Below are 63,407 nucleotides of genomic sequence, written 5' to 3' on the forward strand. Positions count from 1 at the left end.
GGAAAAAAGGAGAGAACTTTTTGACAATATACAACGAAACTGAATACACCCTTGGTCAGTACCTTTTAAAATGTTAAGAAGTGCAATTGTCGACCACTGCAAGAAAAGTGATTATACCTGTGATTTCCAATTAATGCTAATTGCTTGAACAAGGTTATAAAATAACTGTGAACACCACAGTTTTGCCCACAGTTGTGTCTAATGCACCATGACTCCACATGGTGAGGAACTGCCTGATCAAGTAAACCAGATTGTGAGATTTAAAGATGGGAACAGGTACAAGAACTACTGTAGGCAAAAGAGGTAAAAGAATAGCCATACTACCAATTACAGAAGGCACAGTGGTTGTCTTTGAAAAATGACGGCAGATAGAAGTCGCATTATTTACGTCAACTTGCATTGGTAAACAGATGGTTAAGTGTTTATGACTAGGCACAAGGATCAACTGTGGAAACAGGTGTTTCAGTGATTGATCAGACAGTGCAAAGAACTTTGCATGAAGTCAACCTCTACTCATAAAACTGCACCAAGTGCAAGATTCAGCTTTGCCAAAAAACATGAAAAGAGGCATGATGAATATTGGCAACAAATTCTTTGGTCAAATGAAACCAAAGTACATTTATTTGGATCAGATGGGGTCCAGCATTTGGTGTGGACCTGGTCAGGACTACCACAGTGACTGTGAAACAGTGGAGCAAGGAGTGTACCGATGATGGGCTGCATCATGAGCATGTAAATTGTAGGGAAGGTGACATTTATGTTTTTATGGTACTATGAATGCAAGTTGAATTGAAACGATGATTTTCCTGGTTTCTGGTTTTTAATGTGAAAAATCTGCAGGATGTTTGACGTTTTACTGTTGGTAGCTCAACAGCCAATTTATAAAAATGTAGTAGCAAAGTAGTGATAAGAGTTATTACCTGCTGTGACGAGCTTCTGGTAAACGGCCTGCTGAAGCTGATTGTGCTGAATAGTAGGCAACCAGGTGAGGTTGTACGCTTGGCATTGCTCCACTCACTTGTGCCTCTGCTCCCGCGCTTAGGGGGGAGGTTGCAAGTGTAGCCGTGTAGAACTCAGAATTCTTCCACACACTGCTTCTCAGATGCTTTGGTGTCACGATTCCCCGGATGGCTTTGCTCACCAGTGTTCTCCATTTTCATAGCAAACAACGTAACATTAAAAGCTGCTTAGTTTACAGATATGTCAATAGGTCAAGCTGTCAGTGAAGATTTAGAGTGCCCTCTGCTGGATTCAAACAGGTCTCTATGGTTGGAATCCTAACTTTTTCCCAAAAGTTTGTACAAATGTTTGAATTTCCAATAAAAAAGTGACATCATGGCAGAATGTGGTTCTGGAGAGACCTGCTGTAGTGGGAAATGCCACAGAGGTTGTTTTGAGGACTGTGTTAATGTCAGTCTGTCTGTGGACAGATTTCGTCATTGTGATAGTGTCACATCCAGTTGATCAGAATGAAGGCTGAGTTCAAAGATGGGTGTTATCCAAACATGAGTATTGAGTACTCATGCAATAATGTAGCCAGTGACTACTGAGTACTCATGGGTTGGAACGTTAACATGTTGGCAGACGTCGCAGCTGGTGTGATCCCATTACAAGATGGTCTCTAGTTTAGTGAGCAAGTATTTGTGTTAATAAAAAGTGAAACTGAGCAGCAGAGTGGTGAGTGTGACATGACACAGGTTAACCTCCCCTCTGCCCAAACCAGGTGGTTTGACCTAGAGAGTGTGACTGTTCTTCATGTGTGTCTTTCAGGTGTACAGAAAGGAGCAGGAGGAGGAAATGAAGGTAAAGATGGCGACCGATCCAAGGATGAAGAGGTACCGCCGATGGATGAAGAACGAGGGACCAGGGCGGTTGACATTCATTGATGACTGACGGCCGCAAGCTCCGTTTGTAACATACACACCTGCCTCAGTGCCAACATACACAGAAAACACATGCCGCGCTGTGTGGAGAAAAACCTGTGCAGAAAGATTAACTATGCTTGTTTATATAGTGAGAGATATTTTCATAACAATCAGGCCTCATTAAGGGCATGACCGAGTGGAATAAACTGTGAGCTGAGAAAATAGTAGTAATTTTTTTACATAATGCTGTTTTTTTTGTTTTTTTTTCAAACCAAGTAAATTTAAACAAGTTGAATGATTGTTTTAAACTTTTCTTGTGTCATTTCAGCTGTTTTTGTTTTCTCCTGCCGGTCAAAACGGATGAATGAGTTTTGGGGCCTGAATTATTTTGAAATGATTTCTGTTGCATAACAAACATGATGATCCTGGTGCAAGGTGATTAACATAATGACTAGTAACCAGAACACCACCAGTTTGCCACAGCCAACAGTACAAAGTGTCCTAGGGTCAGGCATTGGGCTACCATCTGCTCACTGTTTATGCTGCACATGAGCATCAGAATCTGAAGTGTTAAATGAGGAAGGAGTATTTGCATTTTTGCTTTTATGATGAATGACCCAGGGCCAGTGTATTTTGAAGAACTGTGACATTTTGGTTCACTTTCCATCTCACAGCCAGATGAGAGGATGGATATCATTTTGAATCTAGGATGTATTAAGTGTAGCTAATCACAAAGACTAGAACCAGGGGGATCTGTTAGCCAAGCTCCAGAAACAAGAAAATCCACCTTATAATAATGCCAAAGCTGTCTGGTTTACATGTTTGATCTTGCTTATGGAACAGGTGTAGAATTTAAAAAATGTAAAAATGAGGGATTAGGTGGAAAATTATATAATACTTCTCAACCGACTCTTAGGAAGAAGATGGTAAAAAAATTAGTTGTACAAACATAAAGAAGAGCAAACTGTGGATCCTGATAAACGGGATTAAACGGATGACTTTCTTTAGGGATTCTCTTTTCTGGTTTGATCTGTGCTGTTGAAGCTTTTTTTATCAGAAAAGAAGCAGAAGAAAAAAGCGACAAAGACATTGTTTGTGTAACTCAAACCTTTTTGTGTAAATGTGAAAGCCAAAGTCACAACTGCAAGTATCTGTAAATTGTGCAAAAAGCACGTTTATCACCCAGGGAGTCTTTAATCCTGGTTTCTGCTCTCTCTCTTCAGAAGTGCAGGTGACCGCTTACTGTTTACTGCATTTTGCAACTTGGTTTTACTTATAATTTATTTCAGTTATCATTTTTGTGCTAAGGTTGCAGTAAAGTCATACTGTAACTTCAGTCATACATATTATGAACAAAGGAAAGTTGTTTGTTTTTTTGTTTGTTTTTTTTGTCTTTCCTAAACGGTGAGTGTCAGCAGGCCTCAAACCCGTCCTTCGAACAACAGTACAGTCCACTGTGATCAAGGACAGCAGGCCTGTAGCTGTGAGTTGCATAATAAAGACCCTTTGACAAGATCTAGTTTTGAAGCGAATCAATTTGAAACGTTCCAAGGTCAGCCAGTTATTAACCAATGCATACAGCTAACATTATCTTAACTAGCTAGCTACCTACAACTGATAACATTTGCTAGCAGCTAGCGAAAGCTGGGGTCAGAGCTAGAAATGAGAAGCTGTTTTTCCCCAAGCTCTTTTTGAAAACAAGCCATTGTTTAAAAAATTACTAATTTCAATTGGTAAATCTGTCACTGAGGTGTAACAACAGTAACTTAAGGAGGGGTGAGGGTTCTCAGTATGCTAATAGGTGTTCAGAACAGCTACACTCAGAGGCAGGGTGAAAAGCTGGCTGTCAGAGGGGCAAGACAGTGGTATGGTCACATTACTTTTCAAGCAGATGACTATTCGTTCCTCTGTCCATTCACTTCTATTGAAGCCCAACAAGACAAATTGCAGTCTGCTTTCCTTTTTAGCTGCAATCTACAGGTAGTTATAGCAGATCTGTGGGTCATAGTGCAGTTGTTGCACCCCCAAAATGAACTGTCAAAAACTCGTCCATCTTCTTACTTTGCAACATTTTATTAATAAAAATACCCACAGTTCACAAGAAGCAATTTTAGGGCTGCAGCTATTCATTATTTTAGTAATGGAGTAATCTACCGATTATTCCATCGCTTAATCGAGAAATCGGATAAGAAATACTTTTGTGTCATTAAAGAACAATAGAAAATATTTAAAAAATAGAAGAGAAATCAGGAACTAAATGGTTTCCTTTTAACAAAAACATTTTATTGTTTAAATTACATCCAATATTATTTGTCATCTTCTGAAAGGCTTCATGCTCTACCATGGACAGTAGGTGTGCCATGACTTAGCGATTCAAGTAACCATGGTGACGTAAATGGTGATAAAAGGCGAAAAACATCCCATAGAGAATGAACGGGGAGATGTCTTCAAAACAACCAAACCCAGCCCTCTTTGGATCTCTACTGCCTTGTCATACGTCAACATGGAAAAATGGTTGAAACGTTAAATGGGTCACAAGAGACTTGAGACTGTTTTGAGATAAATCTGTATTTTGACTACTATTACCGGTTACACAAAATCGCACTATACGATTTTGTCATTTTTAGACTGTTTCAGACTTTATAATGGGTGTGTATTGCACAGAACTTTCAGAGCTAGAGTGGATGACATCATTACTAGAGTGGCAGAAGCTCTCAAACTCCTGAAAAAATTATGTGTAACTCGTTCTTACAGCCACATATTTCAGTCTTCACACATCACAGCTTCCTCGATAGTAGACAAATTCGTGCTGTTTTGTGGAAATTGTCTACCTAAGCAAAGAGACTTTACAGAGTTTAATAGTGAGCCTCAAAGTGATGGGAGTACCCTCCAACTCTCCCACAAACTGCAATACAAATTCAGGAGCTGATTTCCAAAGAAAAGCATAGGTGACCTTTTTTTGTTACTCACCCCATGTGTCCACATTTTTGGCTCAAGAAACACCAAAGCCACACAATCTATGCACAAAGACCTTGTGCCAATCACAAGATGCAGCATAAACTACATAAAACAACCTAACAGTTGTAGATGTTTCAGTGGAGGCCTTATACAGCTCATGGGCATTGGGTATGTCATGGCCATTGGTCACCAGCTTGTCCGCTGTTCTTTTCAAGGTCCCCCCAACACCATCAAGGGCTCCTTTGCCATGGCAAGCTTAAAAAAATTCCATGTGCCACCTCTAAAACCTCATCTTACAAGCTCTGTGCTGAAAAGGAAGAAATTCCCTTTCTGCTTATATTGTGTTCATGGTCCATCACTCAGAAGCGTAGGACAGACACAGTGGATATGTGGCTCGTAGATAATCTGGATTCATGTGTTCCCGTATTGCTGGCGGACTTTTGTGTTCGGAGGATGACACTGTTCTGAAGCAAATAGGCTGTTTTTCACCACCTATAATATACAAAACACCATCGTGCAGAGTAGCCTGTTGGTGTGAGGAGCTAAAGTGTACAGCTTGAATCTTTGAGCTGTATTTGCATGTATAGTTTTCAGAAAAGTCCATATGAATCACTGCCTCCTCTCTGCACAGGTCTTTTTTCAACTGGTACTGGTGATTAATGTTGAATGTATGTATTTTGAATTTGTGCAGAAGAGTTTGGAACAACTCCACAAGATTGTCTTGTGTGTCCTCCAAGGTCACTCTGAACACTGCGACGCTTCTTTGAGAATCTGAGGGCATTCTCAGCAAATCCTTGGTCAGAAAGTCTGTATTTCTTCACAATCCTCCCCACTGTTACTTTTGCAATTTGTATTTTTTCTCTTTCTTTTCTTGCTTTATAGTACTTATTCTTGCCTCCTCTTAGGATCAGCATCCCTTGCATGGCATTGCCTTTGTCTTTCAGCAGCACTTAAAGGACCCATGATCTATCTGCAAATAGATAGATACTTTATTTATCCCCTAGGAGAAATTTATGTGTCCATTAGCTCATTGTTGATGATAATAAAAACAGTTTATAATAAATAAACAATAATAATTAGATTAGTCCACTTCCTTTGGCTGAGTTGTTGTATAGCCTGATGGCAGTGGGAACAAAAGATCTCCTGAACCTCTCTGTTATCAAATGCAACATTATTTAAACAGTGAGTGAGAGACTGACTGAGTGAGTGAGAATTCATAAAATTTTCACATTGAAACTGGAAGCAGAACCCTATCACATCCTTAACCACCCCGTCACAATAAAAGTGACAGGTTGGTATATAAGGAGGTGGTAAATTTCATCCTTAAATGTCTGCAGTTCACCATGCGGTCAAGTTCCTCACCTAACATACATGCTATACATAGTTCAAATACAGTTTTCTTTGCATTAACAGTTTAAAAATTTTATAAAAAAACATTTTCCCTCTCTGTTTTGCATGATGGGTAGTTGGGCTGAGCAAACAAACCACATCTAACATGAAAAGGCAACAAATAAACAATATTAAAGGTCAGAACTTTGTCCTGGCTTCTCCAAAGCCTCAAATGATGTCACTTCCTCTTCGTGGTGTCAGTTAAAGTAAAAGTACATTGTTTATAGGCAAAACATGTCAAAAATCTCAAATGAAGGACACACACAAATCATTAAATTTTTACAAAGAAGTATGTTTTTATTTAAAAAAAATATATCTTATGTAAATAGGGACACACATATAATCCTGACAATAATATAGGTTTGATAAAAAACATTACATTTACATGTCAAGTTGTTTGATACAGACATGTATTAAATGTATGCAAAATTGCCATGTTTTAAGGAAAAATGGCTAAAAATAGTATATTAGTCTTTATAGAATAGTATTTTCTCATAAAACATCTTGGCAAGAGTACTTGACTTAATAGTTTTAAGATTTGGAAACACTGCATAAGGCACAAAAATGTGCGTTACGATATGCGACTGCTTCAGATGGCGCACTGTGAGCCCCCCCGAGGTGTGCAGGAGTTCAAGGGCCCATTCATCGCTGCTTACAGCTTTAATTTCAGTTTGTCATTCTAACTGACCCAGAAACACACATAAATACAGATGAGAGAGGCACACAGACAGAGAGAAAGACACACAAACAGACACACACAAACACAGACAGAAAGCTGTTTACAAGTTAGTACTCACAGAGGGAGAAACCAGTTCAGACTGGACAGAACAACAGTAAATACAGCAGCAGACATATTGAACTTAACCTGCTCCACTGGTGTTATACTCCAGATCCTCCTTTTCCTTTCCTTTGGTTGCTACTACTCCTGCATACTTTGTGCTACATAAACTATCAATAAGCTATCAAAATGTTCAGCTTCTTCAGGAGATGTATCCTTACCTTCAACTTTTTGATACTATCCATCATTTTTGAAAGAAGCTTTTTCTACAATTTTTTTTTACAATCTAAGTGAATGGAAACAATGTTCAACTCCTTCAAAACTTCAATGTCTTTGAAATTCAACTACTTGAGCATACTTTCAGCTACACACTTGATTCAAAATCTAAACTGTTCACAAGACTTGGAAATTAAGTGATTATTCAGCCTCATTTTTTCATTTTGTGTCTGCGACAGCCAGACACACATACAAACAAACAGGAGACAGGTTGAAAGGTACACAGAAAGACAAGCAGATAATCAGACAGACAGACAGAGACAGGCGGGCAGATAGGCACAATATTATTCAGGAAATATTTGGTTGTTAATTTCAGTTTGCAATATAACTGACTCCACAGTACATATATTGTAATTGGTGGATTGCCTTTGGAACTCATTCTGATTGGTGGATAACCTTTAATCAGTGTTTTCCAAGTGCTACCTTTTTCATAGATAAAGAAAGGTTTTATTCTTATTTCTTCCGCCTTTCTACGGTCTCTACTATCTACTCCTTCATACTTTTTCGTACAAAAACCATTCAACTATCAAAAAGTTCAGCTTGTTCTGTAGATTATCTGATGCATACAACTTTTTTCTACTATTCATAATTTTCAAAATATTACAATTTTTCTGCAATTTTTTTTCCATTCAAATGAATGGAGACAATCTTGTTCACAAGACATTCAGCTATTAAAACTATTCAACTTTTTGATATCTTGTGTAGTTTTTGCATTATCACAGTTTTAATTTCATGTTTTTTTCAGATCATTCTTGAGTCTATGATGGGTGTGTATTCAGACTGGACAGAACAACAGTAAATACAGCAGTAGACATATTGAATCTAACCTGCTCCACTGGTGTTATACACCAGATCCTCCTTTTACTTTCTTTCGGTTGTTAACTACTCCTGCATACTTTGTGCTACATAAACTGTTCAACTATCAAAACTTTCAGCTTCTTCGGGAGATGTATCCTTTCCTCAAGTTTGTGATACTATTCATCATTTTTGAAATACTAAGCTTTTTCTGCAATTTGTACAATGTAAGTAAAAGGAGACGATGTTCAACTCCTTCAAAACTTCAACGTCTTTGAAATTCAACTACTTGAGAATACTCTCAAACTGCCAGCTCTTAAGCGATTTTTCCGCTTATTCATATCTTAAATTAAAGTTTCTACTATTTAGGATGTAGTTCATCTTTCTGTTACTAATAGAATTGATTACTTCTTTATATTTTTAGGGAGTTCCATTCCTACTTCCACCTATGGCGCTAAATAATTTGGCTTTCAAGTGTTTCAGCAACATATTTCAGTTCTCAGATTTTGCAGCTAATGGACTTCAGCTCCTCCAGTTCAAAATTTTGGCATCTAATTTTTCAAAGCACTGTCAGAAATCTCTTTCAGGTGTGACATTTCTTCTTTCTCAGATTTTTTGTCAGCCAATTTAGGCCATTTAGCTTTCAACTAACATGTTTTTCTGTTTTTCACATTTTGTATATGTTCTGTGAGTTTTGTGCTGTTTGTTACACTTTCCAACAAAAACATAGGCCTTTTTCAACCATTTCATACCATTCAACCTCCAGCTTAAAATTTCTGCTTTTAATCTTGAGCCATTGCTTGAGCTACTTTAGCATTACTTCAGCAGTTGCTTAAGCTACTTTAGCATTGCTTCAGCATGGCTTCAGTGATGGCTTCAGTGATGGCTTCAGTGATCTCATTCAGCTCTCAGCATCCACATGCATTTTCAGCAGGAAATGCATTTCCTAGATTTTGGTGCGTAACTAGTCCTGCAGCTTTGAGAAAACCCAGACAATATACAGTATATATACATGGATGCATGCGGCTCGATTGAGAATGGTGTACTATGACTTTTCTTAGCGATTTGAGTAACCATGGCAACCTAATTGGTAAAAAATGACCAAACCCAGCCCTTTTTGGAGCACTACTGCTATAATATACTTCAACATGGAAAAATGGTTAAAACGTTAAACGGGTCACAAGACTTGAGACTCTTTTGGGTTAAATCTGTATTTTTACAACTATTACGGTTTACACAAAATCACAGTTTACATTTTGAGTCATTTTTAGACCGTTTCAGACTTTCTAATGGGTGTGTATTGAATTGGTGAATGTTCAGAGCTACAGTGGATGACATCATTGCTAGGGTGGGAGAAGCTCTAGAACTGCTCTGAAAAAATTCTGTATAACTCGTCCTCACAGCCACATATTTCAGTCTTCACAAATCATGACTTCCTTGGTAGTCAAAAAATTTGTGCTGTTTCGTAGAAAGTGTCTACCTAAGCACAGAGACTTAAAGAATTTGAATAGTGAGCCTTAAAGCGGTGGGAGTACCCTCCACCTCTCCCACTGACTGCAATACAAATGCATGAGCTGTTTTCCAGAGAAAAGCAGAAGTGACTCTTTCTTGTAACTCCCCACATTTTTGGCTCTAGAAATACCAAAGCCACACAATCTGTATAGGAATGTGACCTCTAATGCTGATATTTGCCTAATTGACCACTGCAGGACTTCGGTCAGAAAGCACGCAGGACATCAGTAGAGCTTAGATTGTTTTACTATGAAACTGTACAGGCACAACAATGCGTTCTAGTACAGAGCAGTTTCTGAAAATATATAACAAGAAATAAAGGACTGATTTATCATCATATACTGCTGTTAAATTAAATATAGTGAATAAACACTTCACAGTAAATAAAATACATTTATATCAGTACCAATCATCGAATATTCATTATCGCCGCTTTAACCCTGAATCATGTAACATATACATGCGACTGAGAGTAATATGAAAGTTAACAGCCATATAAACAACTCAGTTAGCCTAAATGATGCTAAATTGCGATCATGCTAACAAGTAAAAACTGACATTTCAGAGAGTGCAAATATACACCACCAGCTAAACAACACGATTAGGAGAGGTAAGTAACATGTACACACTCATTTCACATCACAGCCGCCCCCACATTTGCCTTGTAAATGTGTAAGACCAGAGATTCTTCAAGTGTCTTTGGTATCGTCCTGAAGTACAGGAAGCTCGATAAGTCGAGCCACTGGTCTCAGGTAAACTTTGTCTTTGACTTTAACCTCTGCTGTTCTGATACATCCATCTGGGCTAGCGACAGCCTTGACGACTCTCCCAATAGTCCATTGAGCCCTCGGAAGTGATGGGTCAATGATTAGCACTACAGAGTCCACAGGGATGTTCTTTGATGACCTTTGCCACTTTTGCCGGGTCTGGACATTCGGCAAGTAGTTCCTTGTGAACTGAAGCCAAAACTGATCCACTAGTGTCTGACAGTGGCGCCATCTATGCCACCCCATACCTGCTGGAGTGTAGACCACCTGAGGCAGAGCCGCATCCCGTCGCCCCATCAGCAGGATGTTTGGAGTAATGGGGTCCAGATCAGCTACATCAGCTGACACGTATCCCAGTGGCTTCGAGTTTAAGATCCCTTCTACTTCCACCAAAGCTGTGTACAGAACATCTTCTGAAACGGATTGACTGCCCACCGAGACTTGGAGGCCAGATTTGATAGAATGTACCTCTCTCTCCCACGCTCCACCAAAGTGGGGAGCGTTCAGTGGGTTGAACTTGAAATCAATCTGGTATTGTATCAGTTGATCTTTCAGCCCTGGTTCCAAAGCTGCTAAAGCCTCCCTGAGTTCTCGTTCGGCACCGCGAAAGTTGGTACCACAGTCTGATAGCACTTCCTTTGGTCGCCCCTGCCTGGCAATGAAACGACGAAGAGCAAGGAGAAAGGCATCCACATCCATAGAGTTCAGAAGCTCTATGTGTACCGCTCGTGTCGTGAGACACTTAAAGATCACACCCCAGCGCTTCTCCGTCCTCCTAGCTATCTTCATCAGGTAAGGCCCGAAACAATCAACACCAGTTGAATAGAAGGGTGGACAGAGAAGTCTGAGGCGTTGCGGGGGCAGATCTGCCATCTGCGGCACCTTTGGCTGAGCTCTCCAGCGCTGACAGGTGGAGCAGTGGAGTTGGTGGTGTCGAATGGCCTGTCGTCCCCGCAAGATCCAATACTGTTTCCGTAATTCAGCATAAAACCCGTTCTGTGCCTGGGTGCAGTAAACGTTCATCCATGTCTTTGATGAGAAGTTTTACTGCTGGGTGCCTTGGGTCAAGCACAATAGGGTGGATCTCCCCGACGCTTGGGTCCCGCAATCTACGCAGTCTTCCCCCCACACGGATGAGACATGTTGCATCGTCCCACTCCAAGACTAAGCAGATGACTGTGATTTGGCACGGGTTTCTGTGCTTTAAGGGCGGCGACTTCTCCTGAGAAGCTATGAGCTTGACATCCTCTCAGCAACAAGACCTCTGCATCTCGGTGGCTACTGAACTGGTTGTGCGCTGGATCTGCTGTCCCCCCATGAGCCTGCCGCGTTGCTTCTACCAGTTCCTTCCATGAGCTGTACTGGGTAGCATCAGGGATGTTATCATTGAGCTCCACGGCTGTGAAGCAGCAGAAGGTGATACCTTTCAATTCGGATGAGCTCACTGTTGTGGCTTGCTCGGGTTTCTTCGGCCAGTGTTCTGCACTCTGTTTAAGGAGTGGGGGCCCTTGACCCCAGCGACCAGGTCCTGCTAGCTCGAGCAGTGATTTTCCCCTTGTTATATCGTCTGCCGGATTGTTTGGGCTGTCAATGTACCACCAAGCCTGTAGGTCAGTTAGTTCTTGGATCTCAGACACACGGGTTCCGACAAACACCTTATATCGACAGGAATCTGATTGAAGCCACTCCAATACTGTGGTGGAGTCAGACCACAGAACTGTTTGTCGGATGGGGAGCATCATCTCAGTCTCTATGAGCTTGGACAATTGAGCTCCAGCTAGTGCTGCGCAGAGTTCTAAGCGGGGTATGGACTGTTGCCACTTGGGAGCAACCCTGGACCTAGCCATCACAAAGTAGGTGTGGAAAGTATCTCCTGCATCGACCGTAAGATAAGCTACTGCTCCATATGCTCGCTCTGAAGCATCACAAAAAATATGGAGATCACATTTTGCATCTGTACCTTTAGCAGGGAGTGGCAAATAACAGCAGGGGATGGATACAGTGTTAAGATGTTTCAGCTCACTCTCCCAGGTTTCCCAGGCTTCTCGGAGGGCAGGAGGTAGGTCAGGATCATCCCAACCCCTTTGCTTGGACCAGAGCTGCTGGATTAACACTTTGGCGCGGGTTGTGAATGGCACCATGAACCCTAGAGGGTCATATTGACTGGCTAACACTTGATAAGCCGTCCTCATCGTTAGCGTAGAATGCTCAATGATCCGATACTGATAGCCCAGGGTGTCAGCAGCACAGTTCCATCTCAGGCCCAAGGTGGGTTCAGAGGGTCTGTACGGCTCTGGCTCAGCCACTGCTCTGTAGCTGAAGATCTGGCATCAGTGGGAAGATGGGCTACCACCGTTGGTCGATTACTGGCCCACTGCCTGAGGTCGAACCCTCCTTCTGCCAATAAGGTGCGTAGCTGGTCGACTCTTTGCCTGGTTGTAGATATGGTGGGAAAGCTTTCCAGGCAATTGTCGATATAGAAGCTCTGCTGCACCGACTGCAGCACTTCAGGGTGGCTGTCTTGGTGGTTACAAGCATGTTGCTGCAGGGCGAAGATAGCACAGCATGGGCTGCTTGTTGTGCCGAATGGTAGCACCTGCCATTCATACACTTCTGGTGGGTCTTCACATCGCATGTCCCTCCAGATGAACCGAAGGAGTGGTCTGTCTTCAGGCAGCAGGCGGATTTGGTGAAACATCGCACGGATGTCACCGCTCACTGCAATCTGGTGCTGCCTGAATCGGATGAGGACACCCACCAGCAATGGGCCCAATGTAGGCCCAGGTAAGAGCTGCTCATTCAGGGAGACATTTTGGTGCAGAAATGAACAATTGAAGACCAGGCGTGATTTGTTGTTGTGGCACACTAGATTATGGGGGAGATACCATGCTTCTACAGACTGTTCCACCTCCTTAGGTTGAAGCTTCTTGGCGTACCCAGCATTGATAAATTTGTTAATCTCGGCTGAGTAGATTGCTGCTTTCTCCGGTTGCTTCTTGAGTCGCTTCTCTGTGGCCCTCAGGTGAGCCATGACGGAATGGATGGAACTGTTGAGCTTGGGTGCTCCTAGTTTCCTCAGGAGGGGAGTTGCATAGCGGTGGACTCCTTCGACTTCCAGTCGCTGTGTTTTCGTTTCCAGAAGGTTCATGGCATCCTGGTATTCACGAGAGCGGACGACCATTTTCTCATTTCGGAAAGGTAAGACATCGAGTTGCCATAACCTCTCGACATTCCGGTATAGGAGATCATCTGGGCTGGCGAATGAGGTGAAAAGGCACTGTTGCACTGGTGTTTGTTCTGGTGCACACCTCTCTGCCCCTTGCAGGGCCCATCCCAGGGCAGTATGGATTTCTATGGGTCCACCGTTGGATCCTTTGCGGGTCGGCTCGGTCGCTGTAATGAGGTGCACATGATCTCTGCTGAGCAACACTAGTGGCCGTACTTTGTTGAATGAGTTTAGCGGTATTCCTCGCAGGTGGGAATGACGTTTTTGAAGCATCTGTACAGGGTAGGTTTGCTCCACTAGATCTAAACCTGCCGCTGTGAATGCTCCCTGTACTTTGAACCTCTTCCGTGGGTTGCCTTTGGGGGAGATCTCGAAGTTAACCTTTGACTCTTGGAGGTGTGTAACATCTGTCCGTACAGTGCATAGGGCGAGGGTCTCTGACTCACTATTCAGCCGGAGCTGCTGAACAGCTTTTGGTAAGATCATAGTCCGTTGCGCTCCATCATCTAGTACAGCGAAGGTTTCTACAGAATTGGAATTGTTGTGCAGCAGGACAGGAACCACCTTCAGGAGCACCTTGCTGGAGGTTATGCTGGGTGTCAAATGTACTCGGCTCTCCGAGGTTCTTGATTGTAGGTCAGTGGAACGGCACTGAGCAACGCTGTGGAGCACTTGGAGATGGATGTCGCCACAGTCACTGCAAGGTTTCTTGAGGTTGCAAGACTCAGGTGCGTGGGCACGTGCACACTTCCAGCAGCGTTTCCCTTCTGCTATCCACCTATCCAGCTCTGTTGCTGATTGCACTTTAATGCTGGGGCAGTGACTGATGTAATGTTCTTTGCTGTCACAGAAGAGGAAGTACACTTTAAAGGGTTTCTTGTCACTAGATGACATGGGTTTGTTGGAGGTGCTTGGCTGAATGGGATCTGCCCCGTGGTACACAGCTACACTTTGTCCTTTGCCCTTATATGGGATTTTCTCCTTCCCATTGCCAGCAGGTTTCTCCTGTTGATAGCGCTGTACTAGTCTGTTTGACAGGCGCTGCTGCTGGGCTTTACTTTGGAGCCAACCATTTAAGTCTTGTAGATTGTAGGGGTTGAGACTTGTGGTGTTGAGCTTTCCCTGTAGCTGGAGATATTCAGTGAACCCATCTCTGTGATATTTGGGCAGCTTGCTGAGTAAGCGGTCAACATGGGAGCAGCGGTTGAGTTCCATCCCCTTCGGTCCCTCTAAAGAGAGCAGCATACTGACTAGGAGATGGACTCTGAGAGCGAAGCTCTGGAAGGTGTGTGCATCTCCGGACTTCACATCAGGTGTAGTCAGGATAGCTGCTATTTCGCTCTGCGCTAGTTGATGTGGCTGACCATACTGAAGCTGTAATGCCTGCATGGCTGCTGTGTATGGGAATGGATCATGTCTGCAGGACTGGCCAATCATCTGTGCCTCTGGGAGCTTGAGGTGTTCGAGTAGCACATGGTATTTGTACTTTTCAGTCAGTTCAGGAAAAGGCTCGAGCAGGTTTTCTAGGGCTAACTTCAGATTAGCAAACTCCCTTTCACTATCTGTAGTGAAATCTGGGATTTTGGGTTTGGGCACACCAGATATGGAGCGTGGTTGCAGACTAAAGTTGTGTGGAACTGTAGTCTGGCTTGTTGGGAACTGCAACTGAACAGCTGGGGAGGTGTTAGGCACTACTGGGGGAAATGGCGGTGATTGAGGTGGCACTTCAGATGATAACATAGGTACATATTGAGGTAGACTATAGATTGAAGGGGATTGAGGTGGAGGATAGTTCAGTGTTGCTTGTGGTCTGTGATATGAAGGTGTGGGCTTGTAGGGCAGCGCTGTGGTTAACAGCTGCTGTACCTGAGGGAGGTGTCTGGAAGCGAATTCATCCTCACTGCGATATAGCCCTCTTACCTGGTGTTGCAAGGGGACTGGTTTTATGGGCTGCTGTGGGGGTGAGGCTAACGTCGCTCGATCAGATGTGATGATTGGATAGGAGGAGCTCAGGTGCTTTGGAGAGGCTGGATGTATTGGTGTGAATGCAGATTTTGCTCTTTCGTTTACTACCACAGAGGTGTAGTCTCTCGGCTCAGCTTCTCTAATGTTGGAATCACGTTTGCTAGTGTGTGTCTTTCAGTGTGCGACTCCATGTGATTCACTTGCTTCTCTTTTACCTTGTGAGTCTCTCTATTCTCTTCTTCTTCCTGTAGGAATGATGTGATGTGTTCCAGTAGCTCTTGACGACGACGTTGTCAATGTTCATACTGACGGAGTTTGTGAGTGACTTCGGCTATTTCCGCCTTTTCTTCCTTCGCGCTCCTGAATATGAATTCCACAAGCTGTTCGAGTGCTGTGGTGTTCAGTGGGTCATCTTGGTTAGACCTACGTGAGGTTCCACCTGCGCCAAGATGAGAAGTTGCATCTGCTTGTCCACTGTCTGCTGCGGCCGCCGCTCCTCTCTGCTCCTCATGCTCTCCGTCGTCGGGGTGGGAGGAAAGGGCAGGCCTATGAGGGTTGTAGGCAAGGATGTACTTTTCTAGGTGCTTGGGTGTACGGCGCCGCCTTGCATGTCGCTCTTGTGCATCAGTATGAGGGGGGAGTGCTGTATCTTCTTCTGATGACATCCTGCAGCAGTCAATAATCCGGCTCGAAGGACCTTTTGTATAGGAATGTGACCTCTAATGCTGATATTTGCCTAATTGACCACTGCAGGACTTCGGTCAGAAAGCACGCAGGACATCAGTAGAGCTTAGATTGTTTTACTATGGAACTGTACGGGCACAACGATGCGTTCTGGTACAGAGCAGTTTCTGAAAATATATAACAAGAAATAAAGGACTGATTTATCATCATATACTGCTGTTAAATTAAATATAGTGAATAAACACTTCACAGTAAATAAAATACATTTATATCAGTACCAATCATCGAATATTCATTATCGCCGCTTTAACCCTGAATCATGTAACATATACATGCGACTGAGAGTAATATGAAAGTTAACAGCTATATAAACAACTCAGTTAGCCTAAATGATGCTAAATCGCGATCATGCTAACAAGTAAAAACTGATATTTCAGAGAGTGCAAATATACACCAGCAGCTAAACAACACGATTAGGAGAGCTAAGTAACATGTACACACTCATTTCACATCACTATGAACACAACTTACATCGTCAATGACTGCTGCACCGCTGTAATCATGTCGAGTGGAGAATGTGATAAAAGGAAGATGAACCGCTTAAACCGTCTTCATAATAAAACACCCACTTCAAAATAAAAGCATGAATACACAAATGTCCTTTAACTTGAAGAATTCTCAACACAATCTGTGCTCGAAGGTCTTGTGCCCGTCATGGTCTGCTCATGGTTCGGGTGGGAGTTACAGTTTTTTCACAAAAAGCAGTCATTTGAGAGGCTCACCGAGCCCAAATCACACCCAGATCTGTATCAGCTCTGTGTCTGTAAGCTAGACACAGAAATTCAAACCAGCTCGTTAAGAGACTCTTTGATCTCTGTGATGTTTACAAACACAGACACACACACACACACACACAGGCAGAGAGCTGTTTACAAGTAAGTGGTCATAGAGAGAGATTACAGTTCAGACTGGTCAGTACAACAGTAAATACAGTAGCAGACATTTTGAATTTACTTTGATCTTTGAGCTATAGGAACTGTTCAACCATCAGGGTAGCTCTCCCATAGGCTGCAATACAAATTCAGAAGCTGATAGCAAACAGCAGGTCTCAGGTCTCAGCAGGTGCTACTAATGGAGTATCCGGGCAAAAATGGACAAAGCTGATTCTTATTTGCTAACTGGACTTATTAATTCTTACCCCTGTAAGAGCATGTATCAAATCAGCACCGTGTATGTATGTGTGCTTGTATTTGCATGCCCCCCAACACACACACACACATCATCCCCACCCCCACCACCCCATTTTTATCAGTAAAGGTAGGCTAAATAACAGAAACACCCTTGTATAATGTAATTTACATTACATCCTCAGCAGTGATCAATTGAATCAACAACTGTCTACAACTATTTTAATAATAAATTGAGTATTGTAATTATCAGGTGTATGCTCAGGCTCAAAAGTGCCTAACTACAATTAATTGGTTGATTTCGTTGCTGTTCTCACCCGGGAACTGATATATCTATTAACTTCAAAATGTTCTTTAATTTTATAGTTTTATCATATATTATTATGATCACCCAATAACATGTTTTACCTCCCAATTTTCAAAATGTAATGCAGTTCAGAAACATTTTAACTGACTTGTTCTTTGTTCTTTTATCTGAGAACAGTTTTACACAGTGATTTACTTGTACTGATGTCTTTTCACTAATACTAGTGACGCCGTTGACGTGTTGATGTGCTGACGTCAGTGTGGTGTCCCATCTCCAGTCAGTTTCTGTTAATGTTAAAGTTTATTGATTTATTGATGCTGAATTCAAAACTAGCCTAGCTAGTGATTGCTGTGAATAGGGCAGCTGACAACAAGGGAAAGACCATGTGACAGCCTGGATAGACAGCTGACAGGAGGCAAAGACCCGAAGGGTGCTGCCATGGGCTAGCAATCCATGGGAGCAGTGGCGAGGCCTAGCATCTTTGTCACAGCCAGCATAAGCTACGTCGAACATAAGGAAAATACCCCAAGGGTCAGCGAGAGCGGGGTGGAAGATGACTCACAGGCAGACTATATGGCAACAGACACTGGAACGGACATGACTGAGTTGGATATGCGACTCAGTGAAGAATAGGGGCATGGACCTATTCTCCAGGACTAGAGCTGGGCAGAATAGTTCTCAGGGTGACGTGAGCGTAGCTGGAGAGAATAAATATGTTAGGCTAGAGAGAAATAAGCTCCAGATTTGTCCTTGTGGCTGGCAGAAAGTAATGTCAGTTAGAGGCCTTAGAATGCATCAGGGAAGAAAGAGATGTGTTGCAAAGGAAAGGATCGATCGATACTTTTTAAGAAGTCAATCGAATAAGTCGGATGAAGTCCAGCGACAGGTAGAAAACCACAGTTCGAAGGATATCAATAACAGAGCTACAGAGGGGGAAGAGGAGACTACAAGAGGGGATGCAGCTGATACTGAGGTGAACAGGCCAGTCAGAGAGAGAAATATGGAGCAGAAAACTAGAGTTAAATGGCCGAGGGCAAATAGCAAGAAAGAATGGCAGTTAGTCAATAGAGATTTGTCAGTAATCTTAAGAAGACTAGGAGGAAATGCAAGCGATAGACTAGAGAAGATGGGAGATATAATTTACTCCTATGGTGCAGAAAGATTTGGGGTGCAAGACAGAAAGAGGGTTGAAAGAGTACAGTTAGTTAAGTCTAGACGGCAAAGGGAAATGGAGAAATTAGTTAAGGAAAGAAGACAATTAAGAAAGCAGTGGAAAAGGGCAACAGAGGAAGAGAGGGGGGGAATTGATGTGTTGCAAGAAGATTTGAGAGGCAGGCTAGCAGTACTTAGAAGGGCTGAATATCTTAGGAAAAAGAGAAAGAAGAAAGAATATGTAAGGACAGCGTTTTACAGGGACCCTTTCAAGTTTGTTAAAGGATTGTTTAACCAGGAAAAGGGAGGGCAGCTTAAGGCAACAAAGTTAGAAGTGGAAAAGTATCTAAGAAACACGTATTCAGATTTTGAGCAGAATAGAGTAGTAGGCCTTCCACCTGACATGCCACCATTAGGAAAGATAGATCATGAGATGGATGTTAGACCACCCAGGTGGAAGGAGGTTGAGGAGGTAGTCAGGCGTGCAAAGGCTTCTTCGGCCCCAGGGCCAAATGGAGTCCCCTACCGGGTTTATAAAAGCGCACCTGATATCCTAAAGTTTTTGTGGAGGCAATTAAGAATAGTTTGGGAGAAACAGTTTATTCCCAGAGCATGGCGTAGGGCAGGAGGTGTTTTTATTCCAAAGGAGAAGGAATCCTCAGACCTGAGTCAGTTTCAAATGATCTCTCTCCTAAATGTAGAGGGGAAGATCTTCTTCAGCGTAGTCGCACGGAGATTAGCTAGTTATTTAGAAAGGAATAGCTTAATAGATACCGCAGTACAGAAGGCAGGAATACCAGGTTTCACAGGGTGTTTAGAGCATTAGCACTAGCATGATTTGGCATCAAATTCAGGCAGCCAAGATAGAGAAAAGAGACTTGCATGTCATATTTTTGGATTTAGCAAATGCGTTTGGTTCAGTGCCACATAGAATTATTTGGGAGGCATTTGATTATTTTGGAGTGCCTGGACTAGTGGTTAATTTAGTAAGGTTGTATTTCCAAGATATTAGACTATGCTTAAGTACAGCAGGCTTTACAACAGGGTGGCAGAGGCTAGAAATAGGCATTATGGCAGGATGCATGATTTCTCCATTGGCATTCACAATGGCGATGGAGGTAATCATTAGAGCTTCTAAGTGGGTTGTAGGTGGAGAGAGGCGGCAGGATGGTATGCGCCTTACACCAATTAGGGCCTACATGGATGACATGACGTTGATAACTACAATGGTGCCATGTATGAAAAGAGTACTTGAGAGACTTAATAAAAACTTAAAGTGGGCTAGTATGAAAATCAAGCCTAGTAAGTCAGAAGTATCTCAATAAGTAGAGGGGAAGTTAAGTGATAGGAAGTTTTAATAGACGAAGAGGAAATTCCAATAATTAGGAAAAATTAGTAAAGAGTATAGGTAGGTGGTACAAGGCAGACTTGAATGGATTGGAGAACAGGTAGTTGCAGTTTCGGAAAGATGTTGCTGAGGGACTGGATAGAATAGATAAAGTCAGGGCTTCCAGGAAAGTTGAAGTTGTGGTGTCTGCAGTTCGGGTTATTTCCCAGGTTGATGTGACCACTGTCTGTTATAGAATCCATTATCTGCTGCAGAAAAAATGGAAAGATTAGTTAGCTTTTACATTAGGAAGTGGCTAGGTGTTCCTAAGATGTTTAAGTATCCGGTGGCACTGTATGGGAAAGGCCCTACTTCAGCTCCCAGTAACTAGTTCTAGTGGAGGAGTTTAAATATACTAAGGTTAGGACAGAGCTCCTGTTATCTGGGTAGGTCACATGTTAGTAGTAGTAAGGTGGTTCCAAACCCAATCAAGGGGAAATGGAATCCAGGAATGGCAGTGTAGGAGACGGAAGCACGCTCAGGCATATACTAGCAGAAATGTGGGTAATGTCCAAATAGGCTAGGGAGCTTGGGGCTTGGCCCAGACAAACCGGTGTGGAGTAGAGCAGGTCCCAAAGAGAAGAGAAAGCTAGTTGTGGAGCAGGTTCGTAGGACAGGAGGAAATATTAAAGGGGTGCAAAGACAGTGGCCCAGGCTAAGCAGGGACAGTGTTGAATTGGGAAGGTGTAGACAAAAAAAAGCTTAGCTGGAAAGAGCTGTGGAGTATGGAGGAAAGTAGTATAGATTTTTGACAGGGGCAACAATATGATGTATTGCCAACTCCCCAGAACCTAAAAACTCTGGGGTAAATGGAGACCCGCTATGTGTCATTGTGTTCAGGTACTGCAACTTTAAAGCACATTTTGTCAGGCTGTAAGGTTAGTCTGTCGCAAGGCCGGTATACGTGGCGACATAACCAGGTTTTAAAAAGCCTAGCTGCAGGAATTGAAGATTTATGGAGGCAGGCAAATTTAGGAGGGTCTAAAATAAAGAGAGTTGCAATCAAGTTTGTTCAAGAGGGAGAGAACGTTAGTAAGACAGAAAGGAGGCAAGGCAGCTTAGAGGATGCTTGTGATTGGGAAATGCAGGTAGATTTAGGAGGAAAGCTTGTTGTTCTCCAGGAAATAGCCAGTACAAAGCTAAGGCCTGACATAGTCTTGTGGTCTAGGAGTAGAATGAGAGTATATTTCATAGAGCTGACTGTTCCGTGGGAGGCTTCAGTTGTAGAAGCATATGAAAGGAAAAAGCTTAGGTATGTAGAGTTAGGGGCAGAAGCAGAGCAGCGAGGATGGAAAGTTAGGATTTGTCCAGTGGAAGTAGGATGTAGAGGATTTGTAGCAAGGTCTGTTGTCTCTTTGGTGAGGGAGTTAGGAGGAAGTGGACAGAGTGTGAGGAAAATAGTAAAAGACATCTCAGATGAGGCAGTAAGATCCAGTCAGTGGATTTGGATGAGAAGAAATAATGGTAGCTGGGGGCCCAGCAGGGGGAGCACTTAGGATAGACAGACTCTTAGGAGAAGCAAGGAAGAAATCCAGGAAGAGGAAGTGTTTTTAAGTGGGGGGTGTGGCCTGTGTGAGCCTCTTTGAGACCATGCGGTTAGTCCAGGTGAGTTGGCCTGTATTGTTTGTTTGTATTGTTTTGAATTGGTTTGTAGTGTGTCTTTGACTGTTTAGGTGAGTTTGTTTGTTTTAGGTGAGTTGTATGGTGAGTTGTATTGTCTTGGAGAGTGGGGGAGTAGGGGGAGGTAGAGCACAGCGTAATCCGGCGGGGGAGAGTTTAGCCCAACAAGGCATCGCTCCCTGACTCTACCTCCCTCATTCAAACTGGCTGCCACTTTCTGGGAAAAAAAAACATCTAGTCCTACACAACAGAACAGAACTGTTTAGGGGAGTTTTTGTTTGCTGAATCTGCTAGTGTGTTTTGTCCTAGTTGATGATAGTGTTGTTTGTGGTAGCATAGGCAAGATAAAGGAGAAAATAGTTGTGGTGTGAGGAGCAGTGATGGCTGGCATTAGGGGAGTGACTTTGGGAAGCCAGGGATCACTGGCTAGCCTCTTGGAGGTGACGTGGGACCAACTAGCCGAAACACTGGTAAAAGGAGGTTCCCACCTGATGACCCCAAAGACATGTTAGTTATCACTGCTCATAGTCTGTATAGCTAAATTAATAGTTATCATAGGACTTAGGATGTTAAGCTTAGGGAGCTATTCACTGAGTCTGGTCCATTTTTTGTAGCACAAGTTTCTTGTGTTTACCTTAAAAAACTCTGTCCGAACACAGCTAATGTTGCTGTTTTCTTCATCACATTGTCTAACTACCTGCTGTACATTTAAACTTACACTAGTTCTGCTCCAGCAGTCAGAGCTCTCTGCTCCCTTTAGGGACTTTCACTATCTCAGCAGTTGTTTACATGCTATTCAGATCTGCTAGTTACTTTAGCTTAGCAGTTAGCACTAGCTTCCCTTTCTCTCCCTCTCTCTCGCTCGCTTGGTATGGTGTTGTTGTAACTTCAGTGTAGAGGACTGTGATCTTTATCACATCTTCAGCGATGTATGCTGTCTTACTTTAGGCACAGCTCCAGAGAGACAGGAAATGGGGGGGCAGAGAGAGGGGGACTGACATGCAGCAAAGGGCTGTCCGAAGCGGGACTCGAACCGGGGCCAACTGCAGCGAGGACTGTAGCCTCTGCACATGGGGCGGATGCTCAACCAATTGAGCTATTTGACGCCCCCTTCATTGACTATTTTCATATCAAAAATCCTGTATCACCCAGTTTTGGTCTCATTCTGATATCTTTTACATTTTTTGAAGGAAATCCCCCCAAAGTGCAGAGAGGGCTGTCCAAAGCTCCCATAGATGTCCATGTTAAACTGAGCTCTGACGCTCTTGCACTCAACAGAGTTGAGGGTTCAGGTACACATATAAGATATCAATCTCTTTAATTAAGACTTTGGACGGCTGAAGTAAGGTTATCTCTTCAATAGGACTTAGTAGTTTTCCCTGTGTGATTCAATTTTCAAACACAAGTTTCATCTTAAAAGCTTTTGTGTCACGGTCCGGATGAGGCAGGGGTGAGGGTGAAAGACTCAGAGGCGGAGGAGGAACCAGTGTCAAGGAATTTATTCACAAAAAAAAACCAAAATCCATACATCCACAGATGCCGCCGACAAAACAAACCTCATCACCAACAATGATACCACAAAGACAAGACAGAACAAGGGTTTTTTAAAGGAACGGAACTGATTAACAATGGAGAACAGGTGGGGAAGCAGACACAGGTGGGACACATCAGGGATGATTAACAAAAGGAAGCAAAACTAGAACTCAGACACTGGGGTGACATGACTATCAAAATAAAACAGGAAGTGCATGGGGAAACAGAGCACAAGACAGGGAAGACTAAACTAAACACCAGAAACACCCAAACCAGAAACACTCAAAACCCAGAACAGAAACCCAAAAACACAGAAAACCAAACCAAGAAAATCCAAAAACCAAAAACCTGGAGCCTCCAGGCTGAGACCATGACATTTTGTCTGCCTAGGGAGACAGAGGGGACTGTGTGTCTGCGTGTATTGCAGATCAACTTCTGTTAGGGCATGTACATGTGTGTATGCATGTCTTGCTATGGTCGTGGGGACAAATTTGGGTTCGAAACCATCGTTGTGAGGTCACTTTGGCCTGTCCTCTTAGTTTCAAAGAGCTTTTTGAGGTATACCTGCAGTGACTGACGTCAGAGTTAGGATAAACCTGTACAACATGAATGAATCTCAAAGTAACGTCCTCTGTAGAGACTGAAATGTGTGTGATGGATACACACCAAGCAGCAGGCACATTCAAAATTTCTTCAGGAATTTTCTAGTTATTTATTACTAGGCCTTAAATATCATAAAATCATCATTAAATATTCATAAGACTGGCTAATGTACTTTCATGAACTATGTTGAAGGATTGCCTGGAACTGCTGATGCTATTTACTGTAGTCAAATAAACAGATTTTATTTGGCTGATATTTTGCCTTCTAGGGTGTCACTGTGAGGGGTGTGTGTGTGTGTGTGTGTGTGTGTGTGTGTGCGTGTGTGTGTGTGTGTGTGTGTGTGTGTGTGAGAGAGAGAGAGGTGCATGTTCTTGAGCAAAACTTTGCTAACACACACACATCATAACTAGTCACCACATTAATAAAACGCTAGCCATGACATATATTTGACATGCATTCTTTACTTGCATTAACTAGCACAACTAGCCATCATACTGATTGATATCGTGGATAACTTCACCTTGTGTCAGGTCCGCTCTGTAACGTGGATGGGTAGACTGGATGCTTTCTGCTGAAATGCTGAAACATTGAAGTCATGCTATTGTGTTAGGCTAGCTCCGTTTCACAACAGACACACTGTACGGAGATTTCGGGGTTTTTTTCAGCTTGACATGATCCAAACTTCAGACAGTTTCTGTCATTTCCTTTGACCTGTCTCTTCCCCTCGCTTCCCTTTTTTCCCCCCTTTCTCCATTTTCCAAACTGCCCCATCAAAATCATGTCTGCTTCAATTCATGTATGAACAGTGTATGAACTTCATTTGGATTAAAGGAAGCTTTGATGCAAAGAATTTGCCTCGATGATTTTTATTAATCGAGTTTCTCAAGGAACCGTTTCAGCCCTATGTAATTGATTTAAGAACAATAATAAAAACTTGCTCAAGAGTCCAAGCATAGAGCCTTTAAAATCACCGCCACCAGTAAAGATTGTGCAGTCCAGAGTCCTGGCCAGAATCTCTTCTCCACCTGTGTGTCGGGCTGGACCAGGCGTGCCCAGGGGTTAGGGACCAGGAGAAGCCTTGGTGCGGAGAGGCCACATTAAGAGCAAAATAGTCCAGTCTTTAAAGCTGACTCCTGCCTCTCATATGTGCATCAGATAATTTAGTCTAAGGGCACAGTCATTATATCATCCTCCCAAATACAGTAGGTCAATTAAAATATAATGTAATACAAAACACTGCAAATGTCAAAATAAATAAATCATGCAGCAATAAGAAAAAAACAAATAGCCAATTGTGCAACCCATCTTTGTTCTACAGCCCTTAGTTTTGCAATTTGTAAATGTAGCAGTGGGTTCATGTCCATCACTACAGTAATCTTTGGCCCCCACAGTCTTTAAATTTACATCAAAGACTATTGCCCACTTCATAGCAAGTTTGAAGGAATTGTAGCTGTATTCAAGTGGATGAAGGCTCCTGCTAGCATATGCAACGACCCATTCAAGGCCATCTTGTTCTTGAGCCAGGACAGCACCAAGCCCACAATTACTGGCATCAGTGTAGACAATAAAAGGCATTGTGTAATCTGCATATGCTAAAATGGGAGATGGAGAAGCTCTTGATTGAGCTGTTGGAAAGCTGCCGCACATTGATCAGTCCGCTTAATAGTGAGTGAGGGCCGCCCTCAGCTGTGACTGGTGCCAGCTAAGAGTTCATTAAAGGGTTTAGCAATTTTTGCAAAGTTTCATATGAAATGCCTGTAATATCCCACAAAACCAAGGAATGCATGGATTTGCTTTACAGTGCTGGGGGGCTGCCAATCCACAACAGCTGCCACTTTGTCGGGATCAGGTGAGACTCCCTGGCTGCTAACCACATGTCCCAAGTACACCAGGGCAGACTCTGTTAGCTGTTCCCCCAAGCATCTCTGCATTAACCTGTAGCAGGTAGTGGGATATCCCTTCCAGGTCACCATAGGGTTTAGTCAAGCCTACTTCCTGGTTTTAATTGTTTAGGGAAGGCTATATATTTACCCTGATGTTGCTGCGCGCTCTCTCTCTGCTACCTGTTGAGCCTGTAGAGTGCTGTCGCTGCTCCATATTTGTTCTGTTTGGTTATTTTGTTAGTTTAGTAATTGTGTTTTGTTTAACTGTCTATTAAGTTAACGGTTTTGCTTAGTTTTGTTGTTTGATACAGTGCTTTGCACTTAGCCTTTAGTTCATTTGGTGTTTTCTATTAGTTGTTTCTTTTGTTTGTACACTGTTGGCCCTCCTGGCATTGATTTAATTATTTCCTCCAAGAGTGTATACCCCTGCTGGGATCTAATACGTGTTTTGCTGTCCCTGTACAAGTACTGTAGGTACAGCAGTGAGCGTGGCCGGCCTGATGGTGGAGGGTTTGGTGGTAGAGTTCCTCACCTGTGCTTCACCACCTTCCATAATAGTGTGTTTGGTAAATTTTGCACTTCCTTCACTATTTATTTGCATCCCTTTTGTTGATTTGCTGTGTGAGTGTGTAGGGCACAGGAGTGTGGTGAGGTACTCTATCCCAGTGTGAATTTTCTCCCTTCCATGTCTGTGGCCACAGCTGCTAATCCTACAGCTCTCTCTCTCCTTTTATTCATTTAAACATTGGATGGATTAGATCTTGAATCACCTCTTTTATATTTTCTATAGTTGTTTTTTTTAATTACCAACTTTAATAAATTGTTGTTGATTTTATATATTGACCTTTTAACCTTCGTCCTTCTCTGTCTTCAAGAATCTGTTGAAGACTCATCTCTTCAGAGAGCACCTCCTCTCCTAACACCTCTAACACCCTAACAGGTCCAACTAGTACTTACACTTTCGGTGCATAAGTGATCTCCTTGATTTAGTACTTCAAGGTCTCCTACTGCAATAAGCTTTAGTGATGTCCTTCACTTGTAAGTCGCTTTGGATAAAAGCGTCTGATGGATGAGTAAATGTGAATGGCTTTCTGAATGAATCGTGTCTGTGTTAAATATGGTGGTGGAGTCAGGATGTGGTTAGCCTAGCTAAGACTGGAAGCAGGAGGAGACCCTGGCTCTGTTAAAAGTTCAAACATACTCATCTGCTCTAAAGCTTACTAAATATCTAACTAAATATCTTGTTTGTTTAATCTGTCCTAGAGAGTAATGTGAAAATGACAATTGGTGATTTTTGGGAAGTTACATGCTGGAACAATAGTTAAACCATCCGTCACCAGTCTCCAGTTACTGGTAGGGTTGCCACCCGTCCCGTAAAATACAGAATTGTCCGTTTTGTAAATTTAAATATTGGGTCCCGTTTTGAATATGTACGGGACCCGGTTTGCCCCGTATTTCCAAGCTGCCTTTAACGCAGTATCATCCCACCCGCATTCAGCCCGTCAACCCATAGTGTTTGCGAGTCTTCTCATAGACAGCCATACATGTCTGCAGCTGCTCCGGCTCCCAATACTCCGCCCCGTGCGTTAAGTTAATTTCAACTTCAAGTTAATAAGTTGTAAGTTAAATAGCTAGTAGTAAATATCTGCCAAAGTTATGTTATGTGTATTTCATTGTGCATACATTACTGTATCTGCCTTTACACTAAGGTTTTGTGTTTGCAGATTATTTCTTAAAATTTGCACTGTGAAATGATGAGAACAATATGCTGTTCATGTTTCTCCAAAAGCTTATTTTTTTCATGGTCTCCCTGTCACACTCTGATGTTGGCCTATTGTACTCAGCTATGACAAAATGACCACTAAAGAAGCCTGTTGAGTTGTGATAAAGAGATGAGTTCATTTGTCAACATTGACTGAAGTAGAATTTATTTTGGAGTTTGTAACTTAAAAGCTATCTATATAGTTTATTTCTAAAAACATTGTTAATAAAGTACTTCAAACTTAAACTAGGAAACTTAATAATTTATTAAAACAATGTTTTAAGATATGTTTTACCACAACTAGTGCCCCACCCCACCCTTGGGCCAGTGGTAGTTGCCAGATTCAGTCAATATTGGTGCTAAATCCACTTCAATAAGATAATTTCCCAAAATATTGGACCTTCTGTAGTCTGTTCTGACCATACCTCCCAATAGGAAATGGATCGCTTAAATATAATTATTAAAGAATTGTCACCAAGCAATGTACAGGGATATTTTACAGCCGAAAAACTTGTCAGTGCTCTCTGGATATGCAATACTTCCCCTTCTTTCACTGAAATCTAATTCCAGTTTCAATTCACAACCTCTGCAAACAGCCAACCCCTCCTAACTGCTGACATCAACAGAACAGTCTCAGATGTCAAATACTTTAAGGTTTAACCATGGTGCAAAGAAAACAAAGCACACCACACCAGTTTTGCATTAACAATAAAAATTATTAACATACATTTTGAAACATACAAAAACAATAACAAGGCAGAAGGATGATAGAAGGCCAATGTCATTCCAACATAAACATCAATAATCTGTTTTCATTAATATAGTGAAATGAACTGGATGAATTGGACATAACGTCGCTGTGAAACAAGTCTTTGTAACGACACATTATCTCATTAATTAAAATAGTGCCTGCTGAGATGATCACAATCATATTTCTCGTTAAAGAAAAGGAAAACAGATACACAAGTGCAGAAACCTTAAGATCTCTTGGACAGTCCTTTTTTTTTTTAAGTGCGGTTATAATAAGAGCTGCAATCTGCCTCGGCAACTAACTACATCACAGGAAGCACACAGACTGAAAGTTTTACATAAAAACTTGTTCAGTGCACCGATTCAGCTGAGCCATCCAATATGTTAAAGACATTCCCCCAGAATGCATGGCTCAACAACCTTTCCTGGTTTCTCTTTTATTCTTACAGTTTGAGAGGAAATCGACAGTGAAGATGTTCCAGTTGCTGTTGCATTTTAAAACCTAAAAAACCTGAATGACACAATCATCCTTTAATGAACCAATCAGTCATGTTTGATGTTTTTTGACTTTGATAAAGGCTCTTTGAGGGTTCTTTTCTCTTTTAAAAATGTAACTAGCTAACAAAACACTGAAAGTGGCAATTCTATTTGGGATACCAGTCACTGGTCAGTAACAACAGTTTGATTCTAACCTTACACTACATTCCAATTGCAAGTTTCAATCAATTATTAACGCTCAAACTACAAGTACAAATCAGAACAGAACACAAGTTTATGAAAACCTTCAGTCTTGAGTAGATCCAAATAAAATGAGAAGTACATTTGTGAAAAAGGAAATTTAAACCTTCACTGCTTCTTAATCTCTTCATATACTAAACACAACCGACCGTGTCCAGTCTTACTGCATAAATGCTGTGGAGCAGACCAGATCATCTTCATGGACGTCTGACAGACACTTATGTTTTCTTCAGATGGCCAGGAGAATGTCAGATCTACACCACAAGAAGTCCATAATCTTTTGGTTTGTGTGTAAATACAAACTGGGATACTTTTGTTTCAGTAATAATTTTATCAACCAACACATAGTATTAAACTGGATTCACATGCTTCCAACGCTGAACATCTTAACTGTCTAACTGAAGCCTTCCACACTAAAAACCTGACTGTATTGCTACAGCAGATTTGTTTTTCTTGTCAGTTCCAATTCTGCCATTAAGCATTCAACAGTCCAGAGAATATTCTTCTCATCTCTCCCTTAGCTCTTAAAATCCTTTGTATTTTCATAAATTATGACATTTAGAATACATAACTGTGTTCCAAGTTCAAATGGAGGAACTATGGAGAACTCATGAAACTGTAGATCTGGGTGCTTGTCAATCTACAACAAACAATTTAACACTAAAACAAATTGCCAAGGACAGAAAGGGCTTTGGCCAAGTTTCAATTTTGTTTCTCCATCCTTCATTCAAAGATGATTTAGAAAAAACACCACAAGAGCAATTCCAAAGGCTTTAGTGAAATCACAAGAAAGCTGTCTGATTGTCTTTAATGTCAAACAACTTCACAACGGGAAGGGGTTTTTTGGCAATGATGAAAGCAAAAAGAAAAAAATATGTTTTAAGTGCAGATGCCTTTAGATGAAGATCTGTTGATCTTCATCTAAGATCTGTTGATCTTCATCAATGTTCAGTTGAAGTTGGTGAAATGGAGTCTAAAAGTAGCACACTATGTGATGAAGCAATCTGTCTTGTTTTGCTCTATACAACAAGTGGGACAGAATCCAACTCCAGTCAACCTCCAATTGAACAAAAGTGGGAAAATTAGGTTTTGAGATATTTCCAAAGACATTTTTGATTATTTTAATAGCTCCAGAGATGATCCTTTGTGTTGAAGTTTGTTATTTATTGTTTAGTGTTTATTATCATTATTATTATTATTATTATTATTATTATTATTATTATTATTATTATTATTATTATTAATCGACCCGCAGATGTCTTTAACTTTTAACTGAGACTGGTTCCTTTTGCTTCCTGTCTTATGAAGCTCAGTTGCATGGAAGCTCATTTCCGCCACGGGAAAGACAAGATATGTTAGGAATAGCAAACATACAATTACTCTTGGCAAGTCAACTTTAAGGGATTAGAAGTCAAAGGTCTGACTGGTTTTTACAGTCATTTTTTTTTTTTGATTTACTAAACCAAAACTAAGATTTACTAAATTAAGACATAATTATGACTTACATACTAATGCAAACTTAGATGAACTAATTCAACATTATGAAAGTAAAAATATTGGCTTACTTTGTCACAATTGTGAAATATTAAGTCAAAATTACGTGATTTAACTGAAAAATGGGAGACATGAGTAAAAGCTTGAGACTGAAGTAGTCAAACTCATAACACAGGTTCTTTGGACTTCACATATTATAATTTTGACTTCCTTCATTGTTTAAACTATCTCACCATTTTCATTTAGAAAGTTGTAATTTTGACTTTCCATGAGTATTTTTGTTTTGTTATTTCTAACTATTCATCTGTTTATATCATCTTTTTTTCCTGGCAGAAATGGGCTCCCACACCGTGGTAATGCCAGTCCTTATTGGATGTGACAGTGAGCTGTATTGTTTGTTCCTATCTTAAAGTGTCCCAAAAACAAAACACATGCTCATTCTCTGTCATGATAGCAATTATTTGTTTTTCTGGTCCAAGAATTCACCTTCTTCTAGTCTTTCTTTTTGAAGGCCCTTCCACCAACCAGTTCCACACTTCACTTCACTAGGAGTCTGCTCACTTTTCTGCAGCTAGATTTGTTAATTGAAAATATGACAAGAAATCTCTAAAGACTTTCAGTTTGGTATTTTCCATGCTGCCAGTAACTCCTGATTATCCTCATCAGGAGTAGCACAGAAGAGATGGCTGCTATCACACTTTTCAGTGACATCTTCATTGAGACACTTCACCAAGACCAAATTTTTTTTCTGCAACCAGCGCACTGGATGAAATCAGACACTAACAGTGAATTTTAAGGTTTAGTTTCTTTAGGTGTAAGGAGGAGGAGGATTTTAAAAAGTCGGCAAATTTTTGTTTAAAATGTGAGATTCTAAAGAGCCTTCATCTCGCTTCAACTTTCTCAATATTTTCCTGGAGTAAAATAGAATTTTTGGATAGCTTTCTGTTTTTCATGAAACTATTAAGGGGCTTCAAAAAGTTGATCTTTTGAGGGTAATGTAAAACCATGACCAATTTATTTCTTTTATTTTAAGAATTTAAGGTCATAGATGAAATGCTTCAACTTAACCAAGCCCCCTCAAAAAGTATCTATCCTGTGTTCTTCCGCAACAAGAAATCTTTTTTTGAGTTTATTTTTGTATTTGATGGTCTGAAGGATGAGCGCTGGATTAAATGCTTCAGGTGTTTTAACATGTGTTGCATTTTGTTTCTGTCTTGGTGGCTTAGGACATCCACTTAGTTTACGAAGTTTTGACTAGGTCGTAGACGTAAATGAGGAAGTCGTCGTCGAACTTAATGAAGTAGACGGAGGGTTTTGCCTCCACCTGGTGAATGACCATGCCCGTTCGTTTGCCGCCATCCTCTTTGGCGTACTCAACCTGTTTACCCACCAGGCTATCGACCACCTCACCAGGTTCCCTCTCCGTCGGGACACTGTCGTCTACAGAGACACGGAAAGAGAGACGTTACCACTGATCTTATTGTCAAACTTACTTGGTTTTTATGCTTCTACTAAAACAGAGAAAAACAAAGACCGATTTAAAGAAACAATTTTGGAAAATGCGTGTTTGCCATCTTACACAGGGATACAGGAGATCATCAAGTAAAACTGAAAACATGAAATGAAAAACTTACTAAAAATAAACACTAATACATTTAGATAACAATACATTTACAATACAATTAATAAAATATATACAATAAAATAAAAATACAGAAATAATAATAAACAATCAGAGCAAATATCAATGAAAAATGAATAAACAATGTGATGATAAAATATAAGTGTTCCTTTGTTAGGCATCAGAATTCAACTCATTCTGATAGTTTTTAATTACAACTAGAAAATTCCAGGGAAATTTTGAGTGCCACGGGGGCTGCTGCTGGGATGAGTACATGATTTATTTCAAGTGTTCAAAAGTCACCCTGATCATATTCTGGTTTGAAATGTCTTGACATAAAAGACTCTGATATAAAACAATGTCACATCCCTCCATCATGTATTATGTGGGAAATATCTCATATTCTGTGTTGTTTTTTTTAATAAAACAAGAGGCAACATGTCTTCAAACTGGCATTTAAAGGGTTAAAATCCTGAAAACTAATAAACATTTGGTAGGTTTGAGCAGAACTGAAGTGGTTTAAGAGATGTATGCAAAAAAAAAGCAGAAAAAAATATTGATATATGATGATTTTATAGCATTTTCTTTGTGTGTCCTTTTTTGGACGCAAGGAACCCCAGAGGGTACAAAATGTGTTACCAGTGTATAATAGACCTGTAACAGTAACTGACATTAGATTTTGAAAATATGTCAAAAAAGACACTTTCTTGCAGAAATCCATACCTTCAGCTGTAACACAGCCAAAATGATCAGCAAATCAAAAAAGAAAAGTGAAGAAAATGTCCAAAAAAGGACAGAGGGACCCCTGAGGGTTAATAAATCCCATGAACCGCTATTTAAATTACCACTATTATGTTTTTTTCGGGGCTAAATTTAACATTACTGGGGAGGAGAGCAACGCGACTAGAAGTGACAGCGAGAGAGGGCTAGTAGCTTCTCCTCTCCTCTGTCTCAGCGGAGACCGTCACAACTTCATTCACTCATTTAACAAAACAAAAAAAAAGCAACGAAGGAAGCAGTAAATGGACTTACATATTTAAGACCTAACTAAATGTAATTTAAGACCTAACATGCGGCTAATGTAAAGCTAGCGGAGCTTGGAGAGTTGGTTATCTGGTTGCTAGGCACGCACACACGCACACAGGTCAGGAGCTGCCGTTGCCATGGCAATGTGAAAATCTGCCCAGAATTTGGCTTCTACATGGCTTAAAACAATTGCAAATTATGAGAAAACCGTTACTTCTTTTCAAAAACCGAAAACACCGTGACAGACACTGAAGCCAGAAGTTTCTTACAGTCTCTATTTTATTCAGATATTCCTTAAAATGAGTGAGTAAGCTCAGTGCGAAGACAGAGTGAGATTCTTTTGAAAAAAAAAAAAAGACGATTACATTAAGTGTCAATGAGAGTGAGACAGGTATTGCTGCCGGACTCGGCACCCCATTTAAATTTTGTGCAGACCCTGCCTGTCAAAGTTACATTTTATGAATCCCAACAACTATGTCTACATTTTCAGAAAAAATTATTTGTCTCCTTTTTACGGTTTGGCCGTGAGCTCGAGTTAAAAATAAAAATAAAGGTTATTTTTTACTGCTTCACGCACTCTAGCCAACTGACGCTGTCACTCTAACTTTGAAGAAAAAGTGATTTGCACCTCCCCTTTGAGTGCTCATAGTTTGAAAAGTTTATATATGATGATTTGAGAGAGCATAAGTTTTCCTCTGTTTTATAGTTTGAATCACATTTCTACGTGCAGGTATGAGAGAGCTGGGTGACTCAGAAAAAATGTGAAATTTTGTAGAAAAAATTTGAAATTTTGTGGGTTTTTAAAGAAAATTCCAATGCATTCCTAATGCATTATTTATTCCCAGTATTTTTGGAATAACTTTGGGAAAAATTGGAATTTTAACACCAAAAGTCATAGCACCTCTTTCGGGATCAAGATGCAAGTTTTGATGTATATATTACTGGGGGTTTCTCAAAGCTGCGAGACGAGTTACGCGCCAAAATTTGGCGGAAGAATAATAATAAGCCCGCTATTCTAGCTGTAGAGGAGTGCCTCGGAGCTGAGCACCCATGGCACTAATTAGCTGAGAATAATTCATTTAAACAGCAGAATTTTCCATAAAACAAAATATCACTGCACTACCATTCCAATGATATTGCATTATCACACAGCCGTAGCTGGGTGCCTTTAACATGGATAAAATCACTACCCAGATATAATCCAAATGTTCAAGACATAAAAAAAGGAGCATGTGCAGATTCTCAGTCATCCAGGTCATGGTATCTCAATGACTCACCTCAACAACCCTCAAGGATTTAAACACCCTACGAAAAGTTAACTGCCTGGAACAAATAAGTATAGTAGTAGTATAATCTCTAAAAAAAAGTTTTCTCACTGGAGTCAGGCATGATGCGGAGGTCCCCTTCTTTATAGTCATCCAGCAGCTGGTACATATAGAGGACCGGGTCTTTCTCGTAGGTGATATAGAACCAGGTGGTCATGATGGGAGCTCGGGCCAGCACCATCCCCCTCCACTCCTCCTTTGGACCTTCCTCCGTCTCAAACATGTGCTCCACTGCTTTACCTATCATGGCATCTGCCAGGCTGACATCTGTCAGACGGGATTTAGCTACAAGGACGAAAATAAATATTAATATCAATACATATTAATAGAAATATGTATACCATGTTAGCGCACCTTGCAATTATTGCATATTGCATCATTACCACTATCTGGACAAGAAATTATAAGTTTGTTCACAGGGCAGCGCCAGAGGAGATGTTGTTAGTCATCCTTGTCCACATGCTAACATGTTAGTAACATGTTAGTAACATGTTAGTAACATGTTAGCTAACATGTTACTAACATGTTACTCAATAATTAGCTAACATGTTAGTAACATGTTAGTAACATGTTAGCAAGTTATTGAGGTCTACCAGCATTAACAATCTAATTTATTATCATTCAGTATGTTATGTTTTGTGGACAGTCAGTGTGATTCAACTTGCAGTTCAGTCTTACCCAGTCTGTCAGGGAGCACCTCCAGTCCCTGAACTCTCTCGTCTTTATGAAGCTCCAGACCATAAACACAGTCAAAACCATCATACTTTATCAGATAGAGAGCCGGGTTCACTGGCACCTGGTTGAAATACATACAGCTGAAAACACTTGCACCTCTATCCACAAATGTTTCCCTGTTTAATCATCTATCGCAACAACAATACACATTTTAGTTTGCTGAAAGCAGACACTAGTGTAGCAGTGAAGAAACAGAGCTCAGCAAAGGTGTATGCAGACAGAATGAACACCACATGTTTAATATGGACTGCCTGCCTTTGGTAGGACAGTATATCAAACGTGACTATAAAACAACTTCTGTGTCTGCGTGAACTCAACTCTTTGATTACCTGGTCGAGCACTGTTCCTTTCCAGATCACATGGCCTCCTCCCTCCTTCCACACGTGCTGGATCCTGCAGCCGACGATGTTGCGTCGAGGCTGTGACAGAACTTTGGTGGTCGGACCCAGACTACTCTTATGTTTCCTTCACAATGATGAAACAACAGTCAACATTATCTGCTTTGAGCCTATGTTTGTGCTTTGAGCTGCATCTGTTTGATGCCTTTATGTGGGAACAGACACATTATCTTTTATTCTAATCTCATGTTTCCTGATACAGGAAATTTGTAATTAAGTACTGTAAATTATGCTTATCATCTTAACTCACTTATGGGGATTCTTTTTCTTCATCATATTTGCAGAAACACCTGCATGCCCTGAGGAGAAAAACAAATCACAGCACATTTATCAAACACTACAAATTACAACTTTCTGCCAAAAAAAATGATGATGGTTTTGTGTGTTCTAGTCAGTTTACTACAGATCCTGAATACTTTATATTACTGCTGACCATTTTTAGAAGCATTTTAATAAAAGTAAAAAACTGCACACTGTTTGACATAGTACTGTTTTATACTGTCTGCTCTATGAACAAATATTATTTACACAAGTTCCATATTTATATACAATATATTGGTACATAGAGGCTAAATGTGACCATGGCTGAATATAAGGAATATTGCTATTTTTATTTTTGCTTTTGACACTTTTTTTTCAATCAAGCAGTTGTTTGTCACCCCACCAATTTAGTCTTTAGCTCTGCCAATATCAGCAATATAGCAGTGTTACGGGGTGGGGTACTATAGGTGATTAAAAAGACAAACAAAATCTGTCCATGGGCCATCCTAAAAACCATCTGCCAGACAAACTACAATAACGTGTGGAGACAGAAGTTATTGTCTTTTCACCTGTAGCGTGTCTGCAGAGGCAGATTTTTACCTTGACAGTAAATACTATCAAGGTAAAAGTCAACTTCCAGAGACTTAAACGTACAGCTAAGAGATAAGCCACCACATGTAAGGTTTAGTCAACTTTATTTTTCCGTCAACACTGTTGTGCAGTAAAACAGTTGTGAGCAGAGCGCCTTAGGCATGTGTTCGTGGACACTTTAAAAGGACCACACTGTACCATAGTAAATGCTATCTGCTTGGAACTTCTATTACTGACAACCATTTTCCAATTCATGCAAGTGGTGCTGTACTTTTAAATGTTTTTCCCCAACTCAAGCTGATTTTCTTAAAAATAAAATTAAAATCAACCAGAAAACAAATACTACCACCATGGAGAGACTGCAAGTTAAATGTACAACATGTTAATAGCTGCGTGTCCTGACAGTGAAGGTGACCCCGGACCTGTATCAGCTGTGTCCCTGTGTCCCGGAGTGTTCTTCATTCATCTGGAGGCAGGGAGGCAGCCAGGCTGCCAGCCACACAGCTACAACACAAACCTGTCCAGGGCTGAAACAACAGAGGGAGAAAAACAGCGAGCATGATATCTACTGTGAGGAACAACAAAGCATTATTTATTCACATTATTCATTACATTTATTATTCACTCTATTAATCTCTATTCTTCACTTGCCTATTTTAGACTGTATTTTATCCAATAAAAGTTCGTCTACAACAGTGAAATGGAAATCTGAAATAAGAATCAAGAAACCGAGTTGTTTTTGAAGCTTATTTAAACCTTTCTCTCTCTTATACTCTCTTATACTCTGACCGTGCCCTGAAAAAAAAGCTCCACACAAAGTAGCAGCTAGGCAGCATCAGGTGCTGTCTTAAACAGCGGGAGAGTAATCAGGAAGGTAAAAGAAAAGTTTTCTACTGTAGAGAACATTCACGTTTTTTGTAAGCATTGTCATTACTTTCCCACTGCGTCAGTTACATGATATATAAACATTTCCATTACAGACTGACTGTTTAGACAGCTTTTAATGTTTGTGAACTAGCATGCTAGCATGTCTACAGTGAGCATGTTAACATACATGTAAAATACTTCTCAATGTTATCATGATGACTTTTGTTGTGAAACATGTTAGTATGTTAATTCCCCAACCACTACCATGTTGCACTAACATGTGCAATATGCTAATAGTTAGTAAACAAGGTTTTACCCAGTCTCAAGTATTCAGCAATAGTGATGAGATGTTTAGCACTTGATTTTCAGGAATCGGGCTTCACGTCTGCAGGAAAAAACCAGGATCAAACCTGTGACAATAAAACACAATTCAACAAAACTGTGAGATGACTGATCTGACAACATTCTGCAGGGCCACAGTTATGTTTTATTTCTGTGACTTGCAGTGACTGATAATAAAATAAGTTAAAATTCAATATTTGTAGTGAAATTATACAATGTAGTGATATATACAATATCACCTGTCATATGAAGTTCCATACTTTAGTCATGTGATGATAACTGAGCTACTATAACTCTAAGAGAGGAAAAACAGACGGTGAGATGCAGCTGAAAGCTCTGGAAAAGCTAGCATTGAGACCTTGAGTTAAGATTTTTTGTCAAATATGAATCTCTTCAGTGAAAACATTCAGTTTGTTTCTGGTTTTGAACAGCAGGGGGCGGCATGTTGACTGATACAGTCAGCCAGTCTGCTCTGACAGTGAAGGTGTCTGATGAATTTTGATTCTGAAGCCTCTTTGTTTGACATTATTGCATTCTGCCCTGAACTCTGACTGCAGGTTGCATTATTCATCAGCAGGAAGGAATCATCAGACCATCCCTGTTTTATTTGTCACAGCTGTATGACAGATTTTATGAATAAGCCACAAACAATCCAGACAATAAACAAATGTTGTGCTTACGTACATATGTACTATACATGTATATTTAGCATTAGCACCAAAGTCTTGCCCTGCATTTGCCAGACATATTTCTTTTTTCTTTTACTGAAGATAAAATGTGAGTGTTTTTTAACCAGCGAGTGACCAAACTGTACCTTACAACTCATGGTGAAAAATGAAAAACAAAATGTGGATTTGTGAAAGAGAGCAGCACTGTAAATGCTGTAAACAGTTGTGAAAATAAAAACAGGACAGATTTGTGTAGAAAAACTAAGCTACAGCCTGTACCCACATCTTTAACAACTGACCAAACTGAGCCTGACTTCTGAAACCCACATCCAACCTGTGACCAAAAGCTGTATCTTTTCTTTATTTTTCATTGCTGAGAAACAAACTAGTGATGCATGGACATAATCGGCACAACCAAAGAGAGAAAAAGACAGAGACTAAAGAACTTTTTTATTTCAGTTTCAGTAACTTAAAATCATACAAACATATTCACAATTTTGCCTGTTGTTTTTTCCATTTTCAGCTGTATCTACTTTATTTATAAATAACTTAACACGGAAAAAGGGGAAAAGAAGAAAATGAGGTGGTATGGATGTATGTATATATGTATATGCACATACAGATAGGATGAAATGGGGAAAATTCTATATATATGATCCAGATTATGTAGAGGGATGCAGATCATTTCACTCTATTAGTATAACTCAGGGTTCCAGCTTCAAATAAATATATCTTTTTGGAGTCTCAAGGAATTATTATTTATTTGTTCCATGTGGTAAATTTTCCATACCTTCTCAGTCCATATACTGTATGTTGGGGACTCAGGTTTCAGCCACTTAATCATGATACATTTAATTGCTGCTGTAAGCAATATTTGTAAAACATACTTTATTTTGCTCTTCCATCATTGCCTTCAGGTATTAGGCCCAATAGTGCCACCTTTGGACTGTGAAATTTTGGTGAAATACTTAAAGACCTCTCCCCAAAATATTCTTAATTTAGGTCATAACCAGTATATGTGTGTACCATATTCTATTTGAACATGTTAAGCCCATTTTAGCCACTATTTCAGGCGTCCAAAAAAATCTCGTGATAAAAATCTCACAATTACCATTCTCATAATTTGTCCATTTGAATTCCCTTCATGTATTTGAGTTGGTTATTAGATGTGATCCAGTGCATATTTCTTCCCAAATAACCTGTGGTTTATTCAGCAATAAATTTAATAAAAAATGTAATTCTTTGTTTTTGTTTTTTTTTTGGCAAAATGCCAAGACTTAACTGTTTCTCCAATGTGAATATTGCTACTTCTTTTTGCAAGAAGTTATGTGCAAGGTAGGCTTCTTTAACATACAGCAAGTCCAGGATCCTGTCTCCACAAACTGAGTTAGAGTGGAAGAGTCCGGTGTCAGGTAGAAGCACCCACAGATTATCAGGAAAGGACTGGAATGCATCTCTGGAGGCCTGCCAGTATACAGAAGGATGGACGTCACACACAGGGGTGCCAGGTTAGGGGGGGGGGGGGGGGGGGGGTATAAACAACAACCAGGACGGTATGTGAGAACTCCCTGGGGATGTAGCGTGGACGTAGCCCCATGGCTGACAGTTCAATATCTGGACTGCAGAAATGTTCCTTTATGGCAGTGTGACCAGGGTGGCGCCATCTGTTGTTAATAAAAGCAACAAGCCCACCACTTCTTCTTCTCTCAGCTCTCAGATTTATTCCTGTCTGTCCGATCCGTCTGAAGGCCGTAGCCATGTTTTTGTGAAAAACATAACACTGCAGTCCCTCAGATTCCTCACTAGGGCCACTAGATCATCTATCTTATTGTCAAGTGATCTCACATAGCCGTGATGGAAGACGGGAGATATGCTCCATCAGTCTCTGTTGTCTGGACCCAGTACTCTTCGCTTATTGCCTCATTCCTCCTCTGCATACTCTGTGTGTTATCCTGCTGATTTCTGTAGGGATGTTAATTGTTCTGGTCGCCATGCCAGTTGGCTTCAGTGCAATCAGCTGGTCCTTGGTGTAAACAATGTAACCGTGGAGTTGCTGCACAATGGTAGTGTAGCTGAATGACATCATTCAAAAGGGTAGTTGAATGAAAGAAATAATTCCACGGTGAAAAAAACAGACTAGAATTTTCTCTACTAGTACATTTGGAGAGGGTGCAGCTTGAGTAAATTACTAGTAAATACTTAATGACAAAGGAAGAAAGAAAAAAGAAAGAAAAAAGAAAAAATGAGCAGGAGCAACTGCAACAGACTGCATGCACAGTCAGCACATGCACACAATTTAAAAGAATGTAATGCAATAAAAAATACTGAAAAGAAATGTGTCAGTATATTTTCAATTCTCAACCCTTATTTTAAGTGGTGCAACAAATGTTTGGTGCAGGGTTTCCATGGGTTGTGACTCAAACACTCCTGTTCACTGCTGGTTACCTGCAGAAGAAACTAACCTATCAGAAGCACAAGAGACATTTTGCAGTGTTTTGCTGCAGCTGGTGGTGATTTCCCTCCTGTTGCTCAGCAACACATGATTAGTCATCATGTTGTCATGAGGGCCTGAGCAGTGCTGGACAGGAACAACTAAACGTCATTCTGTCCAGTGTGTAACTTCAATTTACTGGAACCACAGAAGATGAGTCTCGTACCAAACTGAGGGAAGAGGTAGATTGTTCTTTGCACACACACACACACACTGTACTGGTATTTTAAGGATCCCTGGACTGAAAAATGTACCAAATACAGGATGTTTCACTGTGTCTCCCCTAAAACATCTGGATCACATCAAGTCCCAGCATTGCCCAAACTGTTAAGACTGTCAGACTTCAGCTCTGTGGAATAACAAGTACAATAAAGCTGACATGTGTTTTGTACTTTAACAGTGACTCTGACAATTCTTTTAAATGGGTTTCTGTATTTAAAAAGTGTTTGCACCCCAGTCTGTTTTCTCTGGATTAAAGTCAGGTGGAAACTTTTGATGTTTACGAAAAGTCACATCTCAGTCTTAAAAAATCTACTACCAATTTCACTTTTAATTCAATCTGCTTTAAATCATTTTGCAGAATGATTGGTTGGCTGTGTTTTAGTACTCGGCTGCTTACCAGATATTATTCATTTGACATACAATTGCAAGCAAACTGAAGCTAGCAAATTAAAACTATAAAATGCAGAAAAATCAACTTTTAAACCAATTTCTGCAGTAATTTAGTCAGGCCTGATGCCTATGGCAGCTTCCGCTGGGTGGGTTGTAAGATTTCCCTGTAGATCAGACTCCAGTTGACCTTTGCTTTGATTTGGTTACAAGTTGGAAAAGGGGGCGTAGCTATCAGTAAACTGGAGCATTCAAATCATCTTTCAATAACTTCTACAAAAAATCTGTACTTAATTCATTACTTTATTGACAGAAATAATGAAAAGATGCAGCATATGTAAAAAACTGTGCCAAACCAGGCTCTGTGTTAAAAAATAAAGGTTTTCACTGCTCTCAGTCTTCACTTTGACAGCTGTTTTAGTCCAGTTTCTTTTATTTATTTCCCTTTTATTCTAACTGCTTTTCTCTGTCAATAAATGAGATGCTAGTTTGACCACCGCCTAGCTAACTGGTAAAAAAATAAATAAAAACATATATATATATTGTCATTATCTGCACTGATAACGACCAAGCAGGTTCTGCAGGGCCAGCGTCAGCCATGTTGTTCGCTTTTTTCACTCACTATTATTTACAGCTCCAGATCAGGTGAAAAGGGGCGGATAGGGGTCTTTGACAAGCGGACAACGGGGGGACTGTCCGACAGCATTTCTGCGGAAAAAGCAGAAATATCCCAGACAGAAAGACAGCAGCAGACTGGGTTAAGTCTCCCCCCGCCCCTCCCCCGCAAGACCAACCGTCGGCGGGAGAACGCAATTGACAAAACGAGCGCTCAGTGTGTGTTGTTTTGGCTGTTTACCTGCGGGCCAACTAGCTAGCTAACAGACAGGTGCATGTTTGTTTCTGTCTTACCGTTATTGTTTTTTTTTAAATGGAGGTCGAAGGGGACAGCAGCGGGTTTTCTCGCCTCCTGCTGTCTGTCCACAGAGCCCGTTTCGACTTCACAGGAACCAGCAGAGACTCCTCGGCCATCTCACCGTGGAAAGTTAAGTTAGACACAAGGAAACGTTAGACGTCCGGTCAAGCCTTTCACAATAAAAGAGCTTGTGCCTGCGATTAGACTAATTACATGAGAATACATTTTCCAAAATATATAACATAAGAAGGGACGGTTCGTGTCGTTTTATCACTAATTTTAGACATCTTTAAGAGAACATCTAAAATCAGCAATATTTTTTAATTTATTGTGTTCAGTTGTCTTCCCCAGAGCCAAATGGATATCACTTTTATCTCTGTGCATCCAGTACATCGATCTGGGACATGTTTGGCCTATCTTAGCACAAAGACTGAAAGCAGGAAGAAACCTTTTTGTATAACGTACATTTCAAAAGGAAAAATACTCCCACCAAATATAATATCCTAAGTACTGAAAAGGGTAAAAACGAGACATGGTTCTAGCAGGTGTTGGTGTTGGAGCTTTTTGTTCATCAGAACCTTAAATTGATTTGTAGAGCTAAAAAGATTTAGCAGAATCAGCCAATAAATAAATTGATTAATGATTAATTAATCCCAAAAGGGCAAATATGAATGAAGTAATGAAAACAGTCATTTTAAAATCATAGATTAGTTAAGGAAATCTTTTTTTTTTTTTTTGTGCCTTTGTTTTTTTTTTGTTTTTTTCTTAATAGTTTGGTGCTTTGTATTTATATATTAATTTGTATTTGTCAACTTCAGTGAATTTTAAAAAGTCTAGAAGCACTATAAGGTTGATAAAAATATACAATATACATACAAAACAAACCCTGAGATATACTGGGAACAAATATGGAAGAGGCGAGAGGGAAGTTAACATAAGGTCAAACCAAAGACGAAAGACGAAAGACGAAAGACCGAACCTTTATTTTACTTTATCGCTTCACTTCCGGTCATATTGCTGTGAGCATGACGCACTTCACTTTCTCTCCCCGCCCCTGCCTCTCTCTGCCAAATAGTGCAACTGAAAGGAAATACACGGACACAGACTGGCGCATTACGCTGTTTTTCCTTGCTTAATAGTGGTCCATCCTGGTGTTGAATGCGACAGTGGAGGAGACAGACAGAAAGAGACAGACAGACAAAAATGAAACACACAGATAGCACAAAGGGCAATCAGACAGATGTAACAGTTCAGCCAGTTAATTAGGCTAGATAATAAATTGAGATATGATAAAGGCAGTATATTGACAGTTATTAAGCATTTTCTTATTTTATTCCTCCCGTCGCAAATGTGATTCAGTTAAGAGTTTATTGTGCCTTCATATTCTGTTGGATTGATCAAAATAACACCATACCATATTGTGGATAAAAAAAAATTCAGTCTTAAATTAACACACAGTCATGCAGTTGTGTGTGTGTTTTATAAACTTGTAAAAACAGAAAAAAAGGTTAATTCTAGAAAAATTCACATGAATAGTTTGTTAGCTTGTGCAGCAAATGCTGAACTGAGTTTCTGAATGGTTATGTGACAGTAACCAGTGATGGGGCCACCTTTAATAGTGGTGGTAAGATTGAGACCAGCATCAGCTTTTGGGTGGCACAGTGGAGAAGTGTATGCATTCACCAAAGAAAAAAAAGGAGACTTTATCTTGTAATTATTCCATATTTCATATTTATTAGAAAAGATCTCATACTCAATTTTATCCTACTTTCTTACTGTTACAAAACAATATTGTAATGGTCACAAAGTTGCTAACGAATATTGTCAGGTGTGGTCTTAGTACTCTGAACAAGACTAGGTCTATATGGCTGGACCACGTATGGTCGATGTGTGAAATTGAGGATGTAGCTCTTACTCACATTACTGGTGTATCTCTTCTATGGAAAGTAGCTAAGGTTTGTCCAAAAATTTGCTAGATTTGTTGCTAGGTGGTTTTTTGAAAAAACAACTCTGGTGGCTATAAATGCTCCCCCAAAGAAAGTGTTTGTGCCAATTCATTTTGAAAGAGCAATGGCGAATGGGAAAACTCCAACTCAGTCATGTTGCATTCGGCTGACCAATGGTGGAATTATAATCACTCAACTCTATAATTCAATCAGCCAGTCGGTCACAGACATTCCGCGATTACAGGGTTAGCCCCGCTGTTGCGGTTGAGCCAAAAACCTGTACATCATAGGCCTCAAAGCCCTTGACGCCCAAGACAAAGCAGAATTGCCAATGATCTCAAAGATTTATTCATTTATTTATTTATTTTACAAAAATAAGAAAAAAATAGCCCTGAATCTATTAATTAGTCATTCCGATCATGCACTAAAGCCTTTGAAAATAACATGATATACAGTAGTTGATCAAAAACACTAGTATGTTTTGGGTTCTCTGTGTCATTCAAGCAGCAGGGCCCGTATTCACAAAGCATCTTAAGACTAAAAGTAGCTCCTAACTTGCTGATTTAGGAGAAACCCCTAAAAATAATGGGCGTTGAAGGGATATGTTATGTTTGCAACTGTATGCATTGTATGATTAAAAAGGCAAATCAGCCTTGAACTGATGATTATGGCTGTTTATGAACATTGTGACACTGATTGCCGTTTGAGATTGCAGAATGATGTGAAGGGACAGACAAGAAAGTACAAGTATGACATGTTTAGATAACAGGTTCAGGTCAGAGTGGTGTGAAGAGAGAAGAGGCGGAGTGACCCTGTTATATAGAGAATGTGTGTATAAGAATGAATGACTGAAACAAGGAAGGACTGCACGCTGCTTAGACAGGCGAGGAGAGCCGTGTGAGTCCAGAGCTCTGTAAGCAATCTCAAACTTCTATGCTTGGCTATACTTTTAATAAATTAGACATGTTGAACTTTAAATCTGTGTCCTGCATACTTCATCAAACGAACACGCGAGTCCGGTTTTGCTGCAAAATAATAGTGGACTCAACAGCGTGTCACTCCTAACTTTAGGACTACTAATTTTTCTGACTAAGAGTGGTTCACAAAGCCACTAAAAGTAGCACCTAAGTCTGGGAGAAGTAAGAAGCACTCGAGAGGACTCACTAACTAAGACCAAATCACAAAGAATCTTAAAGAGCTGCTGTCATTCCACGTCACAGTGTTTTGGAAACCTTAAATGATGCTGAATTACTTAAAAGATACGACTCAATCACAAGGGAATAATGATTGTTGTTGAGTTTGTGAGAGATGCAATAACATCTCCTACCAACTGAAACAACCCAATCAGTGTGGAAATGAAAGTGTTTGGCAACACTGCGCTACTTGGCAACAGAGAAAAGCTGATCTATTCACCAAACAATAAATGCACTCTGACCTGACATCATAGGACAATTCATACGATTTCTTTTAGATAACAACTACAGAGAAATAAAGCAGCCTCATGGTTGGTCTGCCTGCTGTGATCGGTGCCAGAGATGGAACACATGTAAAAATTATTGCACCTTCACAAGATGAGGAGGTATCTGTAAACAGGAAAACATAATCACACCATCAAGACATAGGTTGTATTCAATGCTACTTACAGTTATAAACATTGTTGTACATTGTCAAGGATCTACACATGATTCATGGATCTTAAAGGAGAGTGACCTGAGGCAGCTGTTTGAAAGGAATCATGTTCCAGCTGGATGTCACTTGGTGGGGGACAGTTAAAATCTTCTCACACCTCAACCCACAGCTGGGACAACAGCTACACTACAACAGGCTGCCAGTTAGGTTTATAAGGTAGTGTATGACAAGTTAGTTTTTTTTGTTTTTCCTTTGAGAGAATTGAATATAAGTTTTTATAGTAAAATTGAATTCTCCTGGGTCGACACAAACATTATCATACAGATTACATGAATTTCCCCTAGGGGATAAATAAAGTATGTACATATCTATCTATCTAGCATTTTGGAGAATGCACTACTTTTGTAAACAGTACTTAATCTGTTATTATTTTATTTGTATTTGTTTAATTCTCAGTGGACTTTTTTATTATTACTGCTGGATGTTGTGCATGTGTTTTCACCGGCACAGACAGTCTTTCATCAACCAATCGCTGTGGTTCCTGCAAGCTAGCTCGTCCATGAAAATTGATGTCAGCCATAGCAACGGAGTCACACTCTTAGTTTAGGAGTTTTCGCTTTTCCTCACTAATAGTTGGTCTCAGCAGCTTTGTGAATAGGACTTAGGAGAAAACTTTTAGTTAATAACTTTTAGCGTGACTTAGGGGTATTCTTAGTGGTAAGATAAAATGCTTTGTGAATACAGGCCCAGGTTGGTGCAGGGGGCCCTTTAGCTGTTAACGTTGCACTTAAGCCTGCATCGCCACTTGGGGTCAGCACTGATATATTTCATGTACTAAATTAATATGGTGAACTTTAAATTAGCAAACAGCTGCTGAATTAGTAGATTAGTAGTTAAATTATCAGTATCATTCATCTGGAGATGTGTTTGTGTCCACCTGATGAATTTATGTCCAGTATAACATAAACTGAAACTTCCAGGTTCTGTTCCAGAAGGTTAAAATATCCCATTACACCAATAACTATATATCTAGCCTTTGTGATGTCACGAGAGGGTGTGTCCTGGGTGGTAAATACATTCCTCTCCAATGGCTGCAATCAGCCCCCATAACAAGTCGAGGAATGCTCTGTCCCCCCCTGGTGGCAGGGAAGAGACTACAGGAGCAGAAATGACCCACTTAGCACAGCTGAGAAGGATTGAGGCTGATTCACTGCTGGAACACAGCCTACAAAAAGCCCAGAGAGAGACACAGAGGGAGGGAGGTGTTTAGAGGATGCTGACTGCAGACTAGTGGGTAATGTGTTCAAGGAAATATTCGATGGATGGTGAACTAATTTTGAGAGACATTTAAGTTGATTTGTTACTGGTTTTGATGTGACAAAAAGTCCTGTTTTTGTTGATAACTTTGGGAAAATCTCAGTAAAAGATTTGATTTGTTTTGAAACGCTTTGTGTTGTGGTCTTCTTGATGCCCATGCCAGACATTCTGTGAGTCAAACCTCCCATGACATCACACCTTGGAACAGAACCTTTCTCAACAGAATGTTGTGTTGCTCATATATTTATGTTTGTTCTGTCTTTTAATGAATACCATTTCTCATAACCCTTAGACACTTATGGGGTCAACAGGAGAGGCAAGTCTGGGTGTCATCTTGCTCAGACATGTCTTTAATAACAGCAGGACAGAGAGGACTAGATGCTGTAGAAGATTACAATTAGAAAGTTAAAAAATTGACATTGAAGACAGCATTGGTGATGAAACCAGATAAATACCCATGTTGCTGTTGTTGTAGTTTCTTCATGCAGGCTGTAGTTTTTTCTCTGCCCATAAAGTAATCGTTGTTTAGCTTTGCTAAAATCACAGTGTTTTCAGCTTCTTAGAGCAGCTGCTGTAGTGGTGCTGATTTGTCTCAGAAAATGGAAAATAAATTCCAGAACCAGGCTTAATTTTTTCAGAAAGACAGATGAAGTAAATGCTAAATGAAAGATTGCATTGAGTTACTGAAGCTATAGTGGCACAGAGGCTAGCCTGGACATGATAAGAAATATCAGGCTCTGTAGGTAGCTACATTTAGCGCTATGTTCAACAGCTAGTCTCTTTGTCTGCTGTTTGGTTCTGAGTGCAAGGGTTTTTAGCTTTGTTGCTGAAAACAGCTGCCTGCTGCATCTAAAAACGATGTGATGAGAGAACACGAGCTGAACAAGTGAAAGACATTTAAACTCTGTAGAGCTGAGGGGATCAGCATTCAGATAAAAATTCTCTGTGGGTTTGTCATAACAAGTCGTTATATTTTCACATCCATGTAATCATCTTATAAAATAATAAAGCAACTTGTCAAAAGTACAGGAATGTTTCTACACAAGAAATGAGTGACCTAAAACATGATGGCCATTAACCATTCAAAGTCCACAGTAACCGGCTGAGCTGAAGAAACCGACCGCAGATGCAGTAATGGCTAGGAGATGGAGGTATAAGCTTTTTTTACCATCAATCCTCATGGGAAACGTCAACTCCATTGCTAACAAGTGTGATGAACTGGAAGTTCATGGAGACCTGTTTAAACGACAACACTCCTGTGTGTGGGTTCACCCAGCTTCACTGCAGTATGAGCAGACACAGACGCCAGAGAAAGTGGAAAGAATAAAGGTGGAGGACTGGTTCTGCTTGTGAACAATAGATGGTGCAACTCTGGTCATATCACAGTGAAAGAGAAGATCTGCTGTCGGGATATTGAACTGTTGGCAGATGATCTTAGACCTTACTATGTACCGAGGGTGTTCTCTCACATCGTCGCTATTGTTACCATTGAAGCAGGCTGCGACTTGGACGACATAACTATTGTGGCGTGTATCAGGAACGGACAGGAAGAGGAATACAGGGTTAGGGTTGGCCTCCTGCCTCCTTCTGAACACCTCCAAGACCAAGGAGATGGTCATGGGCTTTCGGAGGTCCACCCTTCAGCCAGTCAACATTAGAGGGAAGGACACTGAGATGGTGCACACTTATAAATACCTAGGTCCAGTAAACTGAACTGGTCCCGGAACACAGATGCAATCTACCGGAAGGGGCAGAGCTGGCTCATTTTCCTCAGGAGGCTCAGGTCCTTTGACGTCTGCAGTGAAATGCTGCACATTTTTTATTAGTCAGTGGTGGCCAGTGTCCTTTTTTATGCTGCAGTCTGCTGGGGCAGCAGCATGTTAGACATGAACACAAGGAGACTGGACAAGCTGGTCAAAAAAGCTGGGTCTCTGCTTGACAGTGTCATAGTTTGGGAACTCGTCTGGCTATTTTTACAGGGTTGCGTGGTGGCCACAGAAGGCGAGGTCATCATGGCTCCCGTCACCACAGGAAGGCTCGGCCTCGGCCCCAGTCCCAGGTACCCAGCTTCCAGCCCAAGCCCCAGCTACCCCACTGTCCAGAGCCTTTGCTCTCCTGTGGCCAGGAACCCTCGCCAACCACCCTGGCTGACGCATCAGCTGTACCAGCGTCGGGCGTCCCAGTTGGCGTTTTGTCGGCTCCTGACTCAATTCCTGGGTTGACCATCCTGGCTGACGCATCAGCTGTCTCAGCGTCAGGGGTCCCTGGTTGACTACTGCCTTGTTCCTGACTTAGGTGTTCTGGACAATGTCTCACCTGCTCCCCATGTCCTGTCGGTGGCCCAGCTGACTCCTGATTCTGGTTCCCAGTCAGTGGTCTGGCCGACACCTGATCCTGATTCCCTGTCGGTGGTCCGGCCGAATCCTGCTCCTCCTGTCCTGCCGGTGGTCCAGCTGACTCCTGATTCTGGTTCCTAGTTAATGGTCTGGCCGACTCCTGATTCCCAATCGGCGGCCCGGCTGATTTCTGATCCTCCTGTCCTGTCGGGGCCCAGTTGACTCCTGATTCTGGTTCCCAGTCAGCGGTCTGGTTGAATCCTGCTCCCCGTTCCCTTTTGGCGGTCCAGCCAATTCCTGCTCCCCATGTCCTGTTGGCGATCCGGCCGAATCCTTTTCCTAGTGTCCTGTCAATGGGCCAGCTGCTCATAGTGACCTGATTGCGGGCTGGCTGAATCCTGCTCCTTGTGTCCCATCGGCAGTCCAGCTGACTCCCGATTCTGGTTCCCAGTCAGTGGTCCGGTCGACACCTGATCCTGATTCCCAACCGGTAGTCCAGCCGATACCTGCTCCTGCTCCGACTCCTGATTCCCATTCGGCGGCTCGGCTGAATTCTGCTCCTCCTGTTCTGTCGGCAGTCCAGCTGACTCCTGCCCATTACCCAGTCAGTGGTCTGGCCGACTCCTGATCCTGATTCCCAGTCAGTGGCCCGGCCGACATCTGCTCCTAGTGTCCTGATTGCGGGCTGGCCAACACCTGCTCCTTGTGTCCCATCAGCGATCCAGCTGACTCCCCATTCTGGTTCCCAGTCAGTGGTCCGGCCGACACCTGATCCTGATTCCCAACCGGCGGTCCGGCTGATACCTGCTCTTCGTGTTCTGTCAGCAGCCCAGCTGATTCCTGCCCTTGTTACCCAGTCAGCTCCTGGTCACCCTCTGAAGGAGCTCTGTTTGTCACGCGAGCCTCCTGCTCGCCCTCCAGAGAGACCACGTCTTCGCTGCCGTCCTCCTGCTCTCCCTCCAGAGAGGCGAGCCCATCCTCCGGCTCAACCTCTGGAGAGACCCTGTCTTCGCTGCTGTCATCCTGCTTCGGCTCCGTCCGTTTGCCCGACCTCCGGGTCATCCCACTCTACTGCCCAGCTTGTCCATAGGGCCTCCAACCCATCCCCCTGATTCACCAGCAGGTTCCTAAGTTAATAAACTTTTTGCACCTCATTCCCCTGTGTTGGCTGCATTTTGGGTCCAGCCTTACCCACATCGTGACAGATCGTGACAGACAGGAGTCTGGACTCACTCAGGACTGTTGTTGAGAGACACATGCAATGTAAGATGGAGGCCATCTTAGACAATACCAACCACCCGCCCCACATCATTCCTGCAGGACAGAGAAGCGCTACAGCTGCAGCAAACATCTCATCTCACTGTGCTGCAGAACAGAGAAGTTCAGGAGTTCCTTTGTTCCCACTGACATCAGACTATACAACTCAGCCAAAACTCAGTCAAAGGATGTGGACTAATTTAATTATTATTGTTTATTATTAATTATCAACTATTATTATTATTATTATTATTATTATTATTGTTGTTACTAATGAGCTACTGGACACATGAATTTCCCCTAGGGTATAAATAAAGAGTATCTATCTATGTAGAAAATGTTCTCTGCTCAGTAATTCAACACAGTCTTCAACAAACTGGACACATTGCAAAGAACAGCATTAGAAAACCATTTGTTGACTTAGAATGAAACAGTGTGAGATTACTGACGTTGACCTTATCTGCTGTCTACATTTGAGTTACATATATAATGTGCATTACAGATGCATCTTGTACTGCTGCATGGCCTGCAGCAGCTGTGCAGCGGTTTGTTTAAAGATACTGTTGACAAACAAACATGTCTAACTAGTAAGAGTCCTGTTGTTGACTCTCAGCTGGAATCTGTTTTTACAAACAAACAACAAAAATACAACAGACACATTCAGTTTTACTATGTCATGCTGAATTTACTGTAGGAGCAGTGATGTATTTTCTCACTTTCTCACCAAGGGGGAATGTGTGTGAGTGTGTGGAGGTGTGTGTGGGCGGAGCCGTGGGTGTGTGTGTGTCATGGGGGGCTGAATGGTGGTCTAATATCACCTGCACCTGGCTGGGAGTTTTGTTTGTTGCTTGATACAGAGAGAGGGTGAGGTGGGGTGCCGATACTTTCTGTTGACTGCATTTTGTCCAGTTTAGCCACAACATCGCTGCAGAGCATAAGTGTTTTTTTGTGCTTGTAAATAAATGCCAAGTAAGACGCAGATGCCGATTCATGTTCTTGCTTTGGACACAGCGTGTTGGACAGATCTCCCTACACAGCCCTCTCAGCGGCAAATTGTTGCATCTTTTGGATAGTCGCATTACACTTACTGCTCTTCAACTGTGGAAGAACCCCTAAGGTACAGGTACACCTGGTTGGGAAGGGAATCCCAGATTTACACCATCTGAGCTTTGAGTGTGAATTATAAAATTCTCACATCTTAATCAATCAATTAATCAATAAAATGATCCTTTCCTGACCAGTATCATAATATCCTATTATGATCAGCTAAATACAAGACAAAATACAAACCTTTAAGGATTTTTTTTCTCAATATATATATTGGAGGTTTAAGTGAAAGTTTAATACATAAATAAAAATCTCTTCAGAACACTTTCAAGTATAATTAATTCATTCAGCCACATATTTATATCTAACCCACTCTTTAAATATCCACATCCTGGTCTATCTATGTATCTATCTGAACTGCTGCATGATGGAGAGAAGATGTTCGCTGCGTTTCTGGATGCTGCTCTGCTCCTCCTTCAGCCTCTCCTGCTCCTGCAACACCTCCTCCTGAGGAGAAAGACAAACACACACACACAAGCACACACGCGTTTATTTAAATTATAATAAATGTTCCCATATCACAGACTGTAAGAAAAAAAGAATCACCTCATGTCTCAACCATTTTGGTGAATTTTAGTTACAACACCATCACATTATATATGAAAGCAGTGGGATCTCTTTTCAAGGACACTTTGGGCAGTTAATGGAAAATAAGGCATAACTTACAGTTTTTTTCAATTGCTAACAAGCATTGGTCAAAATGGAAGTCACATTGTCAAAACTCTTCACACAGTCAACAAAACAAGTCTATGTGGAGCAAACTGTGAATCACTTTTCATTGCTTTCATACAAAATACATTCACAATCAAACCAGAATGATGGGGGAAAAAAACTGTGCATTTCTGCTGCAGCCACATTGAAATCCATAGAAAATAATATAGAAATATTGACAATAAAATGAAATAATAATAATTCCAAACACAGCTGAGTGCAGTTTGCAGCTGAAAACCTACCCAGGTGACCTGTGGTTGGCCTCATTACTGTAGCAAGCAGATAAAAGGGGATGGCTTCTGAATGTTTTTTTGGGAAATATGGATCAAAGAGGACAGGTTGGTGGAGAGAGAGGAGTGGCAGGGAGAGGGAGAAGAGGAAGGAGCTGAAGACCAAGAGCTGTGGTCTCTGATGAGATAAGGGCTACAATTATTGACCATGTGGTGAATTTGGATCAGACATTCTAAAATATTCTTCCCAAGGTGCATTAGCAGAGAAGACATAAGATGTGATGTTGACGAAAACATGTGACCAAATGCAGAAGAGAGGGAGTGAATATGTTATACATGAAGCACTGTAAATCACTATGCAAAGATATAGAAAACATAAATTTAATTGAAGCAAACCGCTGCATTGCTGATTCATTCTTGTTACAATATACAATACAATATATAATAATTTAGTACACTCAATAAAGTGCGAAGATCTAATTCTATAATAATACACAGATTCATCTGAAAAAAATCATTCAAACTTTAAAGATAAAATGTCTTTTATGTAATGCTCTCTGTTGTTAGTATTTTGTAGTTCAGTGTGCTAAGAGTGAAAGGGTTTGCTTCCTGAGTGAGACTTATTGCCAGTGTTGTGGATGAATGAGCTTATTTTGAGACATGTATGTTGTGTTTAGTTGCTGAGAAAGAGTTTTGGAGGTGAGATGAACTGTTTAGCTAAGATGCATGTTTGTAATGCAGACTGTGTGAAGAGTTTTGAAAAAGTAGTTTCAGTATTGACCAATGCTTGTTAGCAATTGAAAAAAACTGTAAATAACAGAAATAAAAGAAATAAAAGAACCATGAAACATGGAAGTAAAAAGCATAATTTCTAATCAGTTTTTATCAGTCCTCTCAACTACAAGTGGCTATTTGAGGGTTAAGACTTTTTTAGATTTTAGGGTTTGGGGTAGGTCAGGGTTAGGTTAGAGCTTGGGGTTAGACATTTAGTTGTGATGGGCTAAGGGTATAGGGCAAGGGGCTAGGGTGTGTATGTGTTGACTGACTCTGAGTCTGCAGAGCTCCCTCCTCTCTCCGTCATTCTCCTCAGCTCTGGCTCGGAGCCATGCCTCATTCTGAGAACGATGTCTGTCCAGCATCTCCTGCAGCTCCTGACAGAGACACACAAAACAATGTTCTCATTACTTCAAACAACACAAAAATTATGTCAATTTGGTTAAAAGATTCTTTCTCAAATTCAAATTCTCAAAACTACTTGTTCAATTTCCACATCATCTAGTCACTTGTTCACATTGCAAAAGCAATTTCTCTGATGAAATGAACAGGGTCAACAGCTGGGAAGAAGAAGAGGACTAAGGCTCCGTGCTGGAAGGGTGGGGGGCAAAACAGAGGAAGAGGCAGAAGAGGCCAAGGACATAGACACGTTCCCGATGAAATAAGTTGTTCTCAATCATGGCCTAACAATGGCCAAGGCTGGTGGAAGAGTACAGCTGGATGTTGGGACAAAAACCGTGTCATCAATCATTCAAATGTTTTGTAGACAGAACAGGTGTGTAATCCAACAATGTGCACTGCACTGTAATACTGTATTCTTACTGTAATGCTTCACATTACAGAAGAGCACTTGTGTTTTACAGTATACAGTAAATATACTTTCTACAGATACATACTGTATATATATATATACTGTATATGTACACACACATACTATATATATATAGTAAATACAGTAATTACATTCCTCAAAAAATTTAAGGGATCACTTACTCATAACACCAAGTCTAACACCAAGACAGTGAAACTTCAGGGATATCAATCCTTCCATTTAGGAAGCACAAGTGATTGTGAATCAATTTCACCTGCTTTGGTGCAAGTGAAACTGGCAACAGGTGCAATGGAGAGGCAAAACCTAGACAACCCCCAAAAAGGGAATGGTTTTGCATGTGGTGGCCACAGAAAATAGCTCTCTCCTTATCCCTCCTGACTTATTCTTCTCTAGTTTTGTGTTTTGCTAGTGTCCTTGTCACTACTGCTAGCATGAGGCCATACCTGCACCCCAATCAGGTTGCACAGGTAGTCCAGTTCCTCCAGGATGGCACATCCATACATGCAGTCACAAGAAGGTTTGTTGCGTCCCCCAGCACAGTCTCAAGAGCATGGAGGAGACACCAGGAGACCGGCCATTACAGGAGGAGAGATGGACAGAGTCGTAGAAGGGCATCAACCCAGCAGCAGGACAGGTACCTGCTCCTTTGTGCGAGGAGGAACAGGAGGAGCACTGCCAGAGCCCTACAAAATGACCTCCAGCAGGAAATCCTCAGAGTGATTGTCAGACGCTGGTGCAGGACAATGCCCAGCCTCATGTGTCCAGAGTGTGTAGGCAGTTAGTGGATGACGAAGGCACTGATGACATTGACTGACCCTCATGTTCCCCTGACCTAAATCCAACTGAGCATCTATAGGATGTTATGGATCGGTGCATCCTACTACATTAACTTCTGTATGGACACTGTAATACCAGCAAGAACTGTACACTGCTTTCCAAACAACAAACCCTGGATCACCAGTAACATCAAGACCGTCCTCCACCAGAAAAAGGAGGCCTTCAGGGATGGAGAAAGGGAGAAGCTCAGGTGTGTGCAACATGAGCTGAAGAGGAGATTAAAGCAGGCGAAGGAGGACTACAAAAAGAAAGTAGAGAGGAAGCTGCAGCACAACAACACCAGAGAAGTGTGGAAGGGGATGAGGACCATCACTGGCTATAAGGACAAAAATAGCCAGGCAACATCAGGTGATGTGGACAAGACCAATGAGTTCAACCTGTTCTACAACAGGTTTGACACAGCCTCACCTGTTCTCTCTCCCACTGCTTCAACTGCAGCTTCTCCTACGGCATCTCCTCCACAACCTGACACTGCAGCTGTAACTCCCTCCACACTGGGGTCAAGTCTCTGTCCTTTACAGAAGAGGAGGTGGGGGCAGAGCTCAAGCTACGTCCTGGAAAGGCAACATGCCCGGATGGTGTGTGTCCGAGGCTGTTAAAAGACTGTGCAGCCCAGCTGGCTGAGCCTCTCCAGAGAATCTTTAACTTAAGCCTTCAAACAGGGAGGATCCCGGTCCTGTGGAAAACATCATGTCTTGTTCCGGTACCTAAAGTAGGACGACCGGCTGAGATAAATGACTACAGACCGGTGGCGCTCACATTACACATCATGAAGACCCTGGAGCGGCTGCTTTTCCACCTTCTGAGGCCACAGGTTGACCATGCACTAGACCCCCTACAGTTCGCCTACAAAGAACATATTGGAGTGGATGATGCCGTCCTTTACATGCTCCACCGGGCCCATTCTTAAAGACAAGCTGTAAGGGATGTGAAGGGACATTGAGGCGGTGCACACTTATAAATACCTAGGTGTGCACCTGGACAGTTAACTGGACTGAACAAGGATGCCATCTACCGGAAAGGACAGAGCTGGCACTTTTTCCTCAGGAGGCTCAGGTCCCTTGATGTCTGCAGTGAAATGCTACAAATGTTTTATCAGTCAGTGGTGGCCAGTGTACTTTTTTTATGCTGCTGTCTGCTGGGGCAGCAGCATTTCCGACATGAACACAAAGAGACTGGACAAGCTGGTAAAAAAGGCTGGGTCCGTGCTTGGCAGGAGTTTGGAGTCACTCAAGACTGTTTTGGAGAGACGGATGCAATGTAAGATGGATGCCATCTTGGACAATACCAACCACCCTCTCCACAACATTCTGGCAGGACAGAGAAGCACTGCGCTGCAGAACAGAGAGGTTCAGGAGATCCTTTGTTCCCACTGCCATCAGGGTATACAACACCTCAGCCAAAGGAAGTAGACTAATCTAATTATTATCATTTATTTATTATCAACTGTTATTATCATTATTATTATTATTATTATTATTATCAACAGTTAGCTAATGGACACATTTCCCCTAGGGGATAAATAAAGTATCTATCTATCTATCTATCTATCTATCTATCTATAGATAGACCATACACAATACTGAGTCACAAGTTGGATCAGCCTGTGATTTCAATTTTTTACTTTGATTTTCGGTGTGTGATTTGAATCCTGTTCAGACAGAAAAAGTTCAGTCTTGTGCATTTTCATTGACAACATGACTAAAAAATTTTGACTATCTTGTTTGTCAACAATGACACAAGGACTTGTCATTCTGATGGTACTGACATATTCATTGACATAAATAATAAAATAATTTTGAGAGATAAACTAAGGATTTGGAGCATGTTACTGACTTTTGCAGGTAATCATTTGTGTGGTGCTGTTTGAAAGAATTGTTTTGAGAAATGCACTTGTTTTGAAAATGTTTTGGAAATGTTAAAGACGATTCGAGAAATCTACCAAAGCGAATGACAAAAACTGTAAAGACTTGAAGTGGATTCAATTATACAGATTAGAGTCAATTAGTTGGAGCAGCAATGGACCTGTTGCTGCTGTCGTCTGTGGGCCTCATGAGCTTCTTTCTCTCTTTGAAGACAAGCAGCAGCTTTAGACAACTTTGACTTCTCTCTGGAAAAAAAGGTGGAAAAACATTTAGCTGTAAAAATCAACACAAGTGTGATAGGCATATGAATAATCAGAGCGTTCAATCAATCAATCAATCAATCAATCAATCAATCAATCAATCAATCAATCAATCAATCAATCAATCAGTCAGCCACATGATCTCTTCAAATGTCAAAATTGTGACCAACTGTATTAGTTTTATGTAAATGCTGGGACATCTGTGAAACACTGTTTTATATGCATTAACATGTGGTCTGATGTACAGATGTGAAACAAACTAAATTAAGAAAAACCAACATGTACCGATCCAGTTTCTGGAACTCCTGGTCCAGTAGAGTGAAGGCTGTCTGGATCATTTTCATGGCCTGATCTCGAACTGCACTGAATTCTCTGTGGACAAATGCCTGCAGGAAGAAACAAATATAAATATCATCTTGTATTATTGTTAGTGTGGCCATGGATGTGCTTTAGGATATAATCAAACATAGAACTGACTGGTCATGGGATGTAACTGGTATCCAACTTTTTAATCAACAATTGAGGAGCATCTGAGATGAAGTACCCAAAACATGAGATAATGGAGGTCAGTGAGGGTCAGGTAAACGGATGGATAACAGTAGCACTAGCAGCAGAAATAGGAGCACTTGTAGCTTCAGCATTAGTAGTAGCAATAGTTGTAGTTGTAGCAGTAGCATTAGTAGTAGCAGTAGGTGTAGCAGTAGTAGTTGTGCGAGAGAAATCTTCACCTGTGCCAGATGAGTTTAGAGCTTCCACCACATGATTTGTAGACTCAATTAAAACATAACGTGATATTAAACGTGGTTTTATTGCAAAAAAATCAAAAGACAGTCCGAAAACTGAGTTCAGCCACGGGTTGAACTAAACTGTCTCAGTTGTGCACTCACCTATCTTACCCCACTGTTGTGGCCGTAGTTATAGGGATAGCTATACTACTGCTGCTATTGCCACCACTATTGCTTCTTCTACTGCTACTGCTACAGATACGGCTGTTACAGCTGCTACAACTAATGCAAGGAGAGACAGGGTGGCTAAAACCAGTCCAGAGCACCTGCATAGCAGCAGCCTGAGACTTAACTCCTATAAACTATAACTTGATAAACTATATTTATGATACTGGCTAAACTTGCAATACAAATAGTGTGATATTACTAACCGTTTATCTCTACTTCAAGCTACAACCCGCGCTATTAGGTTACATGATGACATTAGACCACGTGGAAAGCAGCAGGCTGTAACTTATGATAGAATTGTGTGTAGTTATTAACAGTGGAGGCCGAGTTTGACGTTGCTGCCACCCAGTCAAAAAAAAGAGCAATGATGTTGCTAAGTGACAGATGCAGTAGTAGCTTGCTGTCTGCAAGCACCTTTACTATCACTACTGCTGTTGCTTTACTACTAAATTTAACTTTGGAATTGCTAACATATCTCAGCCACCCAACTACTCCTTTCCCTTACAAAACCAATGATAGCCTATTACAACATGCACATAAAGGATTTAGATTACCTATATCTATTACCTATCTCTCTCTCTCTTCGAGTGTGTGTGTGTGTGTGTGTGTACATTAGCTGATGTGCTCCTGGACTGGATGAATGGAGTGGACTCACTCAGCTCATAGCGGACGTTGGGGACCTTTGTAGGGGTGAAGCTGTTGACAGTCAAAACTGGAATGAAACCAAAGTCTTAAAACTGAGAGATGAGACTCAAATGGAGCATGGCACAAAACTGAACTGAACTGAACAAACACACACCAACACAAAGAGGAATCACTGGGGAGAAAAAGTTGTCTTTTTTCAAATTTTCCCATGACTATTTCTATCACTTTTTGGTTTTTAGCTCCTCTACTAGTAAAACTCTTGGAATAGTTAAATCATTTATGTGTTATTTGTTCTTTAGAAACCGTTCAGATTGTGGTTGTATTCAACACTGCATCCTCTAGACCCTAGTGTCAATGTTATTTTAAAATCAAATAAATATGGATGATACACCTGGTTGCCTCTCTGAGGGGTTGATGAGTTTCATCACCTTCAGGTCATTAAACTCCTGCTCTTCATTCTTTCCTCCAAATACATACAGCTGTCAACACATACACAAAAACTATTTTTTATATTATAAGATATGGCAATAATGAATATAACTATATAAATACAATGTTAAACTATTCAGTGGCACACTGACATGACCATGGAGGATGAAGGCTGTGTGTCCATGACGACGAGCTGGAGGAATCCCAACATAAAGTGGAACCTTCCACTTCATCTTAGCTGGAGAGACATATATTTTAAGAAAACCTTCAACCCTTTAAGTTTCTTTAGAATAATTGATACTATTTATCAGTTAATCTGCAGTCTCTCACTCACCAATACTGAGTTTATGGATGTCATTGGACGATATCACTGTGCCGTCCTCATTTATGCTTCTGCCACCAAACAAGTAGATATCCTTCATGGGAAATGAGGAACATTCAGTATAATCAAAAAGCAACATCATAGAAATAATCCATTACAAACATACACTTCAGATGACATATATTTTGCTGAGTTTTAGACGCTGGTTCTGAGAGAAACAAAGGATTTAACTCAATTATACAGTCAAGCCCTGGCAAATTTTGATTTAAAGTTACTTTTATTCAACCAGCAAGTGTTTTTTGACCGGAAATGACAAAGGCTTCTCCCAGAAGATAATAAGACGATGTACAAGAGGAATCATTGTGGAAAAAAATATTTCTCAGCTTTTATTTACATTTGAACAAAAAGTGGCATGTCCAAAATTATTCATACCCTTTGCAAACTGTCACAGTCTATGGGAAAGCCTTAATTACCCTGATTCATTGGGAACAGCTGTTTTAATCAACAATCAGCTCTCTGCAGTTGGTTTGTGGACAGTCATGGCTAAGACAAAGGAGCTCACTGAAGACCTGCGGCTGCGCATTGTGGCTGCTCACAAGTCAGGAAAGGGCTATAAGGCCATATCTAAATGTTTTCAAGTTCCAGTGGCTACAGTGCAAAGTATTATTAAAAAATACAAGACGTTCCGCACTGTGGAAAATCTCAGAGGACGTGGTCGGAAGCCAAAAGTGACACCTGTGCTGGCCAGGAGGATAGTGAGAGAGGTAAAGAAGAATCCAAGGATCACCACCAAGGCCATCCTGGTGAATCTGGGCTCTGCTGGTGACAACATCTCAAGGCAGACAGTCCAATGGACACTGCACACTGCTGGGTTCCATGGACGCAGACCAAGGAGGATGCCACTTCTCCATATAAGGCACACAAAAGCCCACTTGACCTTTGCAAATGATCATCTGGACAAAGAAGAAGACTTCTGGTCGTCTGTTTTATGAAACAAAAATTGAATTGTTTGGCCACAATGATGGATCCTTCATTTGGCTTAGAAAAGGAGAAGCCTTCAACCCTAAGAAAACCATCCCCACTGTCAAACATGGTGGTGGGAACCTAATGCTTTGGGGGTGTTTTTCAGCCAATGCACCAGGGAACCTAATCACAGTAAACAGCACCATGAAAAAAGAGCAATACATCAAGATTCTCAACAACAACATCAGGCAGTCTGCAGAGAAACTTGGCCTTGGGCACCAGTGGACATTTCAGCACGACAATGACCCAAAACACACAGCAAAAGTGGTGAAGAAGTGGTTAGCGGACAAAAACATTAACGTTTTGCAGTGGCCCAGCCAGAGTCCTGACTTGAAGCCGATTGAGAATCTGTGGAGGGAGCTAAAGATTAGGGTGATGGCAAGGAGACCCATCAACCTGAAAGAGTTGGAGCTTATCGCTAAAGATGAATAGGCAAAAATACCAGTGGAGACATGCAAAAAGCTTGCTGTAATAGCCAATAAAGGCTTTTCTGATTGATTATGGAGAAGGGTATGAATAATTTCGGGCTTGACTGTATGTATTTATGGCTGAAATCACAAAATAAAATTGAACCTAAACCTCTAATAAACTTACAAAGAAAAAGAAAAATGTGCCAGTGTAATAATTATAGACTGAACACACACTATCCAATGGGGACATAATGTCCCGATGAGCTGAGACTGCTTTTTGAGGGTTAAGACTAGGTTTTGGTTAGAGTTAGGGTAAGGGTTGTGTGTGTGTGTGTGTGTGTGTTTGTGTGTGTGTGTGTGTGTGTGTGTGTGAGAGAGAGAGAGAGAGAGAGAGAGAGAGAGAGAGAGAGAGTGTGTTTACTTTATCATGGTGGGCAGTCAGTGTTTGTCTGCTACAGGCTGCAGGTGATTCTCCCTTCACCTCCCATTTCTGCCACAACAGATTCTCTAAAAACCAGGACAGACACTAAGGTAAGAGGTCAGAGAGTATTAAGGAATCTGTGGAGATAAAAGTGTTGAATTTTAGGTTTGCTAAAGGTTTGTTGAGGCATTTTTGTTTGTTTTGTGTGCACGTTGATGATGCAACAATCTTCAAGTGGCAGTAATATGCCAAGATATGCAGTAATTCAACAACAAAGGCTAGTAGAAGAAGACAGCAAGCTACTTTACACACAATGCTGGATTGAAGACACTGAAAAATCAGCTTTGCATGTTTTATGCGATAGAAAAATACACACCATGTGTTTTGATGAGTAACAGAATGTAAACATAAGTTTTTTTGTTTTTTGTTTTTTTTTTTTACAGAAAACTCCATTGGGCACCTTTAAACATTTCAATATACTATATTAAATTGAAATCAGTCCATAAAATATTTATTATGTTCTTTACTTCACTTTCATTGATATGGTTTTACATTATTTCTGTCAAAATTTAAAATTCAGATGGAGCTTCTATTGATTTTCATTCCAAATGCATACTTCAAAGTATAATCCTGATATATCTGAAGTAAAACATATCATGAAATAGACTAACTTTAATTTTCAAACTGGCAGACAGTGCTATCTACACACCCTTTGATTTCCATGAAATCACTTCTCACTCTTTCTTTTACCTGTATGTGGATGGGTGAACCAAGTGTGTTTAGTTGTGTTACATTGTCACAGTGTCTACCTGTGTTGAGGACATGGATGTCTTTACAGAAGTCTCCACCTGCTCCATAACCTCCAAACATGAACACCTGATCACCAACCACAGCAAAACTATGACCACACCTACACACACAAGAAACACACACAATCAACACACATATGCAACATTTTTTCTCAGTGTACGTTATTGTTAGTAAGCTGCAGATACTGGGTATTAGAAACTCATATTATACACTGACTGGCAATAAAAAATGTATATTTGAATCTAATCTGATGCAGCATTTCTCTTATAAACCTTCTGTGAATTTATAATAATCAGTGGAACCAAGAGTCTCACAGGGCAGGAGGAAGCGATCCACTAGTTTTAACTGGCGTCCAGGTGAGAGACACTGAAACACAGCAGAGAGTTTGAGAGCTAGATACAGAAAGTAGTTGAAAAATTACTGTTGGTTTTTTGCTTTGTTTTGTTTGTTTGTTTTTAAGCAGGAAGTAGTTTTTGTACATCGATTTTTATACAAATGGAAGGAAAGATGACAATCAAGATAATAATGCTGCATGTGTATTTTTATTTTTTGGACCTGTGCTGAAGACCAGGAGATCGTCAATTGGACTCCCTCCCAGAATGCCTCCATACACATAGATATTGTCTCCCACAGCAACAGAGCTGTGGCTGAGGGTTCTGAGGGCCACACCCCCAGTTGCTAAGCAATCCCACGTCAAAGACACTGTTAGAAAAAGAAAATACCATCACAGCCATGTTTGACTTTGCAACACTCACACACACACCAACACACAAAAAGCAAAAAAAGGAAAAAAACAGGCTTCTTTTCCTCCACCT

At 41.1% G+C, this 63,407-nt stretch overlaps 3 protein-coding genes across 3 annotated transcripts in view; 1 reads left to right on the forward strand and 2 right to left on the reverse strand.

Moving 5' to 3' along the window:
- Nucleotides 1-3,380, forward strand: part of dnajc25 (DnaJ heat shock protein family (Hsp40) member C25) — a 9,892-nt gene extending 6,512 nt beyond the window's left edge. Inside the window, exon 5 of the mRNA XM_022769752.1 lies at nucleotides 1,771-3,380. Within this exon, the coding sequence (XP_022625473.1) occupies nucleotides 1,771-1,893 (123 nt within the window). The 3' untranslated portion in view covers nucleotides 1,894-3,380. The remainder of the gene's footprint in view (nucleotides 1-1,770) is intronic.
- Nucleotides 3,381-30,576: 27,196 nt separating this feature from the next.
- LOC111239833 (spindlin-1-like) lies at nucleotides 30,577-42,590 on the reverse strand. The gene is made up of 8 exons (XM_022769751.1): nucleotides 42,475-42,590; nucleotides 37,772-37,865; nucleotides 37,011-37,115; nucleotides 35,987-36,035; nucleotides 35,668-35,803; nucleotides 35,282-35,399; nucleotides 34,655-34,888; nucleotides 30,577-32,071 (listed from the first exon to the last, which is right to left on the reverse strand). Exons 3-8 carry the CDS (start codon nucleotides 37,048-37,050, stop codon nucleotides 31,872-31,874), a joined length of 777 nt encoding a protein of 258 aa, XP_022625472.1. The 5' UTR covers nucleotides 37,051-37,115; nucleotides 37,772-37,865; nucleotides 42,475-42,590; the 3' UTR covers nucleotides 30,577-31,871.
- A 9,828-nt stretch (nucleotides 42,591-52,418) lies between these two features.
- Nucleotides 52,419-59,839, reverse strand: LOC111239839 (actin cytoskeleton-regulatory complex protein pan1-like). Its single transcript, XM_022769755.1, has 7 exons — nucleotides 59,759-59,839; nucleotides 59,569-59,656; nucleotides 59,144-59,244; nucleotides 57,865-57,965; nucleotides 57,480-57,564; nucleotides 54,058-54,162; nucleotides 52,419-52,517 (listed from the first exon to the last, which is right to left on the reverse strand). Exons 1-7 carry the CDS (start codon nucleotides 59,837-59,839, stop codon nucleotides 52,419-52,421), a joined length of 660 nt encoding a protein of 219 aa, XP_022625476.1.
- Between the last annotated feature and the right edge of the window lie 3,568 nt (nucleotides 59,840-63,407).

This window comes from Seriola dumerili, unplaced genomic scaffold, assembly GCF_002260705.1.
Source record: "Seriola dumerili isolate Sdu_G_001 unplaced genomic scaffold, Sdu_1.0 BDQW01004927.1, whole genome shotgun sequence".
Taxonomy (NCBI): domain Eukaryota; kingdom Metazoa; phylum Chordata; class Actinopteri; order Carangiformes; family Carangidae; genus Seriola; species Seriola dumerili.

Coding starts and splice junctions, on each gene's coding strand:
- LOC111239833 (XM_022769751.1), bottom strand. CDS start 37,050: ATGAAGAACACTCCGGGACACAGGGACACAGCTGATACAG. Junction 35,804..35,986: donor AAGAAAAAGAATCCCCATAA/GTGAGTTAAGAT, acceptor ATCATTGTGAAG/GAAACATAAGAGTAGTCTGG. Junction 34,889..35,281: donor GGTGCTCCCTGACAGACTGG/GTAAGACTGAAC, acceptor TCGTCCTTGTAG/CTAAATCCCGTCTGACAGAT.
- LOC111239839 (XM_022769755.1), bottom strand. CDS start 59,839: ATGAAGTGGAAGGTTCCACTTTATGTTGGGATTCCTCCAGCTCGTCGT. Junction 57,565..57,864: donor GAGTTCCAGAAACTGGATCG/GTACATGTTGGT, acceptor CTTTTTTTCCAG/AGAGAAGTCAAAGTTGTCTA. Junction 52,518..54,057: donor GGGAGCTCTGCAGACTCAGA/GTCAGTCAACAC, acceptor CTTTCTCCTCAG/GAGGAGGTGTTGCAGGAGCA.